Source organism: Pyrus communis, chromosome 12, assembly GCF_963583255.1.
Source record: "Pyrus communis chromosome 12, drPyrComm1.1, whole genome shotgun sequence".
Taxonomy (NCBI): Eukaryota; Viridiplantae; Streptophyta; class Magnoliopsida; order Rosales; family Rosaceae; genus Pyrus; species Pyrus communis.
In genome coordinates, this window is record NC_084814.1 from 14,074,735 (window position 1) to 14,146,823 (window position 72,089).

General features: G+C 37.6%; 4 protein-coding genes and 1 pseudogene across 8 annotated transcripts; 2 read left to right on the plus strand and 3 right to left on the minus strand.

The window, feature by feature from the left end:
• Positions 1–3,892: 3,892 nt before the first annotated feature.
• LOC137711550 (scarecrow-like protein 28) lies at positions 3,893–6,966 on the minus strand. The gene has a single exon (XM_068450800.1). The coding sequence runs from the start codon at positions 6,304–6,306 to the stop codon at positions 4,270–4,272; it is 2,037 nt and encodes a 678-aa protein (XP_068306901.1). The 5' UTR covers positions 6,307–6,966; the 3' UTR covers positions 3,893–4,269.
• A 2,966-nt stretch (positions 6,967–9,932) lies between these two features.
• LOC137710821 (plant UBX domain-containing protein 8-like) lies at positions 9,933–14,691 on the minus strand. The gene is made up of 11 exons (XM_068449957.1): positions 14,496–14,691; positions 13,418–13,488; positions 12,724–13,312; positions 12,545–12,625; positions 12,356–12,471; positions 12,072–12,279; positions 11,767–11,955; positions 11,557–11,688; positions 10,547–10,690; positions 10,408–10,464; positions 9,933–10,238 (listed from the first exon to the last, which is right to left on the minus strand). Exons 1-11 carry the CDS (start codon positions 14,577–14,579, stop codon positions 10,131–10,133), a joined length of 1,779 nt encoding a protein of 592 aa, XP_068306058.1. The 5' UTR covers positions 14,580–14,691; the 3' UTR covers positions 9,933–10,130.
• A 7,690-nt stretch (positions 14,692–22,381) lies between these two features.
• Positions 22,382–28,518, plus strand: LOC137710635 (uncharacterized). Of its 5 annotated transcripts, none has more exons than XM_068449712.1 (13): positions 22,382–22,701; positions 22,803–22,911; positions 23,102–23,134; positions 23,529–23,653; positions 23,848–23,982; positions 25,013–25,089; positions 25,280–25,542; positions 26,358–26,414; positions 26,620–26,685; positions 26,810–26,871; positions 26,951–27,036; positions 27,127–27,183; positions 27,909–28,518. In XM_068449712.1, the coding sequence occupies exons 1-13, from the start codon at positions 22,527–22,529 to the stop codon at positions 28,002–28,004; spliced, it is 1,341 nt and encodes a 446-aa protein (XP_068305813.1). In that variant the 5' UTR covers positions 22,382–22,526; the 3' UTR covers positions 28,005–28,518. The 5 variants fall into 5 exon arrangements, 4 of the variants coding, with proteins under 4 accessions (XP_068305813.1, XP_068305814.1, XP_068305812.1 ...); XR_011064988.1 differs by having other exon boundaries at positions 22,383–22,701; positions 26,517–26,685; XM_068449713.1 differs by having other exon boundaries at positions 22,383–22,701; positions 26,810–26,867.
• Positions 28,519–36,304: 7,786 nt separating this feature from the next.
• On the plus strand, positions 36,305–41,522 carry LOC137710968 (protein IQ-DOMAIN 22-like). The gene is made up of 4 exons (XM_068450144.1): positions 36,305–37,003; positions 39,401–39,601; positions 40,380–40,457; positions 40,538–41,522. Exons 1-4 carry the CDS (start codon positions 36,581–36,583, stop codon positions 41,132–41,134), a joined length of 1,299 nt encoding a protein of 432 aa, XP_068306245.1. The 5' UTR covers positions 36,305–36,580; the 3' UTR covers positions 41,135–41,522.
• A 17,481-nt stretch (positions 41,523–59,003) lies between these two features.
• On the minus strand, positions 59,004–59,605 carry LOC137709720 (major strawberry allergen Fra a 1.05-like; annotated as a pseudogene).
• Between the last annotated feature and the right edge of the window lie 12,484 nt (positions 59,606–72,089).

Here is a 72,089-nt window from a genome sequence, read left to right on the forward strand (position 1 = left end):
TAGGGGGAAACGCCTGTGTGAAGTGGCAAAGGCCTATGCTAAAGTAAGAAAGAAAGTATGTAAAGTACTACTTCACTATCAGTCACCCAGAAATATTTAACCTTGCAAGGTGGTCCTTGCTAATTCACACGGGATCCCACATGTCCCATGCTACTCAGGTCAGAGCGCAAGCTAGTGATGCTTTCAGCTACTGGACTCTCGCCACCTAGGGTGCGGCATTTCACCGCTTCGCCTAGCAGCACGACGCTTATATTGCTCTCCCACAGCCCCATTTTTACGGTTTAGGCTACTTCCGTAATTAAGATTTGTATGATTATCATTTCAACAAATTTTTCTATTAATTTAGTGTTAGTAATAATTTTGATACTCGTAATTTAGTTTCTACCACTCTTTACTCTGAATGAACGAATATAATAAAGACTCATCTGGGGCGTCAATGAGAATGCCAAAACCGTTACTTTTTATTTATGTCATCGAGCTAATTCTAATTAATTAGAATTGTTGTTAAGGATCGTGTTAAACTTAAATATTTTCTTTGGCTTCTTCCAAATAGAATTATGAATAATGCTACATTTATCACATTTTTCATACCACATTCATATCACTTTTCTAATACAGGTAGAACCCACAAACACATATGAGTCTCATCTCTATGATCAAATGATGATAGTGCAGGTTTCCTAACTTACAGTTCTTTTATAAGTTAACCCTAATAGAAAACAAAAAAAAATCTAACGTACATGCACTCCTTTTCCATCGAGATCATTACGTACATTTGCCACAGAAGGTTTTAGATTTTCAGATAATGGTACAGCTACGACATGCAGTACTTGATTGATATGGATATGGACTAGCTAGGTTTGTAGCCGTATAAGTTCTTCTTTGATGTTACAGGAAGAGCCCCAAAACATTGTTGAGGATGACAACCTTGAACCTGCCATTCACTGGTATTCGAACGAGGAAGAAGACAGACGATGAACAGTTAATTGACAACAACTTGAACAAATTGACACCGCAAAAGTTAGGTCTTGATATCGACTTTAGCGGTAAATCTGAGGAGGAGGACCGGAGGACGGGCCATCTCTACAGAAAATTGTTCTTCCAACTTTGTATTGATATAATAACCCTGGCGGTCGGTTGGTGCCATACAACGTCATGCAGAAGATCAAATCAACAACCATGTGGCTCAAATTTAGGTTTCCTTTCTGCATTTTGGAGGTTGTCAGCTCGCGTCAAATGTTTCATTCATGAATACCAACGATAAAATATCTACAGAGTAATTCATATAGAACGGAGCAATTCGTCCATAACAAAAGTCAAGCCATAAAAATACATCTAGCTGGTTACAAAAAGGAATTGAACTTAACAAACGAGAGTATCAGACTTACATCTATGTGTATGTGCGCTGGAGCGGGACACTAAAAGAAAATGGAGACAGTTAAAGTTAATTAATTACAACTATAGTAAGCATCAAAACTTTACCTAGGTGAGATTTTTTGTTCCACTAGATGATCGATAGGAGGTAAATTATGTTGATTTTAGCTATCTCTTCACCAGATGGTGCTAACCGACACATTTTGCGTGACGGGAAAACACGTTTCGAGCTCATCCTAGTAGCCTACAAGATTGACTTTAGCCTTTGGTTTCATATCAATATAGCATGGTCCACCATAGACAATGAAAGAGGAGACTCAGATCACATTGTAATTAGATACTAATCCAAGATAACTTATTTTAACCCTACGTTGTGGAATATGTACGTAAGATCACGCAGCAACTTGCAATATGCTGATTATGTGATCATGAAAACTATGAAAACTATGTTACATGATAAAACGACAGTATGGAAATATTATCGTACATGTTAGATTATCACTTTCAAGAATATAGGCCAACAATGTACGTCGAGTTTACCGCTTATAAAGTAAAGATGCTTTAAAAAAAAATGACCTTTCTTTTAATTAGATATAAACAGTCAATACAAGAATTGAACTGACTATTCTAACATAGTGACATCATGACATCGTATAAAGTGAAAAATGATGAAGTGTCAGATGACTCAACTAGTAATTATAAATATATACGAGCAATTTCACCTGTTGGAGGAGGATATGCTTGTACATTTGTTTAAATGTGAACTTTGTAAGTCTGTTCTTGAAAATAAAACTTATTTTTTACTCTGATAATTTAATTTCAAATATCAAGCAAAGCAAAGCATTACAACAAATATAATTAATTAAAATAAAAGGCGAATAAAGAAGATAGTTGGATATTTAAAGAAAAAAATTTAAACTATTTACCCTTTTTTTTTTTTCTTTTTTCTCATTGTTTACGCTCAAAATTTGCAGGTTAACAAATTAAAATATAAGACCCTTGGTGGGCTTCAGATATTGCTAAAATGAAATGGACACAAAGATTTAAGTGGTTCACCCTTTAAAGCAGGGGCTACGTCTACTGTGTTGCTTAGATTATATTGATTGCAAGGCTAAAAATAGCACTCGGGTAATATATGAACCCCTTATCATCAATCGTCTGACCCCTATACAGGAGGCTCTCGCCCCTTTATATAGGCCCTCAATGAACACCCCAACCTTGGACCTTCCCAACTTGGCATTTAATGCGCCACATATGTAGACTAGCATACTAACATCTTTTTGCCTATTAACCAAACATTCAGCGGTGAAGTGACAGGCGTTCAGTTGAGAATGCGTGCTTTTTCATAATGGTGTGAGCCAAACGTCCCGCTCCGAGCACCTTTACTTTCCATCTTTGATCTTTGTCATTGTCTGCGATTCACCACGTGGCCTAGTTGTCCCCTGGGAGACCTTCCCTAGAGACTTATGGCATAAAGCTGTCAACTTGCCCACATGCCCTTGGCGGTGAGAAAGTTCTTTACGTATCCTGGTCGAAGTGGGGTTATAAGCAGTCGACTTTAGTGCCCGAGATCATTCTTTTCTAAGCCCCTTAGGCCTTGGGCGTCTTGAACTTCTTTGGGTTTTCATGGTTTTCTTCCCAGCCTGCACCACTATATAGGCCTAAAAGTGCCATGCATTAACACCCACTTCTCTTTTTGTTTCTATATTTAATGATTAGATTAATCCTGATCATTTGATTTTTCTTGTTGACGCTCTAGAATGTGGCACATGGCACAATAATAACTTGTCCAATTTTTTTTAGTTGGAATTCCAACAGTCCAGACTATTAACGACTCTTATCGTGCCACGTCAGGCAGCCATTATGCTTTCTTTTAGAGTTGCAACAGTGGGGCCCACAACTTCAGAAGTCGTCGGCCCACTCGCCTAAGATGCAAGTGTATTACACGCACTAAACACAATAAAAAGGGAAACGTGGTTGACATCTCGCTGAAATCAACCTTGTCCTCTGGCGAAAGGCTGGGCTTTACTTGTTTGGGCTTTTGGGCAGGCATCACATGGTCCACCACTTGCCCTCTTTAATTTGGCCTGTTAGAGGTGATTTTTGGGGTCAAAATGCATCTTTCAAGCCCTTGCTCTTGCCATCCATCAATGGGTGAAGTGCTCGAATAATATGTTGATGGTAACATTTGAAGATGACTTAAAACTTAAACCAAAGAAAACATTTACGCTACCAGATGTGAAAGCTCCATGCATGCTCAAGCAAGAAAAACCCAATCCAATTGTTTTATTGAGCCACTTGTCCATTCTTATTACCAAATTTTCACATCAAAACAAGGTGCTTTCTAGCTTTTTGTTTTGTACTCATCACTCTTTGTATGCGTGACACTTCACTCCTTAAGTATGTGCTACTTACTTGTTGCTCAATGGAATTTGCAGACTAACAATGCAGAGAGAGAGAGAGAGAGAGAGCAAAAGAGCCATATCATATGTAACAATGGAAATTTCAATGATCCATTAATACAAAGTAGAACAAATGATCAACCAAACAGATAATATAACTTGACTTTACTTGACTGATTTAATAAAGAATTTCAACATTACATAAAAAATCAAAGAATAAACAGAAATTGAATTGACTCTGAATACTAACGACAACATGGACCGCGAAGAATTGAAATCGAATGTCAACCTACAACTGCTGTAATTCTTACAAAACAAATGATTCTGACACTATCCGACCGACAATTTATCTGCAACAAAAGAATGAATGAATTGAACGCTAATGACAGATTTCCCCTACCTACAAAGAATTATGTATCCCTATTTTCTCTATGCAACAATGGAATCAAAAGTGACTATTGTGTACGAAGAAGAAACTAAAATCCGCGGCTATTTAACTTGGTTCAGAAAATGATGACGAGCTGCCTGCTACATCAACTGTTGTCCATGCTGAGACTGTGTAAAGAGGCTGATCCATCCAACTTAGAGTAAGTGCCTCTGCTGCTCCGTCTTGCTCTTGCTTCTTCACGGCATAACTCTCACTGGCATACATCTTTAACAGAAACTGGCTCTGAAGCATTTCCCTCTCCGTTATCCCTGCGCATCGAAACCCTCCTTGCTCCATCCACTTTCTCCACTTCTCAAAGCTCTCGTGCCTCTCCAACCTATCGCTTCCTTCACAAGCAACAATGTTCCTAATCTCTCGCGCAAACATTTCCTCTACTTTGATCCTGGCCTGGCTCCCCAAGGGAAGGCTAGAACCAATCGAGTCAAATATGGCAGAGTAGTACTTCAATGAGTTGGAAACTCTTGTCTCCAGCCTAGCCTCATTGTGCTCAGCCTCTTGCTCTGCCATAAGAACTATTGTCGGGTTTGTACTTCGAACGAGTCCTAAGAAATCCCTCAGCGCTCCTCCTGTCATGTCATAAAGTGTTTTGTGCAGTTGGAAAACACAATTCACAGCCACACTCTCATGCTCCTTGACATGAAGCATCCAAACCCTCACATCCTCCAACCTGTCCACAACCGGGTGAAACTCGAAAGGCAGATTCAGTGCCCCAGCAAATCCAGCAAGCCTATCTCCCGTCTCGTTGAGCTCTTGCTTCGACTCCCCTATCCCCGTGATCCTAACATGGCTCGGAGGATTGGTCCTCAACGCCAAACTCTGGAACAAACTAGGCCACTGCAACCCTTGCTTGATGTCGAAATCTATGATGTGAACCCTGTCCTTCCCTTCAAAAGCTCTCAGTAGTATCTCATTCGAAGTGAAATGAACAAACTTTGGAATTGCGCTAACCTGGTTTAGAAGCCTTACCGCAATCCCAGAGTCCTCATCCCTTCGATCAAACTCTCGAGGAGCGTTGATCTGAAACACATGAGGCCAAAGCCTAGTGACTCTCAGAGATAATGCCTCAGTGTAATAAGCAGAAAGCCGACTTATAGCACTTCCTTTCGGTGAAGCAAGCTCCCCCAACTTAGCTATAAAATGGTTGATCGCTGCAATGTTCTTCAACCCAATTGCCTCCACACAAGCTGTAAGCAAGCTAACAAGCTCAAACCCTATATGCTCTGCTTCACTCTCATCATCATCATCCTCCTCCTCCTCTGCCACAACCCCTGCTCCTCCATATGGGACATAAGGATTCCTAGTCCCGTTGCCCGCTTCGTGTTCCGAGGCACTCTCATTTACCCTCAATGCCAAGCTCTGGCTCTCTGATGAAGTACTCGACGCCGCTGACGCTTCCCTCACCAGTCCACGGCTATCCTCCCCACCTCCATCCTTCTTACCTAAGTCAGTGATCTCAGTCACAATTGAGTCCAACCAAGGACTGTTTGACAATGGCAGAGGCTGCGAAATCGCCTCCCCCGGAACATAACAAACCCTCTCGTCATCCCCTGAACATGTCAGAGAAAACGGAAGCTGAGTCGTCCGCGGAGGAAGTTGGAAACCAGGCTGAAACCAAAAATTCCCACCACCCAATTGGCCTAAACCCAAACCACCGCCATTATCCCCACAACCCCTTTTCCTCTTTGCCCTATTTCTGCAAGACTCATCATCATCCACCGGCTCCGCGAACCTCTTCCCTATCTTCTTCTCCCTCCAAAACTGATTACGATTCTCCTTCCCAGCCTCCACGAACGCCGCCGTTGCCGACACAGGACCGGTTGTAGCCAGAGGAGGCAGCCGGATGCTCTGCTTCAGGGAACAACTCCCCGCCTTCGAATCGATCGATTTCTCAACCGAAAGCCCCACAGGCCTAATGGGTTGCGACCTTGAGGTGTCCTTGCGGGGAAAACTGCATGGTAAGTCCAATCTCTGCGTGCTCATTGATGGTAGCTGGAAACTGCAAACTTGTAACTGGGCTGCTGCTTCACTCCTCAGTCTATGCCTTGGTGACAACAATGTGGAACTAGAGCAACCAGCCAACATATTCTATGATCTTCCTAATTTTGTTTTTTTCAATATCTTTTTTGTAAATCTTTGGTTAACTTCTGTGCAGCTAAAGATCCAGCCACCCAATGTTTTTTGTTTCAATTTCTTTCTTGATCTCCCTAGCTATCTCTTCTTCTTTTCAGGTTTTCGAAAAATGTATGAACGTTTGAATGAATGTGTGAGATTAAAAGAGAAAATCTAGAGGGATAGACTATGTGAGTGAGTGAGTGAGTGAAAAAATCAACAAATAGGAATCCGATGAGTGAGTAAATCAATCAAATGGTGTTTGTGTACAAGTGTTGTTTTTCCTATATGTATTTTGTTTATGCAACAAAGAACAGATTATGCTAAAAAAAATTCCCAAACCCAAATAAAAGAATCAAAGAATTTTAATAAATTCCTACAAGAAGAACAAGATCATCGGATTCCGAAACGTTCAGAGGAAGCTCATTGGGAAGAAGAAAAGGTGTGATTTTGCATCACCATGGAGAAAAAAACAGAGTGGCGGATGATCAAACTCTGAGAAACTTTCAGGCCCCGACCAGCATTCGAATCCTCCATGGAGATCACCACCATGGCTGAAACAGAAGCAGAAGTAGAAGCAGAACCCAGAAACCCTTTAAGCTTGCATGCATGAAAAAGATGAAGATCCAAGCAACTCTCTCTCTCTCTCTCTCTCTCTCTCTCTCTCTCTCTCTCTCTCTCTACCCAAAAGAACCAAAAACCATAGAACCCTTGTGTTCTAATATACTAATAGGGCTTTTGATTCTCTCTCTCTCTCTCTCTCTCTCTCTCTCTCTATAGACAATCTCCACGACTGTCTCGATCATGGAATTTTTCATTCAATTTTGTAAATTGTGTGAAAAAACGGAGGGCAGGGAGGAGTGAAAACGGTGTTGGGAAAAGACTGAGGGGGGAGTTGGGATTTGTGGGCCGTGGATTGAGATCCGACGGCAGAGAGTGATGGGGTATATGACCGTTGGGGGTTGTCGGTGAAATATAACCGTTGGGGGGAGGGGGTTTGGTGTACGGAAATAGGGTTTAGTCTTTTTTTTTTTTTTTTTTTTGTTTTTGGTAGGGGATGCGTGGAGTCTGCTAATATACACGTGGGGCGCACGTGCCTGTGCTTGCCTGCACTGTACTCGACCGTTCGGGTAGAGTCATCATTGGGGCTTTCTGGATTTTGTTTAATTTCCACTTAACTTAATTACGTATGCTTTAACTTCCTTAACTTCTTTCATGGGCCCTCTGACCAGGCAGATTTTTGACACGTGGTGATCAAGCTTCTGCCATGTGTACCTTCCACTTTGTACTTTTTTTGCTTTCGTTTTTGAAACACATGGCAGAATATCGACAGACGGGAGTTCGAACTCGAGGTTTCTTCCAACATAAGAAGTGTTATCGGCAGTTGCTCATTCATGTACTATTGATTTCTACTCATAAATGTGAGTGACTTAAACCCACAATGGGCTCACATGCATCAAAGACCAGCTTCTCTTTCTAGATCAAATTCACTTCCAACATGTGGCACACTTGATCCTACGTCATTTGATGTATCATCGAGGAATAAAAACCCCTCAGTCATGTGCCCACATACAATTGATTTTAACTTTCTCTTTTGAATGTCTAGTTTATACTTAATTATGTAGTTAACTTCATGTGTTGTCTCACTTACAAACAGCGTATTGGGTGAGTGCATTATTAAGTTATGCATAACCAAAAAAAAATTAAGATTGTCCAGCATATGTACATCTAGCATAAGAATGCTGAATTTGAAGGTAATTTATTATTCATCGTTACAACCTTGTTTTATAAAAATCTGTGAATTAAGATGAGTAGGGAGGATGGAGGAGGCTTGGTGTGAAGAGATCTAAAGGTTTGAAGCGTTTTTACGGAGAAAAATAAGGAGATCATAAGATTAGATAATGACACATGACACTATATGAATGGTCGATAATCTTACTAAAAATCGGATAGGGTATTACGAATGGAAAATGACACATGACACTACATGAATGGTCGAAAATCTTAGCAAAAATCTACGACGATAATGACATATGAAGGATAAGACAAAAAAACCATTAAAAATTAAAATATATATATTTGTGAATAATAATCGTTATTGCCCTTACCCTTCCTCCTTCCAAACTGGTGGATTTGTACAAATGCAATTATTGTTTAAAATGAAAAAGAAAAAGGGCAATTTTATTGCTCCGCCATTGTCTTCTACCAACTTATAAAGATGCTCTTACATAAAAGGTGTAATGTTCCAAAACCTAATATGGTGGGATGGGGAGAGAGAAGGTACAAGCCTAGGAGGGGCAGTTTGGTTTGGCTTTTACCATGCCACATGATTGATATTGAAAAAATAATATCCCCAAATGCTACAAATTGGATGAAATTAACCGAATACGTCATGATTTCTGCTAACTCTCTTGATCTGAAACGAAAAAAGTGAAACTGCAAAAAGACTGTTAAAGTAGTAGAGATGCTGTAAAATGTATATCATTGATAACACCAAAAACGAATCACCAAAACGAAGTTGCCGCGAAGGAGGGATGATGAAATGGAAACAAATGATAATATTCCTCCACACCCAAAAGTACTGTCTCTTAGCACCATTACTTTACCGTTTACCCCTTTCACTTTCCACTTTCTGCTTTTTAGAGTATTCGGATGCAGAGTTAAAAATAAAAACAAACCAAATAAAAGAGCAATTCTTCAAATTCCACGCCCATGTTTCACACGGTATGTTCTGAGTTCGATTATTGGTGCTGGTGAATCACACAATAGTAGCTAGAATGAGGCTAAAATGCATCTGTGAATCTTCTCGGCTCTTAGAAGGGTGGACTGCCGTGGCGAAACCATCAGCTAGTCCCCTTTTAAGAGGAACAAAAAAAGGAACCAAGGGGAGAAACTTCAATGACACAAGTGTAACGCCCCTATGGCGTCTCATATTGTGAAAGTTGCTCTCCTCACGAAGCCTTAACAGTTCAATAGGTCGGCCTCTACACCCAAAGGTTCCATCCGGATCTTGCATATAAGCATTCATTCTCCTTGTCAAATTATGATTTTACATGTGCATAAAAACTCTTCTTTTCAAAATTTTCAAAAAAAAAAATTCTATAGGGCTCCGGGGTAGCAGAAAAGATTTTAAAATGATTTTTATGATTCTCCAAAGTATCCGATACTCCAAACATTTTAACTGTTTGATCTTTGATCCTAACACACAAAAGACTAAGACTCAATGGTTAAAAAACTTGGGATACTCAGACGCAACATAAATTTTTGGTATATTTTGATTAGTTATTGACATCTTTGATTTGCAAGTACCGAAAATGTACGTTCTACGTTTACGGAGCCAACTAGTGTTTGATCCGACCTAATGCCGATGTTGAGTGATGGGTGGTCGGAAATCGTGTCCATAAGCAGTAGCCGTTTCACATCTTATGATCAATTCTCCCACATCTTAAAGCCACAAGATGAACAAACACAAGGAAAAATCATGCAAAATAGCGGTAGTAATAAGAAAACGACATCAGAACACATGTTTGAAAATTCCGAACGCACAGGATTGAAGTTCAATCCAATGTAGTACCACAGATATAGAAAATCGTTAACTATAGTGGTACTGATGGAAACATAAAATGACCTTAATTATTCTGCATTTAAATTTGATTCTGCCCATGTCCTCAAATCCATGTATGAAGCATTTCATCCAAACATCCCCCAAAAACCAATTGAAAACCAGGATTTCATTCAACAATATATGCGTACAAAGTAAAACTGTGTTCTACCTTTCTACATTTTAGAGCCAGCTGCTATATCGACTCCAAAAACAAAGCCTCTTGTTTGCTGGTAAGTCCAAGTTCATTCAGCGTCAATGCACTTTCTCCTTCGCTAAAAGCACGCCTGGGGAATGGCCTCACCTGTTTACAATTAACACCTCAAGATGTTTAGGATTCATAGCATTCGTACGCAGTTTTGTTCTATTTTCTCCATGAAAACAATTAAATCAGTATAACAATTTGCAAAGATTGACAACATGGAATCACTGAAAGTTAAATGGGTATTGAATAAATTGTAAACTTTACTCACCACTCTGTAAGAGCCGGGTTTGACCCTTCTGCCAATGTCAATAAAGTCGAAAAAAGACTGCAAACAGTCACTCTTGTTTAGCAAGGAGGATGGGCAAAGAGTTAACTCAGTTAAAGACATGTACATTCACAACAATTACCTGCAGCTTGTCTGTCCTGAGAAATCGACGGCCGTGGCGGCTGCCATCTGGCATTCGCACCAGAAGGGTTACAGCATTCTCATCATCTGATGCTGGTTCTTGAGGGAGAGTAGCTTCTTTTGCTGCTAATTGCCTCTCCAATTCCTGCAAGGAAGGCTCATAGAGAATGAAGATATTAGCAACTCTGAAAGTAGAACTCACTAAAAAATGAGTTGTACAATTATGTCTCAGTGTCAGTATACACAAACATACGCAGTGAATGCAAATTTTTCAAATGAAAGTACTAATTGCCCACCACATTTGGGAATTGTAACACCATCTGAGCAGAAAGTGTCAATCATACCAAAAATAACTCCGACACTAAATCCCCGGATGAAAACCAGAATTTCCAAAATGCTTAAATTCATAGCCTTCTTTTACATAAAAGTAAACTAATTATTGTCCATTAAGTTCTTGATTCAGTCTCCATAATAAACTTTAGTTCCTAACTCCGGCTGGCTTAAAAATACAGAATACTATATAATTCATTGGAGTAGAAACTACCAAGTCATTTTCCATCTCAAATGTCAAAAAGTTCGTAATTTTATTGGCAAAACGACACCTACAACTATTTATAGAGAAGTGGCTCCATTCATTCCCATCCTAAATTTAAAAAAACTCATTCATTTTAAAATTCCCACTTCTTATCTTTTTCAATTTAAAAAATGAAGAATGAAAATAACAAAAAGGGCAGTGAACTTTTCAAATTTTGAGAAAAATTGAAAATAAAAGAAAAATAGGATGGGAAAAAATGTTCAAGTGAAAGGGTGGGATGCGCATATGGAGTAGAGCCACTTTTTAGAAAACTCACTAAATAAATTAATAGAGAAAAAAGTCCTCTTTAAAAGGAAAAAAGCCAATGAACGATCTTTGCAAGAGTGGTATATGAGGAGAAAAGGACAGAGAGTAACATAACCAACATCAAATAATCTAAAAGTAATAAAGCATGTGTGCATATGTAGATAAAGTACCTTCTCCTCCTCGATTTTCCTCCTCGATTCTTCCTCTTTTAGTCTGTCTTCTTCACGACGAGCTTCAGCTTCCTCAATAGCCTTCAATTCTTTTTCTCTGTCAGCTTGAAGTGATGCAAGATATTCATCGTCCTGCATGTATCAAGTTAGTACAACCAATCAAACCACTTTTGGTGGCCAACTTTCAGACGTTATTTCCAGTATTTAAACCTGTTGTTCACGTATCAACCGCTGCGCTGTAAGAGAGGGTGAAGGAGGATGAGGTGATGGCCAGACATACGAACTGTCAGGCCGCATAGCATAGGGAAGGCGATATCCGGTCCCTTCAGGAATTCCACCAAACATTGCAGCCTCAAGCATCACTGCTTCGTCATGCTCCTCTGAAGAAATGCCTCCCCACTTCAATTATAAAAACAAGGTCCAGTTTTACTTGGTGTAAACATTTATCAACGTGATCAATTAACAACAATTTCAAACACTCATCAGAAATTATAATATCATAAAGAAGAAGATACCTCAGAAGGGAAGACGCTCTCACTGTGCCTAGGATGACTACCCATATCCTGCTCTCCAGGACTTGAAGGTGAGTTATCCTCATCAGCTCCAACTTCTTTTGCAGTCGCCACATCGCCAGAAGACATGCGCATGGACCTATGTCTGACAAGAGGCTGCTCCTCCACATCTTCAGTTTCTTCTTGGATGGATGAGCTTCCTGCCTCCAACCTAATACACTTAAACCACCCTCATCATATATAATGTTATAACACTTCAATAGCAAATAGAAACACAAGAAATATACCTTCCATTGAATGCTGCTAACTTTCCCAGCTCCACCTCAGCTTCCTTAGAAGGTACTGTTTCTGATGGGCCAACATTTTCCTCCTGGCCACGCAATGTTTTCTCTTGCTCTGCTTTCTGGACTCAGTTCATGTTAAAAAACATAATATGGATACCAATAAGGAAAATAAAACAAAAAAGGAAAGCAAACCTTCAGTGACAATGAAACTGCATGTGCAAGTTCAGGATCCTCTAGCTGAGGCGGCCTTTGCTGAGGCCCATTATCATCAAACTGGGGCATCAAGAAGAGAAGCAATACAAAGACAATCACTTAGTATATAAACCATGAACACAAGGTCCAACCCAACAGCTGTAGGCTATGGCACATACACTTGAAGCACCAAACTGTTGATTTGGTTGGTTTTCTTCAACTTCGCGTTTTGAAGCCTCAATTGCAGCTTGAATCATTTCTTCTTCAATATCATTGCTATAATCCTGCGAATCATCAAATCGAGGAGCACTAAGTCCAAAATTTGGGTGATGAGATCCATCACCTGAAGACATATCTTGCGGTCCACTCCTTTGACCAGCCTGAACAGTTGGGGCAGCTGGAATATCATCATCATCTTCCTCATCGATTATAACAGTCTCAGGGATACCTGGGCCATATCCCTGCTCTGTTCCAGTGACATCATCAATGATAGGATCATGGCCAGAATGGCCAGATGGCTGATCGCCATCTTTGACTTCAATGGGGATCTCCCTCACCTCTCTTGGATGAGTAACAAATGGAGTACGGTTTGTAAAATCTGTACTACTATCAAATATGGTTCTACCAAAGTGTGGATTAAGACTAGAAAATGGATTTATATCACCGGTTGCAGATAGAAGTGATAGAGGATCTCTCCGAGGTCCAACTGGAACTGGATCATCGATATCCATAAAATCATCTTGAGCTGAAACAGGTGTATCATGCACACTGGATGTGAAAAGGCATAAATGTTAGAGCTGGAGGCAACGTCCAATAGTTGATGATATGTCATACTAAATATTTAATAATGAGCAACAGAAAATGAAAGCATACTTCACCGATGTGCTTCTATCTCCTTCAGTAAAGTACGCATTCGCAGCTGCATTGAGATCGCCACCATGCTCCTAATTGCACGCAAATACAACAGAAGATCTATAAGAAATAATAAATAGACCAACATGCTAAAGAATTTATTTATTTTATTCATTTTCGACTTAGTTGTCTAATAAGTCAAACAGGAAAGAGCTTCCTCAAAAATCCAAGAGACTAAAACATAAACCTACTCAAATATAAGTTAAATAGTTTGCTTGTAATAGTAATTGGGAAAGAAACAACCATAGTTCATATGAAGGTTGTATAACTTGTATTAGATGGAGCTGAAGTAAGTTGTCTTTCTAACTACAAAGCATTGAGGCATCCAACTCCAAGAAAAAAACAGTTGCAGCATAGATACAACCAGATACATTCAGCATCTATAGTCACGGTACCAACTTATCAATGGCTGTAATCAGATACAGTTGAACCGACTATTCAACACCCAAAAAGTTGTGCAGGTACCAGTACATTCACAAACCCTCTAACTTCAAATAATCCAACGTCTAACCAACCGTTCACCACCTCTAATACCCATATTTCTAGCATTTAACTGATCAAAGAGAAAACTAAAAGCATAATCCTCTAACCGTACAATGGTAATCTCACTATGCTAAAACAACCATCTATCCTCTACCCGCTGTCCATTCACAACCCTAAAAAACAATCTTCAATTTCTTTCGTGATCAATCGAGCAGCGCAAGTAACTCCGTTTCTACTTCAGATTTCCATAATCAAGAGCCCACCATTTAACTATAATTTTTCAATAACTTTAGCAAAGAGTAGTTAGCTGATGAATAATACAATCAAATAACAATCCAATTAATACACACTTTATCTCAACGAACTATAGTCCACATCCAAATTTCAAATATTCTAAATAAGCATCAATCCAAATGCTCTCCAACTCAAAATTCCCAATTAAAATTCACAACCCAATGCAACAAAAACCCTAATAGCAACATTACCCTAGAAAACGAGAACTAATTCCGCGATTCGGATTTAAAGCTCAGAATTGAATTGGGAGTTGAAGAGTTACCTCGAGCTTTTGCACGGCGATGGTTTCGGAAGCGCCCGTGATGTTGATAAAGGTCTCGATTGCTTCCTGATTAGGCCTCGCCATGGAAGAACTTCAAGCAATTTTTGGAGCTCCGATTCCCAGTGTTTGCTGGTTTTTATGATTTCTGAATTTTGTTCCGGAGAGTTGGTAGTAAAATTAGTAAGAGATATTTATGTGTGGAAAATATGGGCTGTGTTCTCTCTGTGTTTATGTGTATACATATACATATGTAGAGGGGGAACTAAGGCCGTGTTTGGAATACAGTTTGTTTGGGATTAAAAATAAATAAATACATAAATAAATAATCTTGAATTAACGATATTATCTACGCTAGGGGAATGAGGGTGAGGTTAGCCTCACAATGGGCTAACAATAATATGATTCAAATTCGCCTTTGACGAGAATCACACCTAATACCTCTTACTTATAATTGAAGAGGAATAATACTAAATCGTAGTACATTGTCAAAAACTTTAGTATTAAGATTCAGTAATATTTCGCTTTACTTGTAAATTAAAGATACTAAGTTCGATTCGTGTGAGCAACAATGGTTACGAAAAAATTATAAATAATGGGGGTTAAATTAATTGAATTCTTGTTGAGACTTCGGGTTCCATTTCGGTTGTAGGTGTAACCAAACCACCATTAAGAATATGGAAGAAAGTAATAATAGAAGTCGACTATAAAAGTTGATTTAAGTAGTATGATTCGTCTTAATTATTCTAACTCGTTCAATGTGTATCTTAGTCTGATTTCTTGCATATGTCGTTGTATTTAAACTAAAAAAAAAAAAATAGCCAAATAAAAAAGTTTAAATGGTGAAAGTGCTTTTCGGCCGTTCTTCTCTAGTCTCCCACGTCTCCGTCTTGAAGGGCAAAAAGCATCGGAGACACATCGCACAAGTGCACCCGGATAACTTGTTGACACTTGACACATTGCACAAGCACACCCAGATAACTTCTTGTCTAAGCAGGCTATAAAGGACACATCAACTTGGGTTTAATAGTAAATTTGCATACTAGGCATTAGGCTCACTTCTTTTGGAAAAGAAAAAAGATAATGAGAAGAAGATTTGAAATCTCAAAAGCTCGTAATCAGTGGGTCAGAAATTTTGAGTCAAACTCATACGGTACGTCAAAAAATTTTAGCTCAATGATTCTTATAAAACATGGCTCTCACAGCTATTTGTGAAAGACTTAGCTTTGGTTGTAAGTTATATTGCAGGTGAAGTTGGCTAGAGGAGTGTATTTTACTCTTAACACTGAGTTTAAAGCCCTATTCTCGTAATTTACATATATTTAATATAATTATCACATCATTTGTCAAAACAAACAGATAAAACACTACGTCCAATTGTACTAAAACTCTATTTATTTGAGAAGATTTGGTGTTCATATATCATATAAACATACTATAATTTATACTTGTCTCATCAAGTATTGTACATTCACGTGAATTAATAATTTTATTTTAATAAATATAAATTATATATAAAAAAAAAAGTTACGCATTGATATGTTCTCAGTACTACTTTGAATTTCTTAATATGTTAGTTGTGTTTCTAAAATTTTATATTCGAATGATTGAGATTCCAAACTTTGTTTATGTTGTTCATACCATGACAAAAACAAAACAGAGTTAAAGGAGAATGATGGTTCTTTGGTTTGGTATAGAACATTGCAAGCTGTGTTTTAAAATTTCGGTAGCCAATATGTAAGTTGTCGACTAGGACCCGACTTACTAGAGTGTTGGAGATTTGCACTTTGATGATGGAGGCATCATCGTGAGGCGAGTAAAAATCTTCTAGATCTCGATCGCAGAACATGGGGATGTTGGAATCTATGGTTAGTGGTTTGTTGATGGAGGCCACTATTCTTGTTCTTGCAAGCCACTGTTCTTCCTTTTCAGGTGTTCCCCAAATATTCTTGCTCACTATATATGCAATTTACTCTAGAGAATGCTTCTTTTCCTATGCATGGGACAGGGTGGAGACCCTAAAGCCTTCTGGACTTCTTACAGTACTCATCAGGGGCAGGGCGCTGAGGTGGTTCTTTGGAGGTCAAATCGATTACTTCTGTCTTTTAGGTTGCTAATTCTTTGAAGCAAGAAACGGCTTCTTTTAGGTCCTCAATGTGCATTTACATGTTGGCGAGTCTTGCAGATTCTATGATCAGTGGGCTTCGCTGGACGCTTTCTAGGGATGAACAAATTTCCATGCCGTCTTCCCACATGTAATCCATGACGGTGGCCTCGTCATATCCTTGGTTTACGTCGTCTTGGAGGATCATTAGGCCATTGTCATTAATCGAGATTTCAGACATGTCAGTTGGTAGAATAATTTGGCCAAGAGGAATAAAAGTTAAATACTCAATGAAAGCACCAATTGTTGGAACCAAATACGCGCACCGTTATGTGTGGAGAAAGTGCTCGAACTCGGCTACCTACAAAACAGTAAACAACCGTGAGTAAGCCTAGGACCTGGGGTGTGCCGAACAAAGGTCTTAACAGTCAAGTCAGTGAATAGTTTTAGACTCAAGTAGTGGATATGAGAGTTCAAATGTTTAGATTGCATTACCAGAGATAAACCCTAGATGAGTGTACTTATACTGTGGAGAGAGAGAGAGAGAGAGACCTTTTTAGAATATAATCCTTACTCTAAGCCGAAAGAATCCTAGAGGATGTCTAGAAATAGATATTGCATCATCTTAGGACTTATGATTATTTGCAACGCACACCAATTTCTAGATTGTAAGAACTCCAAGACTTAAAGAATCTGATTATGTCCATATCTGGATCAAATCGTGTGTCTTGTGGAACAAGTATCGTAATCTAGTGGAGTCGCCAGGACTCCACCTATTGAAGACAGATGTCTCTTGATCATGGTTATTGTGTAACCAATGCCACATCACCCTAAGTTGTTAAAATGTTTGTTAGGTGGTTAAATGAATTGTTAGTTGGTTAATTAGTTACTTTGTGGTTATTGTTCAGTATATAATGTACTTCAACTTACAAATGTAATCAATTGTCATTTTTCCTCAAATATACAGAAGTTTCATTTCTCTCTCTAAAGTTTCTCTCTCTAGTTCTTCAATCTTTCTCAATTCTTTAATGTTCTTTGATTCTTTCTCAAAGTAGTTAAATGGTATCAGAGCCACTAGGCTCACGCCATGGATTCTAGTGGTTCCATTGTCATTCGATTTTGTCATCTTCTAGTTTTATTTCTCTTCCATTAAGTTTGTTAGTGCTTCTACAATCATTCTCAATTTTTTTTTCTCTTCATCGTTCTGTAATTTCTAGGTTATTTTTCCTTCTAGATCGTGTGTAGAGATTGTTGGGGGTATATGGGTTTTTGAAATTGTGGTGTAATCTGAATGCAGTTGGCTAGTGAGTTCTTGCCTATCACCTGTTCAATCTTATGCGTCAATGAATTTTAGTGTTAGAATAAGCGATCTTACATGCCATGTGTTCGAGATCAACTATTTGATGGATTGCTCAAGTTAAAGATTTAAGAAAGGTTCTTCAGTCATCTAAGATATATTTGGAGTTTTTGTATGATTCGTTTATAAATTCTTGGTTCAATTGATCTATGATCCATGTTGAAGAAATTCAAGAGATGTCCAATTATGTGAGTGAAAAGCTCATATCTTTGGTTTTTGATTATGGGTTTCTTTGTGTCTGATGGAGTTGCCAAAATTTTATGGAAATTCATGACACTCGTTAATTGTCTGCCATGGGTTTGTCACTATGCCTAAGAGAATTGGGTTTTTTTGTTGGCCTTTTCATTTTGCTGTGAAGATTTCAATGGAGTAAGAGAGTGAGATCATAAATGTTATGGACTCGATCGATTGCCAGAGACCTGATGTAAGAGACGACGTCTAATTGATTTTGGAATCGATCCATTCGGAAGTAGCGAAACAAGATGGGAAAATTCCTCCAATTGGTGGTTATGATCCTCTAGTGGTTGCTTCGGCATCTCCTAAGTTTGGCAACTTTCTCTTAATTCACCAAAATCCTAATTCTTGATAACTTGATGTATCTACCAGTGATTTGTGTTAGTTGGAGATGTCGTCTATATATCCAATTGCTCATATTTCTCTGCTTGAATACTGCTTTATTCTTAATTCCTTCTTGAATCTTGCAATTACTACTGCTGACTTGTGCCAAATTGAGAAGTACGATGTTTGGGAAGATTTTTAAGAAGTATATTGAGGAGTTCGTGGAAATATTTTTATTCCATCACATCCTATAATATCAAGTCTAACAAGCTTAGTTGTCGCATGTATCTACTATAACTCCAGTTTTATGTTTCTTAAAGCAATGAAATTTGAAGAAGTCTTTTACGGTAAATCCCACGAAAGGCTTTTACGGTAAATCCCACGAAAGGCAATCCTACATAGATGTTAATTTTCTATTGTTGAAAATGTGAAGGCCGATGCCATTGTTAAAAGAAGTTGTTTATGGTAAAATCCACAAAGGGCGATCATGTGGTACTATAGTTAAGGCCAATGCTATATTATAGTTTTGTTAATTTTTTGTTGTTGTAAATATTAAAGGCCGAAGCCAATGTTGAATGAGATTGTTGACGATAAATCCCACGAAGGATAATTCCGTTTAGAAGTTGATATACCGGCATGTGGATATGTTCCAACTCCTTTATAGAAGGCTATTATTTGTGAAACTATGATTAGAGGCAGAGGAATCACTGGTTAGAGGCAGAGGAATACAAGATGTCATGGCTTTTGGATATGTGCATCATAATTGTTTCAAGTCTTGGAGAATTGGTTCCTACATTTTGTTTGTAAGGGTTTTGGTTTGCAGAAAGATTTTGTGTTCCCAGAAACTACAGAGAAAAAAGCTGAAAAGTAGCTCATTAAGAAATGCTTGAATTATATTGTTGCTGCTCATTTATCTAATCGTTTGCATGCTTAGGTTCAGTTGTATTAGATCTTCATGATGCTAGTGATATCTTCCTGGAAGTAGGGAAGATGTCCAAAAACGGTGGTGCTGAAAAGATTATTAGTTTGACATTTATTATTTTTGTATTGCCTTGGATCATACTGCAACTCATTTACTATCCACTCTAGATCCTTTTGAGTACAAGCTATGGAGTCATCTTGACATTGGACAAGAGCAAACATTCTTTAGATGGACCAATATTTTACCATGTTAAATACTCTCCTATACTACTACTTTTTCTTCACATTTTCTGGTGGGTATTTGTAACATCACACATTGCCTAGGGGAGTGGATCTTGTAAGCTTTATATGTATATTCTCATCCCTACCTAGCATGAGGCCTTTTGGGAGCATTGGCTTTGGGTTCCGTAGGAACTCCAAAGTTAAGTGAGTTCGCGTGAGAGCAATCCTAGGATGGGTGACCCACTGGAAAGTTCTCTTGTGAGTTCCTAGAAACAAAACTGTGAGGGCGTGGTTGGGGCCCAAAGCGGACAATATTGTGTTACGGTGGAGTCGAGACCGAGATATAGTGGGGGCCTCAGGCGGGGATGTGACAATTTGGTATCATAGCCAATCCCTGGTCAGAAGTATGCCGACGAGGACGTCAGGCTCCTAAGGTGGGTGGATTGTAACATCCCACATCGCCTAGGGGAGTGGATCATGTAAGCCTTATATGTATATTTTCATCTCTACCTAGCACAAAGCCTTTTGGGAGCTCATTAGCTTCGGGTTCCGTAAGAACTCCGAAGTTAAGCGAGTTCACGTAAGAGCAATCCCAGGATGGGTGACCCACTGGGAAGTTCTCGTGTGAGTTCTTAGAAACAAAACCGTAAGGGCGTGGTTGGGGCCTAAAGTGGACAATATTGTGCTACGGTGGAGTCAAGCCTAGGATGCGGTGGGGACCCGAGTCGGGATGTGACAGTATTGATTTATCGGACACTTGTTAAACAAATCCAAGCAAGAGGCCAGCGTAGTGATAACCTTCGGTCAGATAAAGTCTCACACTCTTTCACATTCCTATCAAGGATGCTCGAAAAAGATTACACATCAGCCTTTAAAGAATGAAAGTCTGAAGCAATCTCAGGCTCAACAGTTCACTTACATTGCTGCAATCTCAGGCTTGGTACCTTAGCTGAGATTGAAGGGGGATGAAGACAAATGTCTCTTGATCATTGGTTATTGTGTAACTAATGCCACATCACCTTAAGTTGTTATAATGTTTGTTAAGTGGTTAAATGAGTTGGTTGGTTAATTAGTTACTTTGTGGTTATTGTTCAATATATAATGTACTTCAACTTACAAATGTAATTAGTTGTCATTTTTCCTCAAATATACAGAAGTTTCATTTCTCTCTCTAGTTCTTCAATCTTTCTCAATTCTTTAATGTTCTTTGATTCTTTCTCAATGTTGTTAACACCTATTACCCCGGGATAGGGTGATGGTAGCACTGCTCCTTCGTCAGATCTAGCTCCGCTCGGAGCCGGTGAGTCCATGACTGAACTTCTGAGGTAACTATATTCAAATTAGCCTTACTTCAGCCGTACAAAAATCATGGTCCCACAATGCCCAAAACCAAAACTTATGTTATTCCTCCATTAATAGCCTGCAAGTGAACATTATGTGTGAGGCTAAGATGGTCATTTCATCCATTCCGTAGTTGCTCTCCATTTAGAAGCAACTATGGAAGGGATGAAACGAAAATGATGGGGCAGGTCATCGTAATAAAGAACCTGACCTTTTCACGGGTGCCTTCAACTTGGAAAACATAAGAATGGAAACGCACCAGTACTGCATCGATCGTCCAAAGGCGAACATACTATCATCAATATGGATTTTGCAAACAATTCTGTGAAAAATGTGACTAAAATTCATCATACAAATTTTTTTGTTGCTCACTGAATCTTACATCTCATCCACAGCTCAATTTCGACAAAAATGTATTCAAATTGCAATTGGCTTTAAAAAAAAAAAAAACATGTTTGAACTTATTCCTCTTTATTTTGTGGACTTCATTCTCAATAAAGAACATTTCCCAAAAATCCATATCTGTCCTACAACATCAAATAACAAACCGAATAGGAGAACAACATCATTCATTATCCAGATTGAAACAACTATCTCACTAAAATTGACTACCAATTCTCAATAAAAGCGGAGTAAAAACACATCATAAAAGTAGAAAGGTGAATGTGCAATTTTGACTACCTCCGTTACATTATGTGCAGAAGCAACCCATCCGTGAGAACCACCATCTGCGTGAGAAGCACCTGTCACCATTTCATCCCTTCAATAGTTGCTCTCCATTTCATCACTCCCATCTCTAGTGATTTCATCATTTCATCGTCCCAAACCCAGTTGATTTGCTTCTAAATAAAAGAGAGCCTATGGAAGGAATAAAATGACCATCTTAGTCTTACATGTGAGACTCACATGCAAACTACTAACGAGGAACAACATAAGTTTCGGTTTTGGGCATATGTCGAAACAAACTTCATTACAAGGGTTTAAATCCTAATTTTTTTACAACATGGCCTATCTTCCGAATACTTTATTAGCACATGATCTTCTATTTACAATCTTAACTATTTATTTTTTGTGCCACTATCAGGGCTAGGTACAATTTGAGAAAAATTGATAAATAAAAGAATAGGCAAAAGACTCCCATACTCATGGATTTAGATCCTCTCCGGATCCCCTCCCTGGAGATCCCGGTGATCAAGAAACAAGGACCATTCATCAAAGATCGTACGGCCATAATTAAATGCTTTTTACACAAAACGAGATTGCTTTACTTTTAAAAATATAAAAAGCATTTAATTGTAGCAGTACGATCTTGGATGAACGATCATTGTGCCTTGATCCCCGGGATTCCCAGGAGGGGATCCGGAGAGGATCCAAATCCCTTACTCATCACCCCTCAGTCCTCACCCGGCAATCAAACAATCTGATACAGTGAAACGCTGCCGTTCTATACCTTTCAAACTCGTCCGAGTCGTCTCCGTCTCTTTCCCCTAGTGACCTCGCTCCCAAAAAACACAGCAAAGCTGTAAGAAAAATGGAGGCGAAGACGGAGGAGCAGAGCACGAAGAGGAAGAAGCAGAAGCACGGAGGCTTCTGGACATGGCTGGCGGCGTCAGTTTTATTCAGGCTCGTCCTCATCTACTTCCCCAAAAATCTCAACCTCTCCTCCCGCCCCGAAGTCTCCACTCCTCTCACCAGCCTCCGCCGCCGTACACACGCCCTCTCTCTCTTTCTATCTCTCTAGCTTCTCAAAAACCTAAGCTTTCACCTATCTTCTAATTTGCTTTAATTTGGTAATTTTTTTTTGCAGTGGCTGAGGGTTACTGGTTGAAGCAATCGTCAATGTCTCCATATGCAGGATCTATGTACCATGGATCTCCTTTGTTACTCTCACTTCTCGGGCCACTCACCGTCAAACGGTACCGTTTCAGCTAAAGCTTTTTCCCTTTTCCAAATTCTGTTCCCATTGGCATTACTCTCTGTGATTTGTATTGGGTCATGTTTGGTTTCATTGAATCCCAATTAAGTAAATGTGAAATTTTGGTGGTGGATTTTTTTCTTTTTGTTTATCAGTTGGTAATTTGTTGGATATTTTGATTGGTGCTGCAGAATTGAAGGGCAACCCAATCATCTTCTCTGTAGGTAAGAATTATCTTGTATCTTTTCCGTAGTTCCCTCTCTGTGCTGCCCATTATACGAATTCATGTGCTACATGATATTTGGAAAGTCTATGTCGCAGCATGACAACCCGTTATAATTCTCCATGATAGTGCATTCTAGTCAATATTGGGAATTTGCATAGCAGTATAATATGATTTGTCGGATTTTTTTTCCTTGTACTTTATTTGATTTTAGTTGAGAACTTACCAAACCGAAAACACGTTCACAGGCTCAATTGTGACAACAAATTCATCTTTATGTCATATAAACGTGGCACATTACACGTATAATTTAGAGTTCCGTAGTTTTCTTTCGTTGTTCGACTTATTCGGAATATCTAGTCAGACAGTTGATATCAACACATTTTGGGATACAGTTTGGTTTTTGTGGTTGCAGATATATTGAATGCCATGCTTATTCGTGCTACTGGTCAGACTCTTCAGGTTGCATACCGGCAGAGTTTGAAGTCACTAGATCTTGATACGATATCAGAAAGCAGTGGTAGGCTTATTATTTAATAGCCAACCCCACTTAGTGGGAAAAGGCTTTGTTGCTGCTGTTGTATACTTATCGTAACTCCTAATTGGAATAGTCATGTTTTTCTTGTATGAATTCCCTGAACGAAATCCAAAATTGTTATGCCTACCCCAGTGCCGTTCACAAGCTGATGCATTGCTTATATTTTTTGTTTTCAGAGGTCCTCCCTTCTGGAGATATTGCTGCTCTTGTGTACCTATGGAATCCTTTGACAATAGTTGCATGTGTGGGTTTGTCAACATCTCCAATTGAAAATTTTGCCATCATACTGGCCCTGTTTGGAGCATGCAAAAGTAAGCAAACGATAATCCTTCTGACTCGAATGTTTCTATTGGCTTTTTGTAAATTATTTTGTTTTATATTTAAGACTCTTCAGTATATTTCTTTCAATTTCTGTTTGTCATTTTGTTCAGGAGAATTATTATTTATTCAAAATAATAATCTAATACATTCTCAACTTTGGTTACAAGATTTCTTATTTATAGTTTGAGACTATATAGGCATTCATGTGAGGTATTACCCATACAAGTAGCCGCCCTTATATTGTTGTGAGTTGTGACATGAAGTTAGTTACAGACAAATTATAATCTTATTACAGGAAACAACTTTATTGGACATAATGAGTTTGGTTCTTTAAGATTTTACTATAATTCTAAGTGAAGCAGTATCACTTGATGACTGGATTTGTGGACTTAAGTGGTAACGATAGCATGCAATTCCAGTCATATGACATTAGCACATCTATTTCATAATTGAATAATTTTCTGATTCCAAATTCTGAAACTTTCTCAAGGAAAGTATTATTTTTAATTGCATTTGACATATTTTTCTCTAAAGTATGCTTTAAGGCAAGATATTAGAATTTGATTTTGGAATGGGTGAAGGTATGTCGGTCAAGGAAAGTATTCTTTTTAATTTTCAATTAGGATTTTAAAGGATTTTAAAAGAGTTATAAATTCGTGGAGTTTAACGGAGTTCCACAGACTGAATTTTGAGTGAAATCATTAGAAATCTTAGGGGGAGAGGCCTGATTTCCTAAAGCCTAAAAAACACTAATAAAATCCCCCCAAATCCATTAAAGTCTTTCATCTTTTAAAATACTTTAAAATCAAATCCTAATTGAACTACTTTAAAATCCGGAATGAATACACTCGGATTTCTGTGGTGTTTTATAAACTCTTTTAAAGTCTTGATTGAATACCCATGGACTTCCATGGAGTCATTTAAAATCTTGATTGAATACATATGGATTTGTAAACTCTTTTAAAATCCTTGAAACTCCTAATTGAATTTTCCTATTATTCTTCTTTCGATGTACTGCAGGACTGGTTCCCTTGGCTGCTTTTGGATGGGTCATGGCAACACATCTGTCTCTTTATCCTATGATTCTCATAATTCCAGTATGCCCCTTTTTTCATTGACTTATTGTGCTTGATGAAATTAAGAAGTTATCTTCCAATCCATTAATGAAGTTATGTTTCTTATCGAAATATAAAAAAAATAAAATATAAGAATATAATTCTCAGGCATGTTTTGTGTGTTTCTTGCCCTCTCATGCGTAGTAGTAACTAATATTCCTTTTTTTGCCAGATGATTCTTTTATTAGGATATGGTCCAGATACTCCGAGGAAACTGTTGCTACAGAGGAGATATGGTAAAGCTGAAGATGCAACGTCAATTGATAGTTGTCAACAACAGGAGAAAGCTATTAATCAATCAGAGCTGCCCCATGTTTTCTCTTGGAGACCTGTCATGCTTTTCTTATTGTGGGCTATTGTGTGGTCAGCCTATGTGTTATTTCTCTGTGGCGTATCTGCTAAACAGTATGGTAGTCTCTGGGAGATGTTTGAAAGGTATCAACAGCACATATGCATCTCCTTCTGTTCAAATTTTCTATTTGTTTGTGCAAAATATGATTTGAAAAAAAAGCTGTTGAAGAGAATGGACTAATCATATGAACATTATGACTGATCCAAGTCCTTAATGAGTTTGATTAAGGAGTCAACTGAAAATAAAAAGCTACTTTACAGTTCGTAAAGGTCATCCAATCCACATGTAAAACTCAGGATATGTAAACATTGAGTCAGTAGAATTGCATATGAAAATTAATTTACAAGAAAACAAACTAAATATATCAAAGTTTTTAAAGCTATTCCAATTTGCCTGGAAAATCTTGGTCAAATTAGTATATGAAGGGAAGCACAGCTGCATATAGACTAGAGCTCTGCACAGGATGTCCTGGCGTAGTCTCCATCCCCCTGCCCTCCCGACCCACCAACAAAAGAAAAGGAAAATGAAAAGTGAAGACTGATGCTACTAAAAGGTTCTTCCTTTAAGAACTGAATAATGATTTTATCCAATTATGTCCCAAGGAAAGCCTTATGATCTTATCTCTTATGCCGAAAAGCCACCATATGAAATAGTTGTAATGGAAGTAAATCCTTTTGTTGTGCGATCCTTATTGTGTGAGTTAGTTCAGAACATGATTAACTGACTAATATCATATGTGGTTGGACTTTTATGCTTGCGTTTAATGATATGAGCATTTGCTTTTTGCCTCATAAATGCCATACATGGGTTGCTCTTAGACATGTTATTTTATTGTTAAACACTAGTCAATAAAATCACTAGTCTAAATTGTTCCTAAACTTTGTGGTGGGTTTTGCAGAATGCATGGTTTCATTCTCACTGTGCAAGATTTGTCTCCAAATATAGGTGTCTTATGGTGAGTCCCAATTTACCTATTTTGCAAGTGGATTTTGGTGTGGTTAAATTTATTTTTGGGGTGTGGCATGAATCTGATCCATCATGTAATATTTTGATGTAGGTATTTCTTTGCAGAGGTCTTCGATTTTTTCAGAAATTTCTTCCTCATCGTTTTCCATATGAATATTCTCTTTATGATATTTCCATTGGCTATACGGCTGAAGCATCGTCCGTGCTTTCTTGCTTTTGTCTACATCACCATATCCTCAATGCTTAAATCTTATCCTTCTGTAAGTTCCCCGTGTGCTTTAGAAGTCTCCTACTTTTCACTGGTACTGAAGCTAAAGTGTCGATGCCTGTGCTTCTTATTATGTGATGGGGGACCTGATATTTTATTCTTGAAATTTTGCTTAGGTTGGGGATTCAGCTCTGTACATTGGTTTGTTGGGCTGGTTTGTTAATGAACTGTCAGGCAAGTCAGTAGGTTCACTTTTTGTTCCCTTTATGCATGTGACATGGTTTGAGATAATAAACCTTATATTTTATGATATGCAGAAATGCGATTCTCGTTCTGCCTCTTCAGCGTTTATGTTGGCGTTTCCCTCCTTAGCCCTGTTATGCACAACCTATGGATATGGAGGGTATGTCTCTCTCTATAGTTGCACTTGTTCTGAATGTTGGCATAAAATACAAATGTTTCTTATGAATAAGGAATTTTTTCAAACTTGCAGGGCACTGGCAATGCAAATTTCTACTTCGCTACTGCAATTACTTATGCTTGTTTGCAGGTTTGTAAACTCTCATCAATTATTCTTTGTCCATTAATACTGTAGAGCATCAGATGATTCATATAAGAGTTTCTATGGCAGAAAAAAATGTACCTTCGGTTATTGTATAGATGATTCATAGCTAGATTTCTGTGAAATAAACCATGAGAGGAAGTCATCACCCCTGCTATACATACTTCCACACTTGAATGAATAAGTCTTGAAAGCATGATCATTTCGTATCAGCTTGAATACCATGCAAAATGACCACTTTAGTGTTAAGTATTAATACTTCTGTATAAGTAAAATAAGTCTTGAAAGCATGATCATTTCGTTTCCCAGGTCCTATATCCTATTTAGTTCTAAAACGATTGTTTATTTAGTATGAGTAAAATACTTCTGTATAACAGATCTAAATGATATTAAAAACTTCTGTATATTGCTCCTGTATATATTGAAAGTTGATAATTGTATTTGACACATTAACCAAAATTTTCCTTATTATTTGATTCCAGTTCACGCTTTCAAAATTGTCAATCTAAATGCAGTAACTTAAAATTACTTAATGTTACCGCTTTAGATCAGCTGATTATGGAAAACCTATTAATAGGTGACGCTGTGAAGCTATGTAGGCTGTAAAATACTTGATAAACCCAAAGGCAGATTTGCAATTTTGATCGATCTGTTAATTTTATGGAATATTTTGGCTTATCCCTCTCTACTAATTTGTGCTTTGGACCATGCAGATTGTTTTGGTGATTGAGAGTGTAAGTGCAATGCTCAATCATGACAGGAAGCTAAGAAAGCTATCGAACACAAAGATTCATGTTGACAAATCTTAATCACTTGCTACAAATGAAGTTTGTCTCTGATGGTTCATCGTCTTAGTAAATTCCTTGCAGCAGAAGTGATTTAACAACAGTGGCTCTTCGTTTAACGGATTGCGTGCAACAGTACAAGGCTGTGTTTACAACGGGTTAGAAGGCCATTACTAGTTTTTGAACACGTTTTCATCAGCATCTATGTAGAGTTTCAAAACCTTCTTTCGCTTTTAATTAACCGTGGGGGTTTCAAAACCTACTACGTGATACAATATTTCACACGTTCTTTTCTTTCTCTCTTCTTTTAAGACAACCTTCGGTATTGTCTTCAAATCATTGTTTCATTTGTACAAAATTGGTTATGGTGGTAATCGAGTCATGCCGTCGTTTGTACAACGTGTTCACTTTCTGAACAAGGTTCTTCTATATGTATTCTCACTGCAAAGGCCACACTGTCTCTGCATTGCAGATGGAAGTTGTCGCTAACATTTTTATCACTTGAATTACATTGTAGAATGAATTGTACCGTCGTTCATACATTACGGTCTGTTTTAGTTAACAACGTCGTTTATCGCACTCTGTTCGTTATAGACATCTTATGAAAAAGGTTGCTCGGTTCATTTTCTTGTCCAGGTTCAGATTTCAGTTCTGCTTTTTGTTAAAATGTAGACATGTTTTGAAAAATGGTGTCTTGATTTCCAACAACTAGGTATTGGATGCTTGTAACGTGTGAATCTCCCCATGTAGATTGTCCAGAGGTCGTATAAGAATGTTGCCTTTATTCTTCTCAAAAACATATATGAATGGTGCCTATGGTACATGACAACTGATTAGGTGCGTCGTTATAATAACCAAGTGATTCTCGCACACATTTTTTCTTGTATGCTCTTTTTTATGTCGGACCTTTGGGTTGACTAATTAAGAGAATCAAGATAGAGATAAACATGGGTGTATGGAAGAAGAAAAGTGGTATTTGGAAATCGTTTTCCTATAAGAATCCATCAGAGAATATGTGTTCTTTAAGGAATTGTTATTGGCACGCGATAATAGTCATCTTACAATTCTCTTATTTATTCATTAGGCAGGAGAGTAGGATGACTATTGCAGAGTGCGTTTTCGTTTGTATATAGATGCGTATTTGTTGTCACCATTTAATATCAATCTAATATTCTCCTAGTTGGTTTATTATCCCACGTAAACCGACCACATTGCCAACACTTCATAATGCAAGAGTGAGTATTGTGTGTGTTGGTTGCATGCCCTAAAAACAATCAAGGTTAGTGAATTGCTTAATGGAGATTAAGTTCATTGACCGGGATCGCCTCGAGATCTTATGTATGTGTACTAAAAATAATACTCGTGTCAATAGGAACCCAATTGTTAGAGTAGTGCAAATTAGTCCTTAGACCTGAAACATCACAATTGTCTTGTAATTAGGTATTTAATATTGGATTATGTTATTAGCACTCTGGAATGAAAGGGTGATCCACGGCGTCTTTGATGTTAAGTTACCTAATCACAACACACGCCGAGATTGAAATCAAATGAACAATTCAACAATAAAGTCTGGGTTTCCTCACCCGTACGTAAGCAAGCTCCTACAAGGCATAAGCTGCGGATTTATTCACTGTCAGAAAAGGCCCTATACGGAAAGTTGGCATCTTTTGACTCGAATTCTCCTCCACAACTTCCGCGACAATCGCCACCTCTCCGCCAATCTGCAAATCCGTACAGAAATCCCCCATTACCACAATATCTAAATTTCAAAATTTGAAAATCCGAAAAGAAAAGAGAAAGTGAAATTCGGGACATTAGAGTTTTCTGTTTACCGCGCCGCTGGGAACGGCCATGTTGAGGACCATCTTTTTAGTGCAGTTCAAGTTTCCGGAATCGGAGTTCTTCTCACACGGAGCAGATGACGAAGAGGAGGGTTTCGTGCCCTAATTTTAGCGTTTGGATTCGCATCTTTTCTGTTATTTGGGGAAGTGTGAGAGGGAGAGACGGAGGAGAAGGGCGGTTGTTTTGGGTGGGGGCGGCGGCGGCGGCGCCCCGGGGGGGGGGGTGTGGGGAGGAAGAGAGCGCGTATTAAAACTGACAGTTTCGTTTATTCGAAAAAAAAAAAGAAGCAAACGACCGTTGCAAAATCTGCCTTAGATCAATTTAAAATAATAAAAATCGAAAACTGTAAATTTTATTTTTGAAAATTTAAAAAAGCAACTTTTATTTTTGGAACTTGTTATTGACACTTTCATTTTGCATTCTAAATTTTCTATACATAGAAAGAAAAATACACTTGTGAGGAATGTATAATAAAAATTTTAAAGTGCTAATAATAGCTTCCTTATTTTTTAATTTTTATTGTCAGTTATCAAACAAATTTTTAGTATCTAAAAATAAAAATTAAAACCAAATAGTTATTGAATGATACATCTGCGATTTTGAGAGTGTGAATATGCGTAGTGAACGTTGAGATTCTTTACAGATAATATTAGACATTGGTGCTTCCTTCAGTAAACACTTTAAGTGTTTTTTTTTCTTCAGAATTCATTTACATTTTTACAAATGATTGATTCTAAAAACATTTTCACCAACAACGTTTTCAGTCATTTTAAAAGTACATCTAAACGAAGTGAATCATGGTAGTTTTATGGTTATGTTTGCACTCATACGCAATGAGATTTTGAATTAAAAAATTGGGGATTCAACTAAAGTCACCCACTAACAACCACTAGGTGACCCAATAGTTGAGAGACGAATTCTATGCCGGTATTCTATACAACACATTCTGAGTTCGATTATTGACGTTCATGAATCACATGATAGTAGTTAAAGAGAGACTGAAATGACTTTGTGAGTCTTTTCAGCAAAAAAAAACAAAAAAAAAAAAAAAAAAACGTGAAGATTCCATTTAAATAATTAAATAAATAAAGTCGCCCACTATCAAAATGAAATTGCCAACATAGAAAGTTTGTTACATAATATGTGCGAGCCGAAAGGAAGGAAAAAATGTGGATGAACGCATGCTTCAAGTCATCAACAACACGATTCAACGGTTGGGATTAAACAATTGCCAATGAAAGTCATCAACCCATCTGTTTGCTAGTGCTTGTGTGGTGGCGGTAGAGATGGAGTTTGGACTCTTACGCAAACCAATGGCGGCGTGGCAATAACACCTCTCCGCACCCGACAGCCTCCCTTCCTGTGCAGGCGACACGTGGCGAGCCAGTGATCGTCTGCGAGTGCGCAGACACAGCGAATTAAATAATTAAGAAATAAATTAAAATATTATTTCAGAGAAACATTTCGTTTCGAGCAGACCTGCTCGCGCGATGACAAACTAAAAGAGGAAAAAAAACCGCTATATTTAGCTACTATGCGCATTGCCCGCCCCCTTTCCTCCCCCGCCATCGCGACACCTCGGCATCCACGGCGATGGCCGCCCACGACCTGCCGAAGACTCTGTACAAAGTTATATTCGATCGGTGCCGGAGCCTGGAGGCCAGTCACGCCAGGCATCGAGCTGAGTTCCACCAGCTCGGACACCAGAGGAGGAAGGAGAAGGAGAAGGAGAAGCGAGAAGAGGAGGATGAGGTGCTGACGTCAGACTATCCCGGTTCGCTGTTCAACGTGCCCGGTTTCTTCCTCTCGGGCAGTACGTACAAAGCCGTGTTGGATAAAATGGGCCACGCCATCACCGGCGGATTTAGGATTTCTAGCTCGGGGGTCCAAACATAAAATCTCAAAAAAAAAAAAAAAAATTAGACTAATTTGGTTCCGTATCGCTATTTTTTACTTAATTTGGTTCATTGAATAAATCAAGATTAATCGCAAAGGTAATAAAACGAACAAATTCTCCTCAACAATATAACGCAATTAGTGACTCTACAAAGATAAAATTTGTTAATGTAACATATATATTATTAATTGGGAGTTATGACTAGAGTCTAGGATTAAAAAACTTATATGAATTTGGAAGAAATAAAATTAGGCAGCTAAAGGCGGTGGAAGGGCAAAAGGTGGTGGGGAATAGGGTAACTTGGGTTTAAATTTGGAAGGTCGCGACGATTGGGGCTGAGAGTTCTTAAATATAATTTGGACTAGAAAAGACCGGGGTTCTCGGGCTCTATAGAGAAAACAAAGATATTTTAGTTTTTAAATTTTTATCCTATGGTCCCTTTATGTGCTTAGGTGCGTTTGTTAGTGTCGTTTCCGTCTTCTCTTGTTTGCACGGCTCTTCATCAACAAACTAAGGTGAGTGGACCCTTTCCAAAATGCATGATTTTACTATTAGAAATGCATACACGAAAATCATGATTTTATGGATACGTTTTATGAAACGTTTTTGAGAAAATTGGATTCATGCTTTATGTATGATGTTTGGGCTACTAAGCTCTGATGAGATATATTTTGGAAAGTTTAGGTTTATATTTTTATGTGCTTACTTAGTGGTTATTCATACAATCTGCCTACGGGCGAATGATATCATTATATAGCTTTAGTCAGGTGATGTAGGGCCTACGGGCAAATGATACTGCCTTCAAGCGCATGAAGATTTATTTCTACCTACGGGCGAATGATATCATTATATGACTTTAGTCAGGTGATGTAGGGCTTACTGGTGAATGATACCTTCAGACGAATGAAGAATTATATATGCCTACAAGCGGGTGATGAAGTGCCTTCGGGCAAATGAAGATTATATGCGCCTTTATGATGCTACTAAGCACACTATATATGATATATGTTTTATGAAGTTTTATGGCATACTAGGTTTTTGGAAAAACCTATTACTACTTATGCTATATGAGTTTTCTAAATTGGGGGTTAGTACGTTGAAGAATAACTATTTTAGTACCACTTATATATATAAACTTAGTCCACTCATGTTTTGTTTTAAGCCCCTTAGGACTTAGAATCGAGGCGTACAACCCCGGCATCAAGGCACTCTCGCAGCATATCTTCGAGTCTTCTCAATGTAAGACCCATTTCTTTGTTCGTACATTTTTATAATATTCCTTCTTCAATGTTTTGGTTTAGTTGTATGCTCCGAACACGTTCCACAATTGCATATTCATCATAATTAAATTTACAAGTTTTATTTATGTTCGTTCTTTATTCATAGTTCTCATGCATGTAAGTATGGCTTCGTTACCTTCGGGTGTTGGCCAGCACATGCCTACCCTGGTGTTTGGAGGTTATCGGGGTCGAGCGTGTCAACAAATCTCGTATCTGCTCTGATAACACTTTTCTCTAACGTCATCCACATTCATAATCCCTCTGAAATTGGCAGGAGCGATAGCCAAGCAAATCAGAGCCTGAGCATATCCTGTGTCATAAAGACCACTTGCATCTAGAGGAGTGGTTCTGACCCAACGGCGGGCCTAATCACCAAGCTGGGTACCTCGACAAATACTCATTTACTAATACATGGAATAATGGATGACCCATCAGTCACCTAGTTACTCAAATCCTCAGCCAGAATTTGACTATTAGAAACGGCAGTCGTAAAACCAAAAGCCGGAGGTACAGATGGTTGCGGTTGTTTCCTCAAAATCCCTTGCTACAATGCCAATGCCTCCACAAGGATAAACTTGCCTCTTCCTCCACTAAAGCTTGTGAGGGCTTGCTACAAATTCTCTTATGATGAGGATGCAAGGTCAACAATCTTGTACCCCCCGGACCTGGGGTCAGAAGAAAAATAAACCAGTGCCCGCGCTAGTAAAAGTAAAAATAAAAGAAAAACCAAACTTCTCTTATAAAAAATAACTCTAAAATCCTTACAGGTGTACAAAAATAAATCAAAAATCTTAAACCTCTCATCTAACACAATCTCAACTCGTCTACCTTTCTTTACACTTGTAGGAACCTGCAAGGTCTAAAATGTGTAGGGTGAGCGAAACCACAGCTCGATAGGGACATAAATCTTATCAAGGATAATTGTCATGGCTAAACCAAGTGTCATGCTCACATAAATAAATTATAACATGTTATCAAACATAAATTATTTATCATGAATGCATCTTAACTTCAATTACCCAACCCGTTAATCTATATAATAAAACACACAGACTTGCATGTCCCATACCATGCATTTTACCATTGCAGCGGTGGTCCGAATGCTCTATTATAACCCCCGTAACTCAATCAATGCAAATTTCCCATTTTGTTGGTCATCTTGTTCTTCTTTCGGTCGCCAGAGTCCTCACTACTTCATAACATTCCTATAATTTCACTTGGCCACCCTTGCTGGTACCTACAAGAGTCGAACTCAAACAGACAAAATAATATTTTATTTTCTATATCCCAATCTCAAATATTCCAATAAAATCCACCCACTCCAATATGTAATGATGTACGCATATTAATCAACATTACCACAATATCCACATTCTCAACATTAACAGTTATATAAATCATAATTCAATATACATAAATATCAATTTTAGAGATATATCAAGTAGAACACATATTTCACAAAGCTTAAACAAGACAAAATCCCAATAGTGATAAGTTCCCAATAAATCCCTACCTCAAGTTCAAAGCTAAAACGAAGATTCACGTCACTAGCTAAACTCCATGCACTTGATCTAACGTCTTGATCACTCCTAAACCAATGTATTTCTTCCACCCTTATCTTTTCTAGTCTCTCTTTCTCTCACTATATGTATATACACACACGTACATACATATATATTATATACCACCTCTACGTAAACTAGAGCACGCAAATTGTAGTTGGAAAACAAATGGAGCAGAGCTCCTATTTATAGGGATATAAGGCGGCTAACAAAGGCTCTAATTGGTTGGCTTTGGCGGCTGGGAAATGGTGGCATGCTAGGTGTAAAGATTGGGAGGACAAAAGATAAGAATGTCGTAGAAATATTACAGCTTATATAGGTGATGATGCTCATAGTTTTTGTTACAATGGCAGGTGTCATTAAAATGGCAAGCCTAATCACTAGTCCTTACTCTTTGCATGCAGGAAGTGAAAGCATGCATGGCTTAACCAAAAGGTGTACATATATAGTGTCACAAATAATTAGGTAAGTAACTAATACAACAATGAAATGGCTAAAAAGGCTCTAGGTCAAAACAGACTGCTAACAATAACATTAATACAAAGTCTAAAGATACATGATCTCACAAATCTCAGGCGCTTTATCTAAACCGACTTCGGGACCACTTGCCAACCTGGTCTTCTTCTTAGATGTTTTAGCCAGAATCGCTCTCAGAGCTGCTTCCGATCAGTTTCTCTCTTCCTCTTCTTCTTGTCCGCCCTAGGGGCATCTTTAGAACGTTTTGGAGGTTTCAATGCATCTTGGGTCGGAACCCACACATGGTTAGGGATAGGATGGTTAGAGCAGAGGTTGATGATGCCGTCTCTCCCGTGCACTCTCTCTCCGGCACACTAAGCCACTTCCAACTCTGGTGCAAAGTAAGAATGGTTTTGAAGGCACTATCAATAAATTCAGGACGACACTGGCCAAGATTCTGATCGTCCATTTTGCATAGAATGTCACTTCCGAGCTTACAAGGGACTCTCGGCTCAGATATATCGCCCTCCTAGTCCCTTTTACCAAAAGAATATCTCTGTACCAATCCTTGTCATGACCCGAAAGCTCAGTGATGTAAGCAGGCCAACGAAGCGTAGATCGAGATTGAAAAAAGTAGCAAGTGCCGGTGCTCTTCCGAAGCTGATAGAGAACACGATATTCAGACAAACCTAGTTCGACATGATACCACTCATTCAGGCGATCGAAGCAGGAGATAATGCGAACAGAGGTCGAAGTAAGGTTACAAAGACCGATGTGGAAGTGCGTGAGGATCTCCTTCCATAGCTGTGACAAACGAAATCTCAACCTCGAATCAAGGTAACAGAGGTGAATTTTAGTACAAGGACAGAGAGGATCGGAAGGCGTGGGGAGTTCAAAGGTCACATCATCAATATCTTCCCACCAGCCTTGACATCCATTAAGGAGATAGACTACGACCCATAAGGAAGGCTTGTTCTTCACCCTTATTATTTAATACAAAATTAATCAAAAAATTGTTATTGTTACTCTAAAAATTTAAAAAACAATTGAATGTATCAAATTTCTACCCTTTTATTTTGTGTAATTTTTATGTCATCATCTTTTCTATCTTGTTGTATTAAATAAAAACTAGAAAACAATACGTTATATCCTAAATTATTGGCACTCTTTTGTTCTTACTCCAACTTTTTGATCGACCAAGAATTTAGTTAAAAAAACAAACCAAAAATAAATTTTTTTTTTTAAAAAAGAAGAAGAAAGTAGCAATGGGGTGAAGCATACGCGCCATGTAGAGGGAGAGAGCATAGAATTTCACCTCCCAACAACACGTGTTTAAATCAACGGCCCCTCCCTCCTTTGACAAAATCTCAACCGTATAAATTCCCTCCCCTTCATGCCCTTGTACTCCGCAGTTCCCAAGTCTAGCCATCAAAACGTTCCCAACTCCCTCTTCCCACTCCTCTCTCTCTCCTGCAACTGCAAATGCAAGTCCATAACAACCACCACTTTCTCAGTCCACTCCTATCCCACTGCCCTTAGCCTTCGCACTCCCCACCCCCAACAATGGGCAAAGCCTCCAAATGGTTCTGGAGCATCCTGGGCCTCAAAAAGCTCAACCCCGCCCACCAACCCCCGTCCTCCTCCTCCTCCTCCTCCCCCAAACCACCCACCAAAGACAAACACCGCTGGAGCTTCGTCAAGTCCTACAGAGAAAAGCGCCACCAAAACGACCCCGTACGGCAACACCAACGTACTGACTCCTCCAACGACGCTGTCGACCCCAACAAACACGCAATTGCCGTGGCAGCGGCGACCGCCGCTGTGGCCGAGGCCGCAGTCGCCGCCGCCCAAGCGGCCGCCGCCGTGGTACGGCTGACCAGCAGCGGGCGGTTCGTCAGAAGCTCCGCGGTGCACTGTAGCCGCATCGGAATTCGCGAAGAAGAATGGGCCGCTGTGAAAATTCAAGCTGCTTTCCGAGGCTGTTTGGTTCGTATCCCCGTATTAATTCCTTTATTTTTTTAGTCTACCGTTAATCTCTGATTAAGTTACTGGGATCAGCATTGTGCCCGGAAGCTGACACGTGTCCCTTCTTCCACACTTTCTGGTTGGTGCTTACACAAACAGTACCACTTCTTCTTCTTCTATCCAGTTCCACTACTGCACTGTTGCACCTTCTGTAACCGAAGGCCCGATGCGACGTCGTTTCGGTCTTGGTAAAATTATTCTAATGCCCAGTCGGGCTGCATCTAGCTGTACATTCCGTGTCGTTTCTCCGAAAACGGCAACGCGTGCAGCTTCTTTCACTGCCATTTCTAGGTACCCCTATACATTTTTCAATCTTGGAAAGCCCACTATAATGCGCCGAGGGCTGCGTACTGCGCTACTATCCAAGGGAGGGCGTGTGGACCACTGGATCTCCCAAAGGGTTCGGTACACCCACACATGGCCCTTCAATTTAGAGGCCTTCCATTTTTGTTGTGTTGGTGTTTTCAGAGAGAGAGTGAGAGAGAGAGAGAGAATGGATGATTAAGTCTTGGTTGTTGGTGATTGGAAGTTTGCATAAAATCTGGTTTCTAATTTTGTTTTGTGTGAATTGTCTTTTGTTCCGTGCATTTTGTAGATGGTTTTTGGAAAAAGGTATGTGGATGAGTTGGTGTTGCCGTGGTGACAAATTTGTCAAAATGTCAATGTCATGGATTTACTGTGGCTTTTGGGTTCTTTGATTCCCTTCCACTTGCAACTTAGTATTATAGTCCGGTGATATTCGTATTATCCATAATAAATTTGTAATAATATAGTTCAAATTTGTTTTTGACAAGAATCGAACTTAAGGTTTTTCGCGTGAAGAGAAATAGGAGTTGTACCAAGTGGCTGTACAATTGGGTTTTCAGTTTAAAAGTTTTGGCTTTTTTGTTTTTACTGCACTTTGTCGTTTGGGTTTATAGTGATTTCTTAAAGCTTTTGGATTTTCCGCTTTTACTGCACTTTCGGGTTTTTCTTAGTAACTACAGTGTTAATTTCAATTGAGTTTTCAATGATTTCTTAACGCTTTTGGCTTTTCTCTTACATTCGGGTTTTATAATTGCAAAATTATTTTTATTGGGTTTTTTAGTGATTTTTTGAAGCTTTTGGCTTTTCTGTTTTTACTGCCCATTTGGGGTTTTAAAGTCTTAAAGCTTTTGGCTTTTTCAAGTGCTCTCTCAGTTAGCCACAACAAGTGATTCAGTGGAATTGTGGAAGACTTTCAAGTCAGGTTCGCTCTCTGATTTTTGGTACGAGGCACGAAATTGGCAAAACGCGGATGATTTTCTAGTTGAAAGTTTTGAGACGACCTGAGCGATTTGACTGTGGCCAAGGATGGACTGAAATGTCTTTAGTCTTTCTAGGCCCCACTAGGGTTAGTCTTACCCTTCAGGCAGGATACCTTAGGCTTGGGCAAAAAAATTGCTTTCTCAGTGTTCGATCTTTCCTCATAGTAGCATAGTAGAAACCAAAAGCTAAAGTGTTAAGATTAGCTAATTTAATACAAGCGACGAGTCATGTGGGGTGGGGGAGTTAGTAGGATGGGACTTGCTAAATCTAATCAAGTTAGTTTAACAGTCACTTTTTTGTTATATGCATTTTAGTGGAGTGGAGTGGGTGGATGACTAAAGGTTAAACTCCATGCCTGTTGACGTTTTTGTCCGTTTGGTCTTGCCCACTTAAAGTCTGGTGGGTTCCTAAAAAGAATTTGCCTAATTGACTTTGTAGGAGGGGAGGAGGAGAGACTCCAGGGATGCTACGGCCATGTCCCAGATCAATCATACAATGCTATGTGCTTTAACTTTCTCACACGTCACTGTATGATTGTCCGGGACGCCACAGTGGATCTCGGGGATGTAGGTAACAGGAAGTCCTTACTGGGTGTAATGTAGGTTGGGTTCTTCAATTTTAAATTAATATGCAGACAGAGATGAGTCAAACAGTGGATAAAAACTTCTTACCATTTTGCAAGGGCTGGCAGTGAAATGTCCTTGTTTGCTTATTGTCATGTCAGAGTCATAGATTTATTTGGTACCACTGACCTAAAATTGTTTTCATTTAGGCGCCTGTTTCATTCGAATTCTACGTTGGTCTCCTTGGCGCCATGTTTTGAAACGTCATTGAAGTTTAGGCTCTTCAATGAATCAGATTATGATTCTGTTTACGTACTGATGCTCCGACGAAGAGAAACCATGTCTCTTGGTTTTGTTGTCAATACCTTATGGCCTGATTATAATCGAAAATGTTGGTTTGTGAAACGTTTTTCATTATTACTTTGGTTGTTGGTGATCAGTATCATCTCCACTGTGTTTTATTAGGTTTTCATAAGCTAACGTACTTTATTGAATGGATATTTTGAAGGCAAGGAGAGCATTGCGAGCATTAAAGGGATTGGTGAGACTTCAGGCGTTGGTAAGAGGTCATATTGTGAGGAAGTTTTATGCTGACCGGTTGCAGCGACTGCAAACCATATTGCAAACGCAGGCAAGAGCTCGAGTAGGGCGGGCCCAGATTTCTGAGCTCTCGCAGTCAAGGACCAAATCTTTTCAGTTTCACCAATCTGTAAGGAAAATTTACAATGCCCTCCAATTTGAGTGCTTTTAAGTAGATTTAAACAATCGAAATCGTGAACTTTTGATTTAAAAAAAAAAAAAAAGAGGGGGCGGGGTTGGGGTGGGGGTGGTGAACCATTTGTTTTTAAACTGCAGAAGCCTTTTGAATTCATGCATGTACTTTTCAGTCTTTTCAGTACAAACATATAATGTCGTGATGAAGATTTGTTTGGTGGAAATTATAAAAGTTCCATGTCGCATTCATGTGTAAGTTATATGCTGATCACAGCTTTCGCAGTCGAATAAATGAGAATGGCAGGTTGACAAGTAGCATGATACGTATAACAGTTAATGTACATTATCAAACTTGGAGGCGTATAACATGTTAGAGGGAACGTATTGATGGTTTCCAAGCTACTACTATATAGATTTACCTTGTCCCACTGATCATTAACCTCCACTTTAACCGTGTACTAGCACTGCTTATACAGTTTTCTCTTGGTGAAACAATAAGACTAGTTATTGAAATGAATCGAGTTAACTACTTGCTACTTTGTTTAATTTTTTCATTACCTGCAAACCACTGCGTTTTGTAATGTGCAGTATCTAGTTTATTTCTCAATCTCTCTGGTTGGTGGTTGAGGACAAGATATGGGATATACTCTTTAAATTGAAAGTGTATTCGCATTTGATTTGTGTATTTTACGAGTTATCCTGACCAAATCATCATCTGTGTTTACCAAACGTTTGTTTATTCGTTAAAAAGGAAAAATATCATCTACATGCAGGGTCCAGCAACCCCTGAAAAATTTGAACATCCTATCCGACTGAGGAGTACAAAGCATGAGCAGTTGGCAATACTTCGGGTATGCTCAAATCCTTTCCTTCAACTGCATTTTCATGGTTGCTACTTATATAAGATTCTCATGCCTATTACATCCTGCAGCGAAATAGCTCCAGGTCAAATGGAACTACTGATGATGAAAAGAATGACAGGGTCCTCGAAATTGATACTGGGAAACCATACATTGTACCTAGGGCCTCAGACCAATACAGCCATAGCTTTACCACTTCAAAAGCCTCCACAAACCATCAAACACTTCCAAGTCCATCGTCTTGCGAGCTCCAATCTTTTAGCCCATTGAAACTCTCTCGAGAGGTTGAGGAAGACTCTTTCTGCACTGCCAACAGTAGTCCGCAGTTTTATTCTGCTTCATCACGGGGAGCTACTTTGAAGAGAAGCCCCTTCACTTCTAGAAAGCGTGATGGCTCAAAAAGCTACTTAAGCGGCTATTCCGATTACCCAAATTACATGGCGTGCACTGAATCATCAAAGGCTAAGTTAAGGTCTCTTAGTGCTCCGAAGCAGGGGCCTCACTATGATAGGTCTAGCTCAACGAAGAGGCACTCCATTCATGGCTTTGGTGAGTCGAGATCAAGTACACAATGGACGTCTGCCTTGCACGCTAACTTTGCAAATAAAGCCTACCCGGGATCTGGTCGCTTGGACAAGCATGGGATGCCGGTGGGTTACAGATACTGATATGGCACTCTTCGACATGGGGGATCCATTGTAATTCTGAATCTAGTCTGGCTAACTGATGTAGTGAACTACTTTTAATGTCGGAGGAGTGTTAAGAGTTGTATTAGCGTAGGGCATGTATATTTGTGGGTCTCTAGCTTTTTCTCTGATTCTCTTTTAATTCATCCGATCCAAATGCTAGAAATGAACGAACAAGGGTGTGCAAGAGGAGAATAAGTTTTGTTGAATCTCACTTCCGGTTCCATGATTCTTCCATATTCTTGACTTCATGGTTTCGTGACGTCCCCGTTTCAATTAAGTGGATGGGTTTGATAGAGTGAAAGAGGAAGAGAATGAGAAATTGGCTCAAGAACTTCATCTTAGTTTTTAAATTGCTTCAAGAACTTGACCTAAACATCACTTAAATAAAATTCACAAGAAGAAACGTGATTTACAAGTATGTCTGAGATCTGAAGATGTACAAATGCAAATTGCATGGTCTGATCGAGCTGCTACGAGTTAAAATCTCAGCATTTTATTGTATACAAGCGTAATTCTACTTTAAACTAATCTAAAGTGCAGGAAGAAAAACAAATAAGCATGTTTCAAAAAGAATCTGAAATACATCAGCCTAGCTATATATTCAGCTTGCAGTTCAATAGTCTTAGAGCCCTAGCCTCGAACTCAAGGGAAAAGATGAGCCTTACAATAGCAGCAGTGGCCAAGATTCCAGTAGTCGATTTCTCCGAAGCCGACTGCTGGAAGCCAGGGACAAGTTCTTGGCTCTCGTTACGCAAAGATGTTTGCCATGCACTCGAAGAGTGTGGCTGTTTCGTGATGGTCCTGCCAAACAAATTTACGCCGGAGCTTCAAGACAGAATATTTGGCACATTGGAGGAGTTGTTTGATTTCGCCATTGAAATTAAAGCTCAAGTTCCTCAGGAACAACCTGTTTGGTGGTTTACACAAGTGGCAATATTGGCCATGAAAGCTTGGAAACTGCTATAAGCACGGAGAAAATCCGGGACTTCACACATCTTTTTTGGCCTGACGGAAATTACTGACTTCGGTACAATTTGATCAAATTCAATTATAAAAATAAATTAAAAATAAAAAAAACAAAACAAAATGGCAAGGTTGCCCTTGAAAACCTTTTAACAAAAAAAGACAAAATATCTCAATCTCCAACATCCATCCGAAGTCACATGCTCTTCATCAAAGCAAAAAAAAAATAAAAAAAAAAAAAAAAAAAAAAAAAAAAATGACAAAGTTATGGGCTCTAGGAGACAAGCCATGCAGTAAGTTGACATGCATTTATCAAGACAAAGCAAAAGGAGACAAGCAAGTTCACATGCATTTATCAAAACAAGGCAAAAGAAGACAAATAAGTCAGACCACGTTTTAGAAACAGTGCTGACAATTTCAGCAACAGTAGAAGCAAAATGGCAAATGACAAGTACCAAGGATACGTCTACACCATTCATTTGTAAAGATTTTTACTACCATAGTATTCTCATTCAATGTATATAAGAGGAGTTCTATTCATTGTAAACACACACCAGAGACACACCATACTTCAATCCTCATACACTCAAGCATCCAAAACCTTTCTGGCATCCTTTGTAAACACTTCTCTTTGTAAACACTCTCTATATCAATAAAAGTTCAAGTGTACAGATTCAAGCAATCTCCAAGTCTTAAGTAAGTTTTCTTTTCTTTATTTAGTTTGTTTGTTTAAATAGACTTCTAATCCAAAACAGGGAAACATTATTTTAGTTATATTATTAACCTGCTAAACTGAAGATCATTCTTTGTTGGAGTACTCTGTTATAGTTGAATGCTTGCCATACAAATAACTGGACATTAATCAGGGTACCTCTGAGTTCTTTGTATCTCTGAGTTCAGCCGTTAAGGCCTTATACTTGCATTGTGAGTGGCTGCTATGCTGAAACATGTTGAGTTCCATGTGCAAGGTTTTATGTCTAGTTGTTGTAATGGCCATCTAACTATTTAACCGGGCTTAGTTTACGAATTTGGTATCAGAGCCAAGTTTAGCATTTTAATAGTACCTTGAAGACGAAAGTCATTAACACAACTGATATCACTCTTTTATTTTGTATGAATAACATATATTATTGTCCTTGTAGACCTTGTCAACCACAACCACCAGGTATTTATTGTCCCAGACACCCAACTATAACTAGTATAAAGAAAAGATTAACATATATCTCCAAAAGAATTATCAGGACTTTGAAGAAGTAGAAGTTTTATCTTGGTTATCTTGAACATCCTTCATTTATTAGTAAATATAATAATACAGAAGTGCAACATAAAATTTTAGTAGCAAAAAGAGCAATAGATCAAGTTTTAGAGACCTTGAGAGAAGAAAGAGAGTTTATAAGAAACCAGTTAGCCGTAATTTTAGAGAAAGGTAGGCTATAGTTTATGATAAATTACCTTAATTTAGAAATTTAGTGAAACTCAAAAAAGAAAAATAACCTTAGACCAAATAGTTTAGTTTGTTATTTTCCATTGAGAAAGCATAATCATATTTTGCATAGTGAAGAAAATCCACAAGCCAATAGTATTGTAGATGTAACGACCCATCCCCAAAAGTTATAGTCTTTATAAAATTTTAAATGTGAAATTTCGAAAATGCCCTTCGAGGCAAATGCATTGACTTTTGTTGACCGCCTTGTCGAGTTATGTAAGATTCATTTTCTTGGTGTATCCTTGTAGTACTTGTTGTTACAGACGTGTAGGCGTAAACGGGGCGCAATTTGGAGTTATAACGAAGGAGATATTAACATTTTAAGTTAGGGGCATTTTAGTAGATTAATAAAGTTCAAGAAAGCTCTAGATTTTCAGAGCAAAATCTGGAAAGCCACGTGTGTGGCCCAAATTAAAAGAAAAGAAAGATGGTTGGTGCAGATGTAAGATAAAGGAGAGAAAGGAGGGGGAAACAGACCAATGAGGAAATGAGAGATGAAAGAGTAACCAATCAGAGAAGAGAGAAAGGAAGGAAAGGAGAAAGGAGGAGAAAGAGGGGAACCAAACCGGATTCCCCTTAACCCGCGAACCCGGTTGCGACCCATAGGTTTCTCCGGCGAAATTCATCATTTTTCCGATGGATTGGGCATATTTACCACTCCCAATCATCATATAGACCTTTCTTCTACCATTTCTATATCAAAATTGAGGAGATTATGTTCGGAATTGGGAAGAAATGAGCTCGTGGGTGCCGTGAGACCCTTGGCCAAGATCCACCAAATCTGAAACGTGTTCTTCCAATTATTACCACCATTAGACTTCCCCTGAGGTCTGAAACAAAGCCCATGCGTTGGTTGAGCTGTCGGAGTTTGTGTGGAGTTGAATCAAGAACCATTCATTTATAGGGTGCCGACGGGTTTTCGTGAAATTGGGGCTTTTCCCTGCCAAATTGGCCTTGGTTGTAGGTATGAAAGTTGCTCTACTCATTGAGATCTTCATTTCTGTGAAGTTTGAGAATTTTTAGAAATAGTTGAATTTTCAGGCGAGTCGGGACGGCTGATCGCCACTTGCGATGGCGCGTGGGCCGAGGCATCCCTTGACCTTCCTAGGCTAAATTTGATTCTCCAATTTTGTATGTAAAGTCTGATTGATGAATTTCCATCATTTGAACCTAGTTCCATTAAGGTCCGCCACTCAATTATTATAGCAATCAACGATCCAACCGTTGGATGATTATTGTAGCAATCGACGATCCAACCGTTGGACCATCACTAAACTTTGATAAATTATAGTACATAATATTTGAGGATATTAGAAACTTACGGATCGGGAATCTGACTTATGGATCTTGCCGAGTAGGATATGTAAGTTACATGTTTTATTGATAAGAATTCTAAGACATGATTTGATAATTGTTCTAGTTGCTGATCGTTCATGACGCCTTGATGTTTGTGCTAGGGAGTTGTAGCGCGGACTCCAGGTGAGTGGGCTTTTGGTCTTCTATATATACGTATATATATGTGTTTTCCATTTTCCCAAAAATGGTTTAAATGGATTTACGTTTTTAAAGGTCATGTCAATTGCATTACATTTTAGTATATGCATTAGTATAGATATGCATATTATTGCATGACGCTGTGGATGCCCAGGTAAGTGCATATTGATGATAGTGAATGCAGTGTGTATGGTTATGTTTAGATGCATTTAGTGCTCGTTATCTTGCACCCCGGTGTTAGTGCTCCGCCCAAGGCTAGGGCCTAGACTTCACGTGATCATTCACCTCTCGCACCATATGCTCACCTTGGATCCAAGGCAGGTGCCAGCCTGTCGTACAAACTACATTAGGTGGTTTCGACTCGTAGGTGACTTGCGATACTTCACATAGCCTTCACGTGATCGTAGCACTTGAGTGTATGTATTTACACCTAGCTTGTTGTATATATCACATTAGATGGTTCCGACTCGTGTGCAAGAATTGGTTAATGAACTATAGGTTCAGCCGTACAGGTCACGTTAGGTGACTCCTACTGGCATATCATTTTATATTGATTCACAACACTTGGCTTACATATTTATTATTGAGATACTTGACATGGCACATACTTTGGTTTTCATTGTTGTCAAGCCTGATTTCTATTATGTATATATTATTATTTTCTAGGAAATTATACGGGTTTTACAGCGAGGGGTTATAACATTTTCAAAAGGTTTTTATTAAAACTTTATTTTCAGGCCCACTCACCCTTATTTTTCGCCCCTCCATGTTTTAGCTGCTGAAACTTCGTATTGACGAGGATTCTTGGCAAATCTCAGTATATGTGGCTACCTCTAAGGGTATGATCCTTACCCAAACTACTGTACTTTACTTATGCTCTGACGTCGTGTGTGAAATGGGTTCATTCCTGCTCACAATGCACTCTTGTCTTTAGGTACTTTTAGGTTTAAATTTATTCACATTTTCCACATCACTATACTTTATGACTTCGTCACCTTCTAGGTGTTGGCCATCACAGCTCGATTCGGAGTCCTAGTGGACATTCTGGGTCGGGGTGTGTCAGTAAATCTTATTCTTAGTCAAGCAGAAAATATAAACTTAGAAAATAATAAGCATAATCATTTGTTAAACCAGTTGTTAGAACATTTTCAGAAAAATTCCATAAAAACAATTCGAAAAAATTTAGATTATATTACATCTCAATTAGAATACAATAATAAAAATATTCAAAGGTTTCCTAGCAAAAGAGAGATAAAAGAGCTTATTGACCTCATAGATAGTAAGCCTAAGCAAGTAGAACTTAAATCATTAAAAATAGTTGAGCAGTTAAAATTAGAAGTTCAAAAAATTCAATTAGTGTAGAAAGATTTGAGTGAACAAATAGATAAGTTGCATAAGAAAAGAGATAGATTATTAGTTTAATGATTGATTCTAGAACTAGTAGAAAATATATCCAAACTTTGAAACAAATTAGTAAGTTAGATAAAGAACCAGTAGGTTTAACAGATTTTTCAACACAAGTAGCTAATAGTAATATTCTCATTAGGCAAAATAATTTAATTATTCAATTAGTTTTAAGTTTGGCTGAAAAATTAGATCAAGTTGAAGAATAAATAGTAGAAATAAATCAAGTTTTACATAACGCATCTTCATCACTTCCACCATCTTTGTTCGAAAAATTAGAAAATTTAACTTGAAGTACAAATAATCATATTAGAAGACCTAAGATAAATCATTTTGATAACATAAAATGGAACTCTTTAGGAGAAAAGGAAAAGAAGTAGTAAGAGCTGAAGATATTTATCCAAATGAAGAAGCACAAGAATTTATTAGAATAGGTTTTGAGAGAACACAAAAAAATAAATACAATTTGTATCAATTAGGTTTATTTGAAAATAGAAGTAGAATGGTAAGTAGTATCTGTCAACATGAAGTTAGCTGGATTGATAAAAAGGTTACACTTAATTTACTTAGTAAGGAAGCAGTTATCCATTTGAGAAAATCACATTTCAGTCAGATTCACATATGAACAATATTAATTGGAATAGTAGGATTAACCAGAGCACAAGTAGGCACAAAAGCTTTAGTATACATATACAATGATAGATGAGATACTCACTAACAGGCAGCAATAGCAACAGCTGAAGTAGACTTAAGTTCAAACTTAGCAGTCATATGATGTATTTCAAATTATGTTATGATAATAAACAAATTTAGTAAATATATTAAAGTAAGCATAAGAACAAAAAAATTATAATATGAAAGGAAAGTATAAAAATTTGTGTATTAGTTTAATGTATATTGAAAAAATGTCTGATAAATATAATCATAAGTTTAATTTAGAATTTCAAAATTTAGTTCAAATATTTGGTAGTAAACATGTAAATATGATAGAAGCAAAACTCGTAGATAATAGCTTTTTAGAAGGAACTTAGTGGACATTACCTAATTTACAAGTAGCAAAAAATAGACAACTAGATAGAGTACAAATATATGAAACTAGTACAGGTAAAGCAACAATTAGGTTTAGTAATTACAAGCAACTAGAAAATATAGAAGAGGATGAGAGTGAGATCGAAAATGAGAGTATTCATATGGTTTTTGATAATTTAGATATTAATTTAGTTGAGCAAAATTTTGATCATATTGTAGATAAGCTTATAAAAGATATTAATCATTTAGATGAAGAACAATACTTAGAAAAATATAAGACATATGATTTAGGACTACATAGAATTTTAGATGAAGAGATGAAAAAATTAATCTTAGAAATAGGAGTAGAACATATTTAAGGATCAAAAGAATATAATAATTTATTAGAATTGAAAGTAGAATGTAGTCCAGCAGAAGAAAGTAGTACATCAGGAGTAGAAAATTCAGGATACATAGGTAGAACTGGTCAACAATTTTTGAGACCAACAAATGAACAATATAAAGAACAAGCTGGAGTAGATTACATAGAAGAAAGTATGATGAAACCACCTAGAAAAAATAGGATTCCATATTTAAAAGGATTAGAACAAATTAATATAGCAGAAAATATATTAAATTTAGATAATGTAGATCCACAAGATTGGGAAAAAATGATTGAGAGATGGGAGAAAGGTTGTGTACATGCAACATTAATGTTAGATTTTAGTAATTCATAAAATATGTTAGATTACTTTGAGCATACTTTAGATGGTTTAGTTTTTTATTATTTTTAGTCATGGAAAGTTTAAAATTCAGAACAGCATCATGTAGCTAAAACACGTTTTAATATTGATGGTTTTGTTACTTTGATTAAACAAGAATTTATATATCATAATAGGTTAGATGGCAGAAGCGAAAAAAAAACAGATAAGAGCAATTAGAAATTTAAAACAATTACAAATTTGTGATTTACAGTACATAGCTGAGTATACATCAGATTTCTTTAAATATTTAGGAAGAACATGTAGAATTAGTGATATTAATTTATTAGATACTTATATGACAAAAATAAAATGACTAATAGGAGAAAAGATTTGGAATAAATGGCAAAAGCATCCAAAGAAAAATGATATTGAAATAGGACATAGAATTCAACACGTATATGATACTTAGACAAGAGTGTAGTCAAATAAAAGCTAAGAGACAGATTAGGAAACAATTTTACATGAGTTGTAAAAATAAATATTTACCACAACAGTATGGTTGTCATAAGAAAATATACAAAAAGAAATATAGGTCATATAAACCCTACAAACAACATAAGACCTTGAAGACCATAAAGGAAGAGAAAATATATTCTAAAACAATTTAGGAAAAGAAGTGGCAGACCTTGGATTAGAAAATATAAAGCACCAAAAGATAAGAGTAGTTGTAAATATTATTTATGTGGAGAAGTTGGACACATTATACCTAAATGTCCAAAATTAGGAAAACAGCTGAAACATAAAGTACATTTGATGAAGTTGTTTAAGTTAGAAGAGGATGAGGAAATGCACTCAATATATAGCTTAGATGATTTAAGTGATAATGAGGGTATTTATAGTATAGAAAGTATAAATATGATAGATTCAGACTCGGAAGATTCAAGTAGTTCAAATAGTGATTTAGAAGAGTATATGTGTGCATTCATAAAAGAACAACATGAAGAAGAATATAAATATATAAATTTAGGTTGGCCATAAAAATGTCATAAGTGTAGCAAGTTAGTCGCAAATAAATATTATAATACATATTCAATATTATGTAAAAAGTGTTATTGTAATAGGTTATTGTAAATTAATTCAGCAGAATCACAAGAAAATACTGAAATATTAGGAAATATTGTTTATAGTATAGAAAAGCCAAAAAAAAAAGTTCTTTAATTACCATAAATTGTGAAATGGAAATAGCAAAAGAACACAAAATACAAATAACAACTATGATAGATACAACAAGTACAAAAAATATAATAAGAGAAGAGTTAGTTTTAGAAAAATATAGACAAAAATTAGCAAAACCAGTAAGAATAACATAGTTTGATGAGAGACTAGTTTACTTAACACATTGCATTAATAATGAGTCTATTAAAATAGAAAAATAGCAATTTAATTTACCATTAACATTTATTTCATCAGTAAGATCAAACCCATTCATTTTAGGTTTAAATTTTTTGAAAAATTTACAAGGTTTTTTATTTATGAATCTTAACATAACATTTTTCAAGAGAGGTATTACAATAACTGATCAAAGTAATACTGTAGAAGCATACAAAAGCATAAATATACAAAAGCATAAATGTTGTGAGAAAATATTCAGAGCTAAAGACAAGTAAGGCTAGAATAGTTTATAATTACAAGAGATTAAATGATAATACATATGAAGATAGTTATAAGTTACCAAATAAGGATGAGCTTATAAATAAAATTCAAGAGAGTAAATATTTTAGCAAATTTGATTGTAAATCGGGATTTTGGCAATTACGATTAACAGAAGAATCAATTGAGTGGACAACTGTACTTGTCCAAAAGGACATTTTGAGTGGCTTGTTATGCCATTTGGAGTTAAAAATGCTCCATCGATCTTTCAAAGAAAGATGGACCAAATTTTCAAAAAATATGATAAATTTTGTAGGGTTTATGTAGATGATATTTTAGTACATAGTAAAAATAAACATGAACATAGAAAGCACTTAGAAATAGTTTTACAAGAATTTATCAATAATGGAATTGTGATTAGCAAAAATAAAATAGCATTAGAAAAGTAAGATATAGAATTTTTAGGAATGTATATCAAGTCAGATATAATACAATTACAAGATCATATAGAATTCCCAGATAAGTTAGATGATAAAAAACAGTTACAAGCATTTTTAAGAAGAAAAATAGCAGTATTACGTAATAAAACTAGCAAAACAGAACAAAAATATTTTAATAGTGAATATATTAAATTAGTTCAAAATATAAAGGAAGAAATTAATCAACTCAAGCCATTAACATTATCATTAGATGATAGTTACAAAATAGTTGAAACAGATGCTTCATCATTAGGATGGGCTGGTATACTATATTAGAAAAAACATAAGGAGACACCAAAGTTTGACGAACAAGTTTGTAGATATTCATTAGGAAAATTTAGTGATGTATAGTCAAGATTACCATCAATAGATTTAGAAATTTTAGGAATAATTAATTCACTTGAAGCATTTTCTTTATTTTTACATAATGAAGTATTTACGATTAGAACAGATTGTCAAAATATAGTTTCTTATTATAACAAGATACATGCTAATAAATAGGTAGCCCGAAGATGAGTTAATTTTATTGATTCAATTACAAGAAATGGTTTTAAACCAATTTTTGAGCATATAAAAGGCAAGTGACACCTTGAAAAAAGAATTGAAAATAATTTTGGAAACTGATCAACATAAGAATAAAGAAAAAGAGGTTATTAAACCCATAGAAGAAGAGGCTAATGAGCCCATAGAAGAGATTAAGATTGAGCTCTCAGAAGAAGACATTGAAATGGAGTAGTATCAAAATAATGAGCAGCATCAATATCTGAGTGACAAAGAAAAACAAGAAAGATATGAAAGTTTTCTTAGGAATATATCTTTAGACTTAATAATAGCTGATATCCTATTAGAAGAAATTTCAAAATCAAAATTAAGAATAATGCCACTAGATATGCAAAATGCGATCCTGAGCAAAGTATCACAGTCCATAAAAAAGTTACAATTACAATTATAATGTGCTTTGTATCAGTCCATCTTTGATCCAAAACCAGGGTTGGATATTATTACAAAGATGTATCCACCATGTCTTTGTGATAGTATAGAAAATTGTATTTGTAAATCAAAAGTTAGCATGGATGTGACCAGGATTAACATGAGATATTTTAGACCATGGCATTTTAGATATAAGCATCAGAAAAAGCATAATGTAGTAGAAGTTACCCCAACCTTACTATTAAAGTTTAGCTATCTTGATAAAATATTCATTAATCATATTTCCCAACTAGAATCATTTCCTGAAAAGCTTATAAAAGTAGCAAAAGATTATGTAGAAAAATGGAAAGAAATTTGCATAAGTTTTATTAGTAGTCCTCCAGATTGGTATGTACATATGCATAGGGAGAAAGCTAGGCATATAACCATGATTAATGAAAAGTTTTTTAGACTATCCCCTATCTCCCCACACAGGTGGACTCCTTCATACAAAAATATTCTAAGATTTCAAGGGATCCAAATGTTAGCCGTAGATGAGTTTGAAGATTTTAGGTATGATATGATACTAGTATCAGAAGAAGAAGAAGAAATGTATATTTACAGTAAGACAAAACTCAGTCATCAGGCTTACTCGAAGCCTCAAAATTTCAAAGGAGAAACAGTAAATATGTATTATAAGGTAAAAAAAGATAGAGAAAGAGATATAAAGCTAGTAGAAGGCGATAAACAGTACTGAAACAATTTGACAGAAGAAAAGCTACATAACATCAACAACATGATGGAAGTATAAAGAGCTGATAGCTAATTAGTATAAGTTAAATAACATCATGCAAAATAATGTATTTTAAACAAACAGGAATGTCAACATCATTGTGGATCTCGCTACAATAATAAAATAATGGCATAAGAGTAAATAAAGAAAAGAGCTTGACCCATTATAGACTTTTCATATACAAAATGTCTTTTTGATTAAGAATGAATAGTGGAAAGCCCTTTTTATTAAGACTCCCTAAAAAAAATAAAATCTAACGGTCTAAATTTAAATTCAACGGTTAAAATAATTAGAAAAAAATCTTTCATGTGTTTCATATTCTTTCATAGTATTCCACGAGTTTCATGGTGTCGGTTTAGTAATTTTTCAATATTTATTGGAATCTAAATATTTTTAGGTTAAAATGTTCATAAAATTAAATTAGGATAGTCTACATATCTTTTTTTTTTTTAATTATTTTAAGAAAAAAATAATCCTAAATTCATTCTTTAGTAATATGGAGCTAAATATTTAACCCTAAAAGCATCACCAGTGAGTGGCTCTACATGAGGCTGAAAAAGTGGTAGATATAGCTCATTTTAGGGATCTAAGAAATCTTTGGGGCTCTATAAAATAATCTCTCCAAATGAGGGGCTATATATTTTCAGGCTTTATATGAGGCTATATATAGACCTGGTAGTTTCTAACACGACACGACACGAAAATAACGGGTTTCGGGTCAACACGATAACTAATTGGGTCATTATCGAGTAACCCGTTAATAACAGGTTCTTAACGGGGTATACACGCGGATAACACGTGGATGACCCGTTTCAAGCCGTTAAGAAAAAAATTATTTTGATAATTTTAAAGTTTAATTACTAAAATATTTATTATAAAATACAATAGCCATATTAATATATACAATATATTCTATATTAAAAAAATAGTTTTGTATTATTATTCTATATAAGTTAAAAAAAAAAGTTTGAATCATTATTTATTTTTATTATGAGAGTTCCTTCTTATCATTACTAGGATAAATTTAATTTAACATTTTGTTGTCCAAAATTAAAATAAATTAGTATAGTATTTGTATAGGCAAGAACTAAGAAGACATACATACAAGTATGAAAAATGTGAAAGAATATATAAACACTCATGATTCATCATTATTCTTGTACGAGTAGATAATGGTTACACTTACATTATCGTTTAGATTTTTAAAATCCTCCAAACCCTCATGAATAATGTTTTTTATTTGAGGGAAAAATTAATAAAATTAATAATAATTATTGTAGAAGTGTAAAACATGTAAAAAAAAAAAATATACAATCACTCATAGTGACAAGCTTTACAACTTTCATGAAGGGTCAGCTTCAAAATCCAACACTATAATCCATAAATCTTAAATTTATATTTAACCGTCGATTGTCATTTACACGTTATTCTTCTTACTTAATTTCATTTTTAAAATTTTCTTTTTTGAAAACATGATCGTCTGGCGGATGTAAGAAGATGAATAGTTCAGATCTTTGATATCACGATATTTACGGTTAATTGAAATATGAGTTGATGTCATAAAGTTTGTAGAAACTTTATAAACATCAAACAATATTTTCACTAATTGTAAAACTTTGAACATAATATCAACGATTCAAACCATTCATCTTCCTGCATCCTCTAATAGATCATGTTTTCAAAAAAGAAAATCCGAAAAAACAAAATTTGATGAGAAAAATGAAGCATAAATGTAAACAACAATCAACAGTTAAATTTTGATATATGATTTATATGATTATAGTGGCGAAGTTCGAAGTTAAGCTCTTCATGAAAGTTGTAAAGCTTGTCATTACGAGCGTTTATATATTTTTTTTCTATATTTTTTACACTTCTACATTAATTAAAAAACTATTAAAGACTTTACTTAAATAACAGCCGTAAAATAAATGAGAGTAAATCTGTACCATTGGATTCTATTTCACTTATATTATTAGAACTTTTTTGAACAAAAAAACCCCTTCTCTATTCCATTATTTTCCAATTTTACCATTTGATCAAAACAAAAGCCCTAATCCCTTTCTCTCTCCCCACTCCCGTAACCCTTTCTCCGTATCTTGCCATCTGTTTTTCCTAGCCCTTCTCTCCCACCGTATGCTCAGTTCTTCCGGTAGCCTCACTCAGTTTCTCTTTTCTCCTCCCTCGTGCAGTGGACAAAATCATCCTTATCATCTCTGGTCGTCTCTACATCTCTGCATCTCTATTCTCCAGATTCCACTCTAGGTTCAATTTTGTCTCTAAATCTCTGCATCTCCTTTCTCCATCTTTTTAAGTTCTTCATTTTCCCCATTTGTTATTAATTTTATGTTTTATGTCCATGCGTTCTTTGTTCAAAGTTTGGTTGTTTGTCTTCTTTTTAATCTTTTAAATTTGTTGCTATCATTTTGTCTGGCTTTTTTGAATATCTGATTGTGCATCACCTTGCGGTTGATTTTCATACTTTCTCATTACTTTTTTGGGGATATTTAGTTACTATCAAATTATGTCAACATTTATTCATATTAATTGTTCCGTGGCAGGCATTTGCAGTTGGATTGAAGAAACTTGGAACCGAGGAAGTTCAGAGCCTGCCTTTCTTTGACACTATGAAGGTTAAGGTTGCTGACGCACATGCAATTTCGGATGCTGCTAAAAAGCTTGGATTAAATTTGAGAGTAGTAGACTCAAGCACTGTAAGTTTTTTATTTTTATTTTTGTGAGTGTCTTGCATCAGTTATTTCACTAAATGTTCTTTGAGGATGGAGGATGGAATGCTTTTACTTCATGAGGTTACTGAATGTTAAACTCCTTTTGTTTGACGAAACAACTACCTTAGAAGATGTTGACAAGCTTTTCAAAGCTTTTGCTTTGAGCAAGCCTATAAGTAGGGGTGGTTCGGTATGGGATACCATACCAAAACTAGTATCCCGAATTCCAAACCAAAATTTTTCGGGACGGGAATTTGAAGACCAATCCCAAACCAAATTTTCGGGAATCCCAAATTTCGGGAATCCCGAAATATTTTTGGGATTTTGGGACAAATCGGGAATCCCAAATTGAAATATGAAATTATGAATTGTTCTTCAAATATATAATTCAAGAACACATTCATGAACTAGGAATTTCATTTCATTTACACTACTATTTAATTGAACACTGGCATGCTTGACTATTTTTATCATAGTCAAAATTCAAATTAATTAAACCCCCTTTTTGCAATATGTTGAGAGACAAACTAATCAAGCCTTCTAAAATCATCAGCCATGGCAACAGCAATAATAAAATCCACATGAATATCAAACAAAACATGAAAAATATGCAAGGTGTAGGGCATTCCAGGTTGCAGAGCATGAATTAGAAACTACTAGCATCAATTATAAAAGAATAATATATATATAATAATTAATATTATATATTTTTGGTTTGGTATGGGATTCCCGAAATATCGAGAAGCCAATCCCGAATCCCATACCGAAATTTTGGGATCGGTTTGGGATAGCATCCCAAAAATTTCGGGAATTTCGGTTTGGGAAATTTTTGGTTTGGGATCGGGATTTTTTCGGTTCGGTTCGGGATTTTCGGGAATTTTTTCCACCCCTACCTATAAGTGTTTTCTATCTTTACCATAAAGTTGATATTTTCAATTTATTATAATGTTAAAACTTGCTGCTGTAGAAGAGTTAATTTCTGGTAGGCAGATGATTATAGTGTTGTTCCTATCATGCATAAAGTCGTAGTAATAATATTGTGAGATTTTGTATCTGCATAAATTCAGTAGTGGTTTTGATAATCAGAAAGTAATCACTCAACTTCGTTGTGATTATAGTTGATTTGATAATGTCATAGGGACTTTTATCATACGTTCAAATTGATTTTGATATATCCATTTTCTGTTTAGTATTTATAACACTCTTTGCATATTTACATGTTAAAAACATAATCTATAGTTATATTTTCGCTCCCGCAACAATGTTTGATTTTTCTATGTTTAGTTTATGCGGAAGAGAGTGCTAATATATCAATATAACTCTTGAAGACATCATCAATATAACTCTTGAAGACAATATATCAAGTCAAAGTTCCAATACTATTTCCCATGGTGATTGAGGAAAATTGAAGGGTTTGATTGGAAGAAAATGTGCAAGGTTCCAATGTTCTAATGTCATTAATTTTGCAAATCTTTTGAACATTTATATTTTGTAATGTTCTAATGTTTTTTTTATTTTTTATTATGCTCTTATTTTGGGTATGTAAATATATACTTAAAAGAAAAATGTGTTTATATGTTTTGGATGTGACAATATGGTATGTATATACTTATATAATATTATGTTTTTCATTTGATTATTTATTTGTCACATCCCGGCCCGGCGCGGATCACTTCCTGGGCCCGCTCCACCACCGTAGCACGATATTGTCCGCTTTGGGCTTACCATTCCCTCACGGTTTTGTTTTTGGGAACTCACGAGCAACTTCCCAGTGGGTCACCCATCATGGGATTGCTCTAGCCCCTTCTCGCTTAACTTCAGAGTTCCTACGGAACCCGAAGCCAGCAAGGCCCGTTCCGCCCCAGGCCGAGATGTGACATTATTGGTTTAAAATATATTTTCCTTAACGGGTAACAGGTCGGGTCATATTACCTGTTAATATTATGGGGTCGATTTCGGATCGGGTCATTTTACCCGTTTATTTTAACGGGTGTTACACAACACGACCCATTAAGATATTGGGTATGACACAAAAATGACACGAACACGGAAAACACAACACGAATGCCAAGTCTAGCTATATACATTTATTTATGTAGTAATTTGATTATGTGATAAAAATAATTTGTATTAACTCAAAAAAAAAATATATATGAACATTTCAACGTAAAAAAATTCAAATTCTGACAAAGTTAGATTTTATCACTTATGAGTCGTTGGTTAGGTTATCTTATCTCAATCTTATTCGTTGGTTTGTTTCTCTGAAATCAGACAAGATAAGATTTCATCTCATAACTAAATTGTAATGCTCTTTCAATTTAGGTGTGTTGTTTGTTTATGTTTCGATTTACGTCTCTAAACTTCCAATGTCATTTTAATGTATAGTGTTTTTCAATTTGGAAATTAATAAAAGTAAGCTTTTAGTATAACATCTTATATCATTTTATGTATTAAGCATTAAACATACAAATAAAATGAAGGAGGACCTTTGGAACAAAAATATATAAAGAAAAAGTACTATAAAAAGAATAAAATGAAAGTATAAGTGTATTCACAAGTGGGGAGAGAGTGGCAAAATTTGACTTACATGGGCAGCTACTTTTCTTGTGGGAACCACTACTTTTTGAGAGTAGATGTAGCCTAATTTTTTGATATCCAAGGTAGGAAGTTGTTAGCCTAAGTGGTGGATCTAGCCTCATTTTATGGCTCATTGGTGATGAAATTTCTCATTAGGGCTTCAAATGTAGTAGTTTCATGGAGCATAAAGCCCCCATAGGGAATGCTTTAAGGGTTGGAGTAGAAAACTGTTTATTGGTTAAAACCTAAGTTTTATGGGTTAAAAAATTTAGGTTTAACCTAAGCGTTAGAGATGATCTTAGAATGATGTCATGTCCACTCCATTATCTTATTTTCCTCCTCACTTTAATATGTAAATTTATTGACAAATTTAACCTCATGCAAAATGACCTTGAAGACCTAAACAAAACAAGGTTCTAAAAATTAAGAAAGTGATAAAAGAGAATTCTTAACGTCACTAGCAGACACCCACCCAACCATTTTTGTTGACAACGAGACCAAAGAACACTCAATGATACCAAGAAAATATCAAATCGCCTAAGAAAAATTACAATCATGCACCAGATTGCTTGCCCACTATTCCAGACTTTGAACTTTTCGTGCCAATCTCCTTGATTTCAATGGCATATCACCAGAGAGCAACCATAGGAAGGAGATCTCATGAGGACCAAGACGAGGCCTTGTCTTTGTCCGCTTGTTCTTGATAAGAATCGGTGTGGATGCAAGAGAGAAGAGTAAGAATTTCAATCCATCATTATCAGTCGTTCATGGTCTGGTGTGGAACTTAGGAGAGAAGGGTGGTGCTTGTCGTCAGCGCGTTGGGTAGGTGGAGACGAGTGCTGGGTTCTTTGAGTTTTCCTTCAGTTTTTTGTCTAATTTTATTTGATTCATATTAAAGAAAAGGTACATCAAGGTTTTTTAGAATCAGTTGGGTGAGAAAAGAGCATTTTTATTTTTTAACATTTAGTGATAGGTGGGTATATAAGGTGGGGTAAGAAAATAAGATTGGTGGGTGACATTAGCACCACTCATCCATTAAACGGTAGCTCAAAGTTAATGACAATAATAGGTAATAACTTATGTTTGTAACAAGATGTTCATGGTATAATAATCAACGTTGATAGTGTAATAAAGATTATGGTTCTATATCTTGGGAACGGATCCACTCCTGAGCTTAGAAGGCTAAGCCTTCTGAGCAAATCACACGGGCCGTTGGATTTCAATTCAACGGCTACAATTATTATAACTTTAAAAGGAGCCTCCTGTTTGTAGCCATTGGATCAAAATCCAATCAAATCACACAGGCCGTTGGATTTCGATCCAACGGCTACAATTATTATAACTTTGAAAGGAGCCCCCTGTTTATAGCCATTGGATCAAAATCCAACGGCCCTTATATTTTGCTCAGGAGGCTCAGCCTCCTAAGCTCAGGAGGGGATCCGTTCCCCTATATCTTCAATCATTGTATTGTTAGCATTGGACATTAAACTTTTTATTATTATAGTGATTTTATTGAAACAAAGGAATCAATACCCTTAGTTTTTTTATCCAACTAAAACATCACTAAATGAAAAACAAAAACATAAAAAACTTGAACTTATGTCAAGAAGACAACAAAGGTAACACACAAATTACAAATATGCATAACATCAGATTTAGTTGTAGGCATTAGGGTTGGCCACGAGGTAGGCTTCAAGAAGCTTGAAGAGACTGGAAGCCTTCTCTTTGCCAGCCTTAATATGCTCTTCCTTGATCTCAACACCATCCTTGGTATGGTAGTGACTGGTGGTTTTGATGATGGATCCTCCATCAGGAGATGCGGTCAATTTGGTCTCATAAGTGATCTTCTCAATCTTGTCAAACAAGACATCTCCTTCAATCATAGAATAACTGTATGTCAAGTTGTCTTTGTCAATCCCATCGACCCTGTGCTTAACATACCCGTATTGGCTGCCTGCAAATGAATTAAAACATAAATTAGTACACAAAAAAAGTCTTATTAATAACTTTGAGTTCATTCAAGTATAAAACATATGAACAGAGGGAGAGAATATTGAGGGTTGTCTAGCTAACCTTCACCAAAGGTAATTTTCTTGATGGTTCCAACACCTCCATCGCCTTAAACGATTTCAGCGCTTTTGATTGCTTGTGGAGCAATCTTCGGGATGAGGTTATCGCCATCGAGGATAAAAGCCTTGAACAATCTAGGCGCAAGGATGGCAGAGCTGAACTCGGTTTCATATGTAAAAACACCCATGATGAACTTTGGATATGGAAACTGATCAAAGGAAAGTCTGATGCTGGAGAGGAAAGAATGCTGAGGGTGGTATTTATCGATCACAACCAAGAGTATGATGCTGTGGTTCGATGGCCGTCCTTCTTGTTTGTCTACCAGTTTATCCAAGTTGGTACTAAAATTCTATCAGATATGTCCTAAACTGTCAAAGAAAGCACTCGGGTCGATTTATTTTCAACACTTGCTTTTAGACTCTGTACTAGACAAAATGTTTATTGGGGTCGGGTTCTGGATGGCCTTTAACTTTTTACATTTTAATTTGAATTTTCAATTCATTTGATGTTTTTTTTTTTTTTTTTTTTTTTTGTCAAACGATATATTTTGTTAAATTAGATGTTAGATTAATTACCGACGGAATTCAAACCTACGCCGTCATGCACGGGTTTAATTCATTCCCACCGACGGGATTCATTTGATGTTTTTTTGAATGGTTTGCCGTGAAAGTCCAAAATTAATAAAAGGGGTTTTTGAACCTTCATCCTCAAAACATATTAAAATTTGTCATTTATAAATAAGAGGTCTTAGGTTCGATTATTGACAAAAACGGTTTTGAACCACATTATTACTGGCTCATTGTGAGGCTTAACCCCACTTTCCCCACCCTTAGTGTAGATAATGTCATTTGTTAAAAAAAAAAAAAACTTTTGAAATTTAATTAAATTTATTAATATACACAGTTTAACTCATTAATTTTGTTTAACTTCCTCTAGTTGTATCCTTGTAAATGTACCTAAATGAGAAAACATTAAAGAAATTAGTGACACATAAGAAGAATATGTAAATACAGAAGTGTATCAAAATACAATAAAATGAATGGAAAACTAATGAAAAATGTTTGAAAACTTTGAGTTTTAACGATAAGAACAAAATAAAGGGTAAAGTGAATAGTACGAAGATTGATTTTTTAGTGTAAAAATGTGGTTTTTTGTTAAAGTGAACAGTACTGGGAGTTCTTCGTTAAAATTCCCTAAAATGAACTAATGCACCTAAATGTCTATATCGAAATTTATATATCTAAATGTCTTACCGAAATGGATATACCAAAATATATTAAATGAATTAGTATACCTAAATGAAGAACACAAAGTGTATCAGAGTATTTATGTAAAAATATTAGTTTGCCTAAATGCCTTTAACAAAAATATATTATAATAAATAAAATGAAAATTAGGATAAAATGTAATTAAAACATTAAAATTAGGAAGAAAATGGCAAATTAGCATAAAAATAACTAATACATCAGGTGATTAAATGTATGATGACATGGACATTGGATCAAGCGACTAAAATTAGTTTTTAATCTTACATAATGTCTTTGTCTCAAAATGATATATTTTTTTTTTCATTCTAAAATATTTTTCAAGGACTAAAATAAAGTTTTTTTTTTATTAATAAGGGGGGAAATGTTGGAGAGCTTAATTTGGTTTTATACAACTCAATAAACTGTTATAACTGCACATATAGATTGGCACATTAAATTTCATATTTCAATTTTATTATGTTTTTAGGTTAATTAAGCAAGAATCTCCAAGAAGGGTAGTTTGATTTCTCAGCTCGTAATAGCCAACATCATGGGTCTCTTCTCATATGAAACTAAGTTCACCTCAGTCATTGCTTCTACTAAGTTGTTCAAAGCCCTTGTTCCTGATGCCGACAACCTCGTGCATAGAAGCAGTTAAAATTGCTGAAATTTTTTAGAGCAACTCCACCCCACTAAAGCGATTATTGTTTGGGCTATTGAGCTAAGGCAATTACAGCCTCAGTCAAAATCAACTAATCTTCAAAAAAAAAAAATTGTAATGTGACGTAATGATGAAGTTGGCATGACGTCATCTCACCTCAAGTGCAGAGGCGGCGAGAATGACCCAATTGCTAAGTCTGGGGGGGGGGGGGGGGTTTGGGCCCACTGAATTGTTGGGTTTCACGTCTAGAAATTAGGTATGTGTTACATATTTGCAGTAATGTCTCGATACCATTTGTTATTGACATGTTATCAATATTTTTTTAATTCTTGTCGATATGTTATTTAAAATCTGTCATTCAACAAAAGATAGAGAAAAAGTCATATATTCTATAGCACTTTTCACTTGTTCCTAATTACCTAATGATAATTTGTTCTTTCTATTATGGCTAGTGAGAGTGCAGATCTATTATACGCAAAAATGACCTCAGAAATAAATCAAGTCGTGATAAGAATGGTGTACAAACATTGGAATGTAGAGAAATACTATGATGATCACATTCAGTCAACTGTTTGCGCTCTCAAATTTATAAAATACTAAGAACCCCGGGCTGCTGGAAATCGACAGGGTCTACCGAGTCATATGGACAAGCCTTTTTACCACCATACTTCCATCAAAATACATATTGTAATGGATCATCATATATAGTATACGCCATTGAATCTGTTAGACCTTTAATATTTAATAGAAAATTTCACCACCCTTGGACTTGAGTATTCCGTCAAGGAACATTGTGAGGTTTGATCCCCTCTGTGGAGCAAAAAATAATCCCAAAAATCATGGAGCTGATATGTGGATTATTTCCTAAGAAAGACAAGACTGTCCCTATTAAATGAGCATAGAGCAGCCTCATTCACCACACACAGCTGAGGTAGAGCAAGCAGAGATCAACGACTGCTCAAGGCACCATTTCCCGTAGGAAAAGTCCAAGGTATTTATGATAGAATAATCCCTTATTTTTATCATAAATACATTTGTAATCAAAGAAGACCTATTTCAAGTACGTTATCCTAATTCCATATATTTAGGATATTTACCTAATTACTCCAAGATATTTGTTTACACAAATATCTTTGAATATTCCACCCAAAATCCACCCTAGGGCTAGCCACCCCTAAACCCTAGAGGGCCGGCCCACTTCCTCATTTTCTCCTATAAATACTCCATTTATCTCTAAAATTCAGGAGGCTTTTGTTACTCGCAAACTTTTAAACACATTCTTTCAAGAATTCTAACTTTGGCATCGGAGGTTTTTCGACCAAAGCCCCCCCCATTCATCGTAAGTGCATGAGTCTTTTGGCCTTAATCTTAGGTGTTATTATTTTGTAGGTGCAGATTCGTCAATCAAAGAAAGGCGGAAATTTGCATCCCCAAATTGGTGTTTTCATTGAGAGCTCTGATCTGAAGACTTGAAGAAAACTCTCGTTTTCAACTTCCTTTGTTCATAAATCCACGACTACGATTGCAGGGAATTTAGAAACTACAACCAATGGGATCCCCTACGTTGAAGGACATGGACTAACCGATGAAGATTGTGACGTGGCTCCACACCGTCGCTCATTGAGGCTCACCACAATAAGGACCGCACCTTTGCCACCATGAGGTACCGTGACCATGCTAGCAATGGTAGTTGCCGCTGTAGTAACCTACTGGGTAGCTTCCACTCAACACAAGGAAACCGTAGGGTAGGAAGCCCATAGAGCAAGCAGCCAACATAAACAGGCTCAAGCAGCTGCTCGCCCTCGCCAGCGGCCCTTGGCGCTTATTACCTTCACTTGGACACTAGCTGCCCAGACTGAGGCAGCCCAAGCAGCACCAACCGCAACACAAGATGCAGCGCAGCTCGAGTCCAACACACCTTCAGCTCGAGGCCAAGTAGGACAAATTGAGGCGACCCAACGCCTATGCGCCCGACCTACTAATGTAGCCCTCCAGATGGTCCAGCATGGTCCCAAACCAGTTTAACCAGCCCAGACCCAGATTCCGAGGCTGACGGTTGAACCAAGGGTATTTTCATCCCACCTTACTACAAATCTGACCCATCATGGCTCAACCTTTGCACCCCGAGGTAATTACATTTCCACTACTTAAGCAGATGTTTATTGTCCCAGCTCTTCTATTCCAAATGGCAAACAACATCTATCCCGACAGGTCCTAACTGACAAGCGCACTCACACAGCAGACTACCTTGTTAAATCATCTCCTGTAGCGTACCGAGATGCAGCATGCCCTACACGAGGTGTCCCGAAAGAGGACTAGGGCAGGTGATGACGTTTCTCTCCAATAGCGTCTCGACAAGCAACCCCTCGACTAGCCATGAATTGAACGTTCTAATAGTGTACACTCTCGTTGAGGCCCTCGAGATAGCGTATACTCTCGTCTTAGTGCATGGAGGAGCGTTTACACGCACTATTGGTTAGGCCCATAAACAAGCATACATTCACGCCTAGTCTCGCAATGAGCATTATACACCTCACATCAGAGTAGGCAACATGACGGACGGAAAGAAGCAATCACTCAGTTTAGCTCAATTTCAACCGGCAGCCTGCAAGTAATTTGTTCACCTTTTAGGAACGTACCACATGCATCGCAGCCGTGACATAGACGAGCTGAGTATAGGGAAGAGCAGTTGAGACTAACAGGTCATGATCGAAGGCAGCCAAAAGAACCACTGCCCTGGTAAAGGAAAATTCAGGAAGAAGTAAAGAGGTTCGTAGTTGAACGATTACGTGGAGTCCAGTGCATCGAGACCACGGACGAGAACATTTCGCAGGGACATGGTACACAATGGCAGATCACCTTTCACAGACGAGATCGAGTAGACGGAACCCCCAAGTAAGTTAAATACCCTGCATTTAACCCTATTTAAAGGAGACAAACCCGGAAAGGCACTTGAAGCACTACCATAATGCGATGAACCTCTACAGAGCCAACAACGCTTCAACGTGCAAGATATTTGCCACTGCTTTGTAAGGCGAGCCACAGGATTGGTTCCATCAAGAAGAAGTCTGATCATTTCTTCAACATCAAGAAGAATCCAAAGAAGTGGATCTGCGACTATGTAAAGAGGTTGAAAGCAGATAAGGCGAAGATAGTCGGCTACAATGACTCGATCGCCAACATAGCTTTCCAAAATAGACTACCTACATATCATCCCATGTTTGGAGAATTGATTATGAAATAAAACCTGACTCTGGCAAAGTCATTCGCTCTAGTGGAGAAGCATGGGTTTTGGGATGAGGCCGGACGAGCAAAAAAGGCACCTGAGTAGCTTCAGAATGAGTCCGAGACAACTCATAATAAGGTGGACAAGTAGTAGTCCAACGACCGAAGAAAGCAAGGAGCCAAGTGCAGAGATCGATCCTCGACAAAAGAAGGTTAAGCCGCCAAAAGCTATACCAAGTTCTCAATCCTAATCAACTAAATCCTCTGCAACCTCAAGAGTAAGCCTTGGTTCAAGCTGCAAGGACAACTCAAATGAGACATCTCCAAGCTAGATCACACCAAGTATTGTGCATTCCACTGAGGTCTTAGTCACATGACCAACAACTGCTGTACCTAAAGGGACTACCTAGAGAAGCTGGTGAATAAGGGTAAATGCAACATATACCTAAACAAGCCAGTTGCACATCCTATGAGGAACACACAGATGAGGAGCTGCATGTCAAAACCATTAGAATCAACTACATATTCACCGAGTCTAAACACTTGGAGGCCATAAACAACTCCAAGAAGATCAAGATCCAGCAGGTTATAGCAATCTCGCAGGTTCAGGCAATCGACACCACACTTGGACCCATTGTTTGTTTCACTGAGCAGGATGCTGAGGGAGTTGACTTCCCGCACGAAAATGCCCTGGTACTATCTGTTCAACTGGCATAAGCTATAGTCGACAGAATGATGATGGACAATAGCAGCACAATAAATCTACTTCAACTATCCATCTCTCAGAAGATGGCCTTGGAAACCATGATAATACATTGAGCAGATGTATTCACCGGATAACACTCGATGTGAGAACATCACCAATAATCTCAAAGCAGACGTTCATTATTATCATCGACCTATCTCCCTATAACAGGATTTTGGGAAGGCCTTGGCTAGTGAAACTGGGCACCGTAACCTCTATTAAGTACCAGAAAATCCGATTCCGCATCCCGGAAGGAAGAGTTGAAGAGATCAAGTCCGACCAGGTTGCATCCTGGTGATGCACAGTGCAAATGATGAAAGAGTCAAAGAATAAGTCTTTCACCCCCGTAAAAGCTACTAAAGTTTGAAAGGACAAACATGCTACTTAATAGCAGCCACATCAGGCAGATTAAGATGATGGCATTCAAGAAGACACACCGACAGAAGAAAAACAATGGAATCCAGAAGAGGACGCCAAATGCATCCTTCTTGATCCCGAGAAACCGGAGAAGATGGCTAGAATCGGCATACAACTGAGCTCAACCACGCTCAACAGTTTCCTCTTGCACTCAACTAATCGATGTAAGCCCTTTATCAAGGCCATCAAAAATACGCAAAGAGACAAATGAGACAACGAGTGTGAGAAAACATTTTAAGACTTGACGAAATATTTTACATCCCCTCCGCTACTATCCAATCTGGAAGCAGTCGAGGAATTATACATCTACTTGGCAATCTCAAACATAGCAGTAAGCTCTGCCCTCATACGAGAAGAGTTGGGGGCCCAACTGCTAGTATTCTACACTTCTAAAGCTCTCCTCGATGCGAAAACAAGATACTTGAATATTGAAAAACTAATTTTAGCGTTAATTGTTGCAGCTCGGAAACTCATACCATACTTTTAAGCGCATACGGTCATTGTCATGACTCAGAATCCTCTAAGATATATCCTACATGGTACAGACACTTCTAAACGAGTGATAAAGTAGGCGTTGGAACTCGGCCAATACGGCTTGGTTTACCAACCCTGCACGATGATAAAAACTCAAGCATTGGCATACTTCATAGCAGAGTTCACTCCCAGCCTAAAGATGCAATAACATATCCTAAAAGAGTCCCCGAAGCAGCCAAAAATGCCCTGGCCGCATAAACCCTTTCTGACAAAGACTTTTGGCACCTGCACACCTACGGTTCATCCAATTATAAGGGTTCTAGAGCAAGCTTGGTTCTCATCACTCCAGACTCAATGCTCGAGGAGGCAATCACTCTAGGCTTCAAGGCCTCAAACAACGAAGCAGAGTACGTGGCCAATTGGCAGGCCTTTGAATGGCATAAGTTCTGGCAATTAAGAAGCTCGCAATCCATTGTTATTCTTAGCTTATCACAAGCCAAACTACCAGGGAGTATCCAAGGATGGCATTATACCTCGAAAAGGTATAAAAGTAGCTTGAGATGTTTCAGACTTACACCCTCACACAAGTGCCACAGGCAGACAACGCTCACGCAGACGCCCTGGCATAAAAGAAAAACTAGTAGTTAAGGTGTTACAAGTCAATACAACCCCAAGACGGCAAGATCCCATCATCGACTACCTAGTCAATAGAACACTCCCTGCAGAAAGATTGGAAGCTATGAAGCTCCAAATAAAGGCGATACACTACTACATGTAGAACGACATTCTCGTCCGAATATCATTTTCAGGCCCATATCTACACTGCTTAGGGTCTCCCGATGATTTGAAAGTTTTAAGCTCAATCCACAAAGACGTTTGTGGAAACCACTCAGGAGGCCGACCCTTAGCACATAAGGTATTCAACAACGACTAATAATGGCCTACCGTGCATCAAGATGCTAAGGAATTTATTCAAAAGTAATACAACTGCCAACGTTTCAAGCATGTACCTGCACTATCTGCCAAAAAGCTCCACCCTCATACAAGCCCATGGCCATTCATGCCATGGGCAATTGACCTAGTAGGGCCCATGACGTCCGTTACTGGGATCAAGGGCATGATGATTATGGCTACCAACTATTTCACCAAGTGGATAGAAGCCAAGCCCATGACCACCACTACTTAATTAGACATAGAGCACTTTATATGGAGGAACATCATTTGCCGATTTGGCATCCTACAATTTATCGTCACCAACGGTGGCCCGTAATACGTTGGTAAAGATTTGGCGAAGTTCTTCCAGAAATATAGCATCAAGCAGCACATGTCCACGCCTAAATATCCCAAGGCAACGGACAGGCAGAGGCATCCAACAAGATCCTGGACTGCCTCAAAAAACCCTTAACAAGCAAATAAGGAAAGTGGCCAGACGAACTTCCCAGAGTCATATGGGCATATCATACAACCAACCGATGAACAACTGGTGAAACTGCTTTCTCATTGGCATTTGGTTTAGAAGAAATCATCCCTCACAATGTCATTGTGCTAAGCATCAGCACTATACTACCAATTTTGGAGTAGAACAAAAATGGAATGGCCATAAATCTGGATCTAGCAAATGAGGAACGTGAGAAGGTTATCATCTACATTACAGCCTACCAGCAGCAATTTCTCTCCAGCTATAACAAAAGGGCATAGATTTAGCAGTTTCAGCCTACAGGTCTAGTCCTAAGAAAAGCATTCATTGCTGCCCAAAGAGAAGGCTCTAAAAAGATGAATCCTATATAGGAAGGTCTATACAAGGTCAGCAAAGCAGGCAGAAAGGGTAGCTATACCATCACCACCATGAACGATAAAGAGATCGACAAGTAGTGAAATGCATACAACTTGCGGAGGTACTACGCATAACCTCCCACTTCTCCCTGAGCTCCGCTCAAACGAAATAAGGCTCGAATACTCAAGTAACTCGACAAGCACTACCTCACAAGCTGAGGACTATCCAGTTATCACGCAGTTTCTACCTTTCATCTAAGTTCGATATTCTTCCTTTCATTTTTCAATAAAGATGTGTGAAGTTATTCTTCACTTGGCTTGATTATGTATCTGCAACAATTGTCTACTCTTGCTCTCATTGGAAATCACACCCAATCAAGGACCTACCACAGGAATTGCGCCCCTTAGGGACTAACTATGTTCTCCCCTTGGGAGAGGGTAAACTACGCACTCCGAATATCCAAATGTGGGTGAGTCAGGCTACCTTGGTGTAACTAAAGCTCAATGGCCTATAACAGCATCCCTAGAAGTAGCCACAATGGTCTTTTTCAAGGCTTAGCTAGATTGAAGGATTTTAGGCCTTTGGCTTGATCAGCAGAAACCCGAGTTGTAGAGATAGAGAAGGCATGCAATGCAGCTCATCCTTTGGATGGCTGCCCACGAAGAAGGACCGCAGATTAAGCATCCTTGATGTGATCAACTGCTGGCAATCGCCGACTGAGCATCTTGTATGTGACCAACTAGCGATCTTCGTAATACGAAATAGTATTCCCTCTACTCGTTAGGGGGACATCCCTTTTGAGCATCCGCAATGTGATTAGCTAACATTCAGAAATGAGCATCCATGGTGCAATATATAGGTGATCTCTGCAAGGATATAGAATTCTAGCTCCGGCTACACGCATGGGGTTCACGTGGTTGAGCATCCTTGATGTGACTAGCTAGCGTAAGAAGCTGAGCATCTTATATGTGACCAACTAGTGATCTTTACGTATCCTTGGAAACCTAAAGCCGCTGCCAATTTAACGAGCAGCCTACGATTTCTGGAAGATCCCTAGGAACCTAAAGTTACTACAAATTCACCGAGCAACCTATGATTTCTGAAAGACTACCTACAGTACACATTTCGAGCAATTAACCGCATAAACCTATACAACCGCACAATCTTGTGAAAGGTTAATAGGTCAATGCGCATATGCATTGCCTAGCACAGAACAATCCTTTGGGTTCACACTGATTCCTAAAGTGTTATGCTACTTGCTACGCAGCCTACGAAATTGGTTACATAAAGGGCAAAACGTTCTTTCGAACCACTACACACGAAATTACATAGAACCACGCACTTTTGATGCGAAAGGGAAGTAAATTTCGTGTCCCAACAATCTTTAGTATGTTATGATGCAGGCTATCTAGCTCAAATGATCGAAGAAACGACGACCAGCTAAGCAACCAATGGGGGGAAATAACTTGAGATAAAGCTCAGCAGTTCAACGCCTTAGAAGATCGAAGCTAATAACTGAGCAGTCACGCAGATTTACCTGTTTCTGTAAGTAAGGTGCTTGACTATTGGCTTTCTGGTTAAGGGTTTCACAGAGGTTCTAAGCCTAGATCGCCAGTCACATAGGTCATGTAAGCTCGTCTGCTTATTAAAATGTAGCACGCTTCACTAATGACCTTGTGCTTAAAGATCTAGTGGACCATTGATATGAAACATGCAACTACAAAGGTCATTCGGCAAACGAAGATTCGTACCTGACAACCCAAAGTTGGCGCCTAAAGCAATAAAGATGGGTTTGACTGCTTTGTTCAAAGCAGCCTTCTCAATTGTTCATTCTATGGCTAAAGCTTGAAACAAGGCAAAGAGACAAAGATGAAGCAAGGCGAAGGAAAATAGTTTATTAATTTCTAGCAAATTGGTAAACTGGCACAAAGGCCAACAAACTTCATGCAAAGAAAAAAGCAAAGCAAGAAAGGAAAAGACAGTAAATCCTAAAGTTTATCTAAAAAGATTACTCTTCAACAACTTGGATATTTTCAGCAGCCGCTTCGCTTCTAATAGCATCAACCTCCCGCACTTCATCTACAGCTGCCCCATCTTGAGCAACATTATCCCAAGCCATCCCTGCTTGGGCGGCACCACCTTCGGCCGCACCTACTTAGGCAGCCTGATCCTCAGCTACTTCACCATTGGTTCTCTCAAATGAAAACTTAAGCAGATCCTTGGAAGAAATAGCAAAAAACTCGAGGTGTTTATCAGATAAGGCGAGTCAGACAACAAGCGAAGGAAATTATCTATATAGCCAAGCTTGTAGAAGTCAGCTTGACCTTGGGCAAGGACAATCTCAAGACTTGACTTCTTGCTCTTTAGCTGTTTATTCTCCTCAGTCAAGTCAGTACGAGCATTCTGCAACTTATCTAGTTTCTTCTTCAGGTTCCTTTCGGCAGACAACAATCCTTACAACTCTAGTTCCTTGGACTCAAGTTTACTGAAGGCCTTTTTGAGTTGAACAATGTCATTATGCATGGCGAGCAGCTCTAAGTCCTTAACATCACAGGCAGACCAAAATTTTGAAATAGCACGCTGAAGGTCTTGCACTAGACGCTTAGACTTCAATCTCCTTCTCTGCAACACCATACTTCCCCTGGATTACATCAAGCTAAGCCTTCAAGCCACTGATCTCTTGGCAAGCTGTCTCAAGCTGCTAAGCAATGAAGGCAGAGACATTAGATCCTTTTAAAAAGATTAGGCTTCAGCAGCGCATAGATCTTAGAAAACTCCCTTAAGGTTGGGTTGGTAGGCTGAACACGACTACTCATGTGGGCGAACGCTTCCCTCTCAATAGGATGAGCCAGCCTTGGCACCAATTGGCAGTTGAATCGTCATCTTTGCTCTTTGCCATTGTACGCACCTCCGAAATCAGATCGGACGTAGGCATAGAAGGTTGTCTTGGAATAAACACAGGCACAAAGAGCACGGTAGAACTCATCTGCTGCGTAATCCTATCAACAACTATTCTTGCAACCCTCAGAGCAGCATGCTTCATAGGCTCATATCTAACAGCCTCTTTATTCCCCTTGGAAAAAGTCAAGTCAATCACGAGCCTTCTAGAAGACCAAACTGATACTTTGCCAAAACATAAAAAAGGATTTCTGAAAACAACCTTTTCACAAAGTATATACATTTTTTTTTTGTCAAATGATAGATTTTGTTAGATTAGATGTTAGATTAGCCACTAATGAGGTTCGAACCCACGCTGTTATGCAAGAGCATAACTTATTTTCATCACTGTGATAAATGGCCACTTGCATATATACTGAAATGACAAAAAGGCATTGGTAATGTTTGTTAAAGATGGTACAATAATCAATCAAGAGCACGAGAGAAGAATCGATGGATTTTGAGAGAGAAAGAGAGAAAGAGAGGACGAACCCTCGCGAGCAGCAGAGAAAATCTTCAACTTTTTCTCCATCGCCGACTTTCGAGTAGGCGATCAAGATCTCTTTCTCCCACCTCCACTAGCAATAGGTTCCATAATGGCAATCGAACGAGCAAACACCTTACCCTTAATCCTCCTGATCTCCTTATGCGGGGGCATCCCACTTTTCTCTCTACGAAGAGGATTGACTTGCTAACGTCATTCATAATATTTAACAAGGATCCCTAAAGCGATGTGTACCTTCTTCATGTTTGGAGAAGTTTTGGGAGTTGAACCAAATTCCGAATCTACATAAACAGATGAGGACAAATCAAGATGCAGCTTAACGAAAGTAAAAAGAAGCTTAGGAAATAAGCAGCCTACTTACCATCAACAACGCAGTCAGAATGCGCGGCCCAGGCAAGGAGTCGGATTCTCACTCAATACTGATCTCTAGGGTCTCCCTGGCCTAATCATGATCCCCTTTGCTTAAGTGATCGAAGAGCCTATAGCGGGTCCTCAGTTGACCAACACCATTGATGTGAGCTATGTCAAAGAAGAACCAAAGCTCACTGGCAATCAAGTCCTAGTCAAAGAACCTACTCAAGTTGTGGAACCCCACCATTGCACAAACCACATTCGGATAGCAGTGAGCAGGAGCACACTTCTTAGAGCATATCACTTCTTGGAAGAATTAAGGTATGAGAAAGGTG

Bases quoted from the DNA above. Each gene is read 5' to 3' on its own strand.
- LOC137711550 (XM_068450800.1), bottom strand. From the start codon at position 6,306: ATGTTGGCTGGTTGCTCTAGTTCCACATTGTTGTCACCAAGGCATAGA.
- LOC137710821 (XM_068449957.1), bottom strand. From the start codon at position 14,579: ATGGCGAGGCCTAATCAGGAAGCAATCGAGACCTTTATCAACATCACG. The intron at 12,626-12,723 runs GTATGTGCCATA...TTGATGCCCCAG, and splicing joins AACAGTTTGGTGCTTCAAGT to TTTGATGATAATGGGCCTCA. The intron at 11,689-11,766 runs GTTTAAATACTG...TGATACATGCAG, and splicing joins GGTTGATACGTGAACAACAG to GACGATGAATATCTTGCATC.
- LOC137710635 (XM_068449710.1), top strand. From the start codon at position 22,527: ATGGAGGCGAAGACGGAGGAGCAGAGCACGAAGAGGAAGAAGCAGAAG. The intron at 26,686-26,809 runs GTAAGTTCCCCG...AATTTTGCTTAG, and splicing joins TGCTTAAATCTTATCCTTCT to GTTGGGGATTCAGCTCTGTA. The intron at 27,184-27,908 runs GTTTGTAAACTC...TGGACCATGCAG, and splicing joins TTACTTATGCTTGTTTGCAG to ATTGTTTTGGTGATTGAGAG.
- LOC137710968 (XM_068450144.1), top strand. From the start codon at position 36,581: ATGGGCAAAGCCTCCAAATGGTTCTGGAGCATCCTGGGCCTCAAAAAG. The intron at 37,004-39,400 runs GTTCGTATCCCC...GATATTTTGAAG, and splicing joins CTGCTTTCCGAGGCTGTTTG to GCAAGGAGAGCATTGCGAGC. The intron at 40,458-40,537 runs GTATGCTCAAAT...TACATCCTGCAG, and splicing joins AGCAGTTGGCAATACTTCGG to CGAAATAGCTCCAGGTCAAA.